This window comes from Cibotium barometz, chromosome 52, assembly GCF_041138505.1.
Source record: "Cibotium barometz isolate CiBa-2024 chromosome 52, ASM4113850v1, whole genome shotgun sequence".
In the NCBI taxonomy this organism is placed as follows: domain Eukaryota; kingdom Viridiplantae; phylum Streptophyta; class Polypodiopsida; order Cyatheales; family Cibotiaceae; genus Cibotium; species Cibotium barometz.
This window is the reverse complement of record NC_141097.1, coordinates 40,408,050-40,480,138: the sequence shown is the minus strand read 5'-3', so window position 1 is coordinate 40,480,138 and position 72,089 is coordinate 40,408,050. Positions and strand designations below refer to the sequence as shown.

General features: G+C 42.4%; 3 protein-coding genes across 3 annotated transcripts; 1 reads left to right on the top strand and 2 right to left on the bottom strand.

Annotated features, from left to right (window-relative positions):
- Positions 1 to 769: 769 nt before the first annotated feature.
- LOC147609117 (uncharacterized) lies at positions 770 to 2,548 on the bottom strand. Its single transcript, XM_086788485.1, has 3 exons — positions 1,852 to 2,548; positions 1,592 to 1,724; positions 770 to 1,487 (listed from the first exon to the last, which is right to left on the bottom strand). The coding sequence occupies exons 1-3, from the start codon at positions 1,949 to 1,951 to the stop codon at positions 974 to 976; spliced, it is 747 nt and encodes a 248-aa protein (XP_086644611.1). The 5' UTR covers positions 1,952 to 2,548; the 3' UTR covers positions 770 to 973.
- A 39,476-nt stretch (positions 2,549 to 42,024) lies between these two features.
- On the bottom strand, positions 42,025 to 70,850 carry LOC147609115 (eukaryotic translation initiation factor 4B2-like). Its single transcript, XM_086788191.1, has 2 exons — positions 69,566 to 70,850; positions 42,025 to 42,705 (listed from the first exon to the last, which is right to left on the bottom strand). Exons 1-2 carry the CDS (start codon positions 70,663 to 70,665, stop codon positions 42,366 to 42,368), a joined length of 1,440 nt encoding a protein of 479 aa, XP_086644317.1. The 5' UTR covers positions 70,666 to 70,850; the 3' UTR covers positions 42,025 to 42,365.
- On the top strand, positions 49,104 to 49,833 carry LOC147609116 (uncharacterized). The gene is made up of 2 exons (XM_086788290.1): positions 49,104 to 49,285; positions 49,378 to 49,833. Exons 1-2 carry the CDS (start codon positions 49,241 to 49,243, stop codon positions 49,831 to 49,833), a joined length of 501 nt encoding a protein of 166 aa, XP_086644416.1. The 5' UTR covers positions 49,104 to 49,240.
- Positions 70,851 to 72,089: the final 1,239 nt, after the last annotated feature.

The window sequence follows — 72,089 nt, the reverse complement described above, 5'->3', positions numbered from 1 at the left end:
AAGAAGTGCCCCCAACCCACATGTGGGTTCTTTCCAAAAGAATTCCATGCATTTAATTAAGGGTTATTAAATATCTAATTCAACTTATCATCTTTGGGCCCCTCCCCCTCTTAAGCAAATGTCCACCCCCTATTTAAAAATGGGTGTGAACACTATACCTTATAAATATTAAGGTTCACTCTACTTAATGCATTTTACCATTTTAAAAGGCCAAAACGAAAAATACTTACCACCTGTTCACATGCCACATCACAGTGTCCAAAGAAAAGCGCTGATAGGAGTGTTGCATACCAGCAAAATTACCAACGATCGATATTTTGTTGCAAAATCTTGGTACACCCCGATTCTCTTGTAGAGTGAAGGATTCCATAAGAGGCTTCTATATTCACATGTGCACTTCTAGCAACGATCGAATTACTCTCAAAATTTTACAAGTGCACTTCTAACAGCATCCTTATTTCTATGTTGGTAAGTTGTCATAATCAAATTTTTTAGCGGTAGTCTTATATCGTTTTATAAAGTCATCTATGTTTCTTTATCACAACAATGGTAGGAATGAATTGCCCAACATGCTATTATATGAATATAGATTGATTGACAAAGGCTTGTGCTATTTTCAAACCTAGTGTGATAAACACCAAAGTCTTATATTATTTCAAACCTGATGTGCATTACACATCAAAGTCTTATATACATTTCAATATGTGATTTCATGGACTCTTCATGGCTCAATAAACATGTATGTTTACATGCTCTCAAATCTTTGCATTTCCCTTGTATTGTAAATTTAACAAAGGCTTGTGTGATCTTCAAACCTAATGTGCTTAAACACCAAAGTCTTATATTATTTCAATATGTGATTTCTTCCACTAGTCATGGCTCAATAAACATGTTTACATACTCTGTATTTTCCTTGAAATCTACAGAAGAAACCACATGCATTTGGGTAGGCGACGATCTTCCTCAAACGATGCTACGGAGGAATTTGGAGCAACTTCCTGTTCATGAAACTCCACAGTACTAGATGCAAGCCCTCGGGGGGTTCGTCCGGAGGCATGGAGCTGGAGACTGGAACACAACTTGGAAAGCCGGGGGAAGCAACAACTGCTGTGATGTTACTGCAGGGATTGTTCTCGTGCTGCAAGCCCTCGGGGGGGTCGTCCGGAGGCATGGAGCTGGACACTGGAACGGCACTTGGCAAGCCGGGGGCAGCAACAACTGCTGTGATGCTACTGCAGGGATTGTTCTGTACTTGTTCATGTACACCGCTCTCGCCCGCTAAATTAGGGTCGATCATATTAGGTTCTGCACTCTGTAAGCCGGTGTTGTTCTGTGTCGTGGTGAGCCCAGGTGGTCTTCCCTCAGATGTATATTGAGCGCCGCTAGGCTGGTGTAAGGTGCGCCATCGCCTTCTGGCACTTGTGTGCCAGAAGTTCTTGACGTGGTTATCACTCCGTCCGGGCAGGTAGGCGGCTATCCGAGACCACCTACGAACGCAAATAAAAACGGATTGGCTAGTGTGAAGAAAGAGACTAGACGCCTATTAATTACACACTGACGACGAATTTATGCCATATGGGGTAGTCAGCACCTGTTTCCAAGGTGGCTGTGAAGGCTGAGGAGCAGCCCAATCTCTTGGGCAGAGAAAGAGCCGCATTTGAGGCCGGGCCTGAGATAGTTTACCCAACGAAGCCGACAGCTCTTCGGGCAGCGGTGCTGCAGGCCTAAGCATCGCGTATAGACAGGTATATGAATTCAGCCTACCGATGTAGCTAGTGAAAGCATCTGTGTGTGCACGCACTATGAGGAGGAAGAGGAACAGGAGGAGGAGGAGGAGGAGGTAAATTTTACCACTGAGCCGTGCCACATCGTTCCAGTTACCGCTGCCATGCTTCTCCACGTAGCGTTTCAAGGCCTCGTCCTCCTCGGGAGACCACAGTCTCTTCCGCATACTGTACAGTGCTCAGTTCTGGTATGCTGTTGAGAGCACATGCAGCCTACTCCTTATACTTGCGGTGCCTCGTCCAGTGTGGCATTTCGGACCCGTCAACTCTGGACAAGGCATTTTGGACGGGTCGATTTGTCCCTTATACGCGAGTAAAAGCTGCACAGGGCAGTTTTTTTCTCCAAGGAAAATCTATTCTAGTAGGTATGGAGCCGCGAGCGTGCGCGCGCCAATCAATCACGCATCAAGTTACATGCACAGTGAACTTGTGAAGCACACGACGGTGGAGGATGGCTGGAGCAGTGGCTTGTATGAGCTAGAAAGAATGTCTTTTCCCAGTCCCACTCAAGGAGCAGGGTGTGCACCTACCATGAATCAGCGCTGAGATCCTGCTCAGATAGGGGGCAGCCATAAGAGTTAAAAATCCCGCAGGAGTATCCGACTTTGCACGCAATATTGGTGTGACGCAGGAGATGTTTGTCGTTGGCCGGCACGGCAGCTGCAGCGTCGTTACGGCGTTGCGCAAACTGCAAAGCCCCCCTTGGACTCTCGCGCTCTCACAACAGAATCTGTGACAGACGGAGTCTACGTCTGTGCGTTCTCGACTCCCATCCTCCTTTTAAAGTTTAGAGTCAGTCACCTTCATTTTTATAGTCAGTCAGTCACCTTTTGATTTTTCAGGCCAAATCTACTTTCTAGCTAGTCTAGACTCTAAAATCTCTTGGTGGCCACAATATCTCTCAACACAGCTGGCTTGCTTTTTGACCACCCTCGTGAGTCACGGAGCTGGCTTGCTTTTTGACCACCCTAGTGAGTCATGGCCCTTGATAGATAAAAACCCTCAGAAATTACACTAGAATTGTAAAAAAAACGTTTGGTTTTGTTTGATTGCCCTCATTTTTGAAGGGCAAGGGAGCCTCCTCCAAGGGCACATGAATTTGTGTGTTATATGTGTATTACACGAAGATATGTGTAAATTATCTGAAGTTTAAAGTCGTTTTTTAAAATACAAATTTACTTGCATGTAAAGAGGTATTTAAATGTATTTAAAGGGGTGTCAAAATTTGTAGGTAAGCGCTTTTATAAATATCCTTTGAAGAGTGATCCCCTCGCTTGCATTGAGCAAACTACCGAAGCAATGTAGTGAACATCTATGAGATGGAGTTCCATTAATACTAGTCTTGTAATTGAGCCACTAAAGTGGCTATAGCCACAAAAGTGGTATAGGGTCTCATTTAGGTTATCAAAAGTAGAATAGGTAACCATATTGAAACCTCATTGAAACTTAGCAAGTAGCACATAGATAAGCTCCCCTACCAAAGTGCATCATATGGGAATTTTGTTTTATCCAAAAAAGTGAAATTTTAAAACTAAGACTTTACTAGACTAAAAATAGTAAAAAGCCACAAAAGTGGCTGAAATATTCAGCAGTACGCTCTAATTAGAGGGCCAAAAAATGTTGTCACTTTTTATTTTATCATTATTTTAAGTGAATACATACATTGTGTACATGTTGATACATTTTTCATAGGATTTTTGACATGTGTAAAAATTATTTGATTGGGTTTTAATAAGATATACTAACATTTAGCTCTACTTGGCAGGTTTCACCTAGTTTATTGACTATTGAAAAATAGTAATTATGATTCATTCTTTGCGGCTCTATTTTTTTTCAACTCCGTGTATGTGTTAAGAAGAGTTTCCTGAGAGGATTTTGTTTGAAACTCAATAACTTAAGAGATTTGAATTTTTTTTAAAGACCTTTAAAAAAAGACCTTTAAAAAGCCACAAAAGTGAGGATTTTGTTTGAAACTCAATAACTTAAGAGATTTGAATTTTTTTTAAAGACCTTTAAAAAGCCACAAAAGTGGCTTTTTTTTTTACAAGACTAGTGTTAAGCATAGTGAATACTTTATATTATTGGATGTGACATCGATAAAGCACTGACATAAGCAAACCTAGCCAATCACCTCAAGAGTAGCTTCAATCTTCGTAGAGGTCCCATTAGTAAGTTCAATTGAGCTCATTCAACCATTGGTTCATTGATAGGGACACATATAATGAATTTGGAAGAAAGGCTCCTCTTTCTTCCTAATTTATAAGCTATACATTTACATTCATTAGAACAAAAGAGAAAAGGACTTTGATGTGCCTTACTTATTGAATGTATGATCAAATAGCATCTCTTATATGGCTTTCAAATAGATCACATTCTAGAGGTTGCCGTTGCATTTGAATTCTATGGGTTGCCATGGCAGAAACGTGAAAATTGAAGTGAATAAGCAGGCCTCTGGTATGTCATACGAGGTTTCTCAAAAGGTCTCTATGACTAGAGCAAAGGCAAGGAGATTTTTGGAGAAGCCAGTAAACATAGAGAATTCAAAGAAGACTTGGGGACTCTGGAGAGACTTGTATGTAATCACCACAAATGTAGATTGGGCGTGTTCTAGAATCCAAGGGGTCACTCTCTTCCGTGGTGTGGGAGTCCAAACCTCCTCCCACAGCAACACTAACGTACACACATGCAGGCCCTTCTAGTGGGAGCAAGCGCGTGAAGAAGACCCCACAATGCAGCCACCCCAGAGATCAAGACAGAGAGGCCGATGATGAGCAGTTTGACTGGGTTGGTGAAAATATTCCTACATTGTGCAGCACCACAGGTGGCAAGACCCTACTACCAGGACAGGGTCCCCTACCCACCCGGGAGGAACTTGAAACACAGGTACTCCAGCAGCAGGAGAGGAGAAGGATTCAAACTATGAGAGACCAAGGGGAGGTTCCTGCAAGTACACGCAAGCGTAGAAAGGTCAAGCTCTTCACGCTAAGGAAGTCCCAACCTCGCCAACGCACCAATACAACACAGAGAGCTCCAAGGAGAAGGATGCGCCAAAGGCATAGGGCTCTACAAGAAATCAAGTTTTATCAAAGGAACACTGAGTTGCTGATAAGAAGAGTCCCTTTCACTCGCACGGTGAAGGAGATTCTCCAACGATATAGAACAGAGTTCCATGTGCAGGGGATTGCCCTTGAAGCATTGCAAGAAGCCACCGAGACTTACCTTGTTGGGCTTTTTGAAGACAGCAATCTCCTTGCAATACATGCAAAGAGAATTACCATTTCAGCCAAGGATATGCAACTAGCTTGATGTATTCGACATTAGGAAAAATGGAAGCTCATTTTGGGGCCCTGTAAGAAATTCACTATTTTCTCTTTTCTCTCTCTACAAAAGCAAGAAAATATGGATACTTGCGTGAGAAATGTCAGTGTGAAAAGGAATAAATATATTCTTTCACATGCTTTACATTCAATGTTCATATAAGAGCAACACTTTTCTGCGGGAAGAAGGTACCAAATCGCGTTTATCAGCAAATCTCACTATTGGGGCCTTTTTGGCCGTTTTTCCGAGCCTCCGAATGTCCAATTCCAGCGTTTCCAGTGTCGTTTTGGGGGTTTTGGGCCGTTTCGGACGCGTCTGCGAAGTCAGAATCACCAAATTCTGCACAGAAAATAATTTTTTTAAAGATTCAAATTGGATCACCTTATTAATGTGACACGCTTCTACGAACATACAGTACTATTCTTTTTCTTATTTTCATCTTCTTTTGTTGAATTTTCAACGTAACGTTGGCCCACTCCTGATTGGTTGAGAGCCTATTTTCTCTCTCTTCTAAAAGGCCCCAAAATGAGCTCCCTTTTTTCCTAATAGGTGAGCGAGACACAATCTAGAGATCTTAGATGTTAACCTTCTTTTTGAAGTAACTCTTTTGTTTCAAACCCCCCTTTGTAACAAGCCTATCTGACTTTCATTTGTAACCTTCTGATAATTTAAATTTTAAGTTTCTCTTACAATGTCTCAATGTCATCACGTTTGTTTAACATGGAGTGTCTATCATGTGCCAGTTTGTCATCCCCAAGGTATCAGAAATGCTCCTGGAGGACTAAGGAAGTTGTGCCACAACAATGCGAATTTGGCCTCTGCAACAACGGTGATGTAGGCTAAAAATTCGCACTGTTCTGGTACTTCTCCCCTAGCCACTCAGGATCATTTCTGATGCATTTATAATGAAGTTGAGTACACTAATTGTGAGAAACAGTAGTTTACAAAGATAAAAACACCTTTAATCATGTGTAAAAATACATTGTTTTTCATCCAATGCATCAGAATTGCTCCTGGAGGACTGGGGAAGCTATGCCAGAACAGTGCGAATTTAGGCTCTACAGCGGCGGTGCAGGCTCAAAATTCACACTATTCTAGCACTGCTCCCCCAGCCACTCAGGTTATTTCTGCTGCATTTATAATGAAGTTGAGTATATTGATTATGAAAAACAGTAATTTACAAGATAAAAACACCTTTAATCATGTGTAAAAATATATTATTTGTCATCAAATGCATCAGAATTGCTCTTGAAGGGCTAGGAAAGTTGTGCCAAAACAGTGCGAATTTGGGCTCTACAGTAGCAATATAGGCTCAAAATTCGCACTGTTCTGGCACTACTCCCCCAGGCCCCCAGGGTTATTTCTGATGCATTTACAAAAAAATTGATGGTACAAACTAGAATATACTAGATGAAAATAAGTTTGCAAAAACTGTGTTGTATTCATAATAAAAAGTGATACATCATCTTTACAAAAGCTTTCTTACAATATTGAGCTCCCTTCTCTTGTTATTGGGCAGAGTGTGCTCAAGGAGTGATTGGGCTATTTCTTGAGGATCCTCTACCTATGCTTTTGGCTATACCTATACAAGCAAGAAGCTTACCCCTAAATCCAGAACCAAAAACATCGAAGGGCAAAGGATTTTTTAATCAGAACTATACATTTGGTGCTCTGCGCCATAGAGGCTACATAGAGCACCTTAGAGAGGGCTTTCAAAAAGAAGAGAGTGAAGGCAGATTGAGGGGTGTAGTCCCTGTGGATAATGGTGATGCCATCCAAAGAAAGCCGACCAAGATATTGCGCCAACGCAGCATCATGTCCATGGACCTTGGCTTGGTCTCCACTGCCGTCGCCTCTCCCAGCAAATGTGTCAATTTCAACCACCCTCTGCAATCAAAGAAAAAATCAAAATATTTTCCTATACATAATTACAAATGTTTCTAAGTTGTAAAAGGTCGACTATTACCTCTTGCTCAATGTCTTCTTTTGCCAAAGTGCTGGTGGGGGCAGAGAGGTCAATCGAGGACTTAGCCTCATCCTTTTTAGAAGCTTTGGTCTCCTCCATCACTCCAGCAGAACAACAAGGGTATCCTTTTCAGCCTCTAGCTTGTCTTGTAAGGTTGTGAATTCTTCCTCTAGAACTAGGGCTTGCTCCGCGGTCTCAACCATAGTTTCCTTGACCAAAGCAACTGTCTCTGTTACGATAGATTCTCCAAGGGGTAATATGACACTATCTAGGTGAGGACGGAAGTTGGACGTATCAAGGTCCACCTCACATCGCGTGCATATAATGCCCAAGCATTCATTCATTCTTAAGCCATCTGCCTTTTCAAGGTCATGAAGAAATAAGTGTTCTTCACCTTCCACCACAATGGTGCTCAAGAGATTGATCTCAAGCTCTAGCAGCACCTTGCTCTCCTCGTGTGGGGAAGATAGCCCTGCATCTTCTACTACAACGAGCTGTTCAGTTACAAATTCCCCTGGAAAGTGCTCTGATGCAAGCTGCTCTTCCACACGAGCACTCATACCTAGTGCCTTCACTTCCTTGTCATCCCTCAAATACTCTGCCAACTGCAATGCAGGCATCTCTACCTCCTCATCCACTGATGAGGAACGCAAAAGTGGTGACCCGCGAGAGGAACCTAGTTCCTAAATTGCCCTTCCCCAACCTCTTCACCTCCTGCTTATTGAAGGTACAGTAAGTTCATGTGAGGATGCAGATGTCAATTAAGCATTCAAGGCACTGGATGTAGGGGCGGGCATATTGTTGAATGTACTTAAGCAGCTCAACAGGCACCCATCGATCATTGGGGCAATGGGGAAAGGAGATGGAGTGGGGAGCCAAGTATTGCTCCATGTATGCAATCTGCGTCTCATAATGTTGGGACGCAAGGGCGAGCGACTTTTCAAAGTTGACTTCACGAGCAAACATGGCAAAGAGCTCGCTCTTGCTCACCCATGTGGTGGTGGAGAGGAACTCACAAAAGTTGTCAAAGTGAGTAGCCATGTGAATTCAAAGAGATAGTGTGAGCTCGTGCTTGGTTTCTATCGCGTGAAAATGAGAAAGAAGGCACCTTTGGCTATTTAGCCTTTTCACACTAGACCGCTCGACAAAAAAATCACAGTTTGCAAAAATATTAAGATTTCAATTAAATAAAGATTGGTTGAAAAAGAGCCTGCTACAAAATTACAAGCATGTCATCTAATCTAAAATTATGATAATGTCTTCATTTTTTGCCTCTCTTGTGACATTTACTTCATGTTGATCTCCATCTCCTTGTTGACTTGAAAGCTCGTCATTGCCTTCACCTCGATCCTGAAACTCTTGCCCCTCACATGCATCAGAACAAAGGCTATTTTCCCATACACCCAGTTCATCTTCAAGCTCTTCCACATGCCTACTATGTGTTGGTAGGGCTATGCACCTTACTGTGCTGAAAATTCAAGGTCCATGATTCTAAGACCATGGTTGTCCCCTCCTTACGCTTCCCAATCTGTAAAAATATAGAAAGTGGCACAATAACCAGAAAGTATAAGGGTTAATTCTAGACATGTAGTGGAATCAGATATGCCTTTCTTCTCATCAACTCGAAACTTGACTCTTCCACATTGTCAAAGCCCATGATGCTAAAGTGTTGACATAGGTCTGCTAGGCTCCAATGCTTGCTTGCTGCCACTCGCTCAATCCATCCATTTTGCATCATCACAGCTACCTCAATAGGCATAATTTCTTCTTCTGAGGCTTAAAGTGGGATCCATGTCCCGTGCTTTTGCATCCATCTTTGGTAGTGCAGACGCATGTACAAAATAGAGCGTGCCTTCAAGAACTTGAAAGACACTATAGAATCTACTACATTGCACTTGTACACATCACCTTGATGTGACCCCTCATTAACCTGCCAACCCTCTCCTAGTAATCCTTGAATGAGGTCACATCGTATCTCCTTACAAATATACATTGTTTTTGTTTGGTGCATTCTCATGGAATTGAACATGTGCACAAAAACGTCTAAAGGACAAGACCAATTTAGCCCTACTAACCTAGATGCCTTTGAAAACTTGAGTGATGTCTTGATATCACTTACCATCTAAGACTTTAAGCATAAGATGGTCCAAGCATCAGGTTTGGGCCATTTAGGATTGTTAAGAGGGGGGTTGGGGATCTCTTCTATCTTGCCAAATAAATCTTGTTTTTTATCTACAAATATGAGTGAGAAAAGAAAAAGATATTGTTCTGTATAAGATCACTTGGGCTTTGAGATACAAACATTGCCTCTCCAATGGATGCATGCATAGCATAGAAAACTCCAGTGAGGCTTTGGAGAGTGGTTGTTCCTCAACATAATTAGAGGGAAAAATATCTACAGAATAGAGACATAAGAAAATGGAGAATCATAAGAAAATTTGAAACAAAAAATCCAATATTAGCATGTTGTTAAAGTTGTGTTTATATTACACTGACAATTTGAAGGAAACCTTGGCTGTTAGCCTTGAATGTACAGGTCTCCAAGGGTATACACATGTTGCACTATGGCAACCAGTCCTTCCTTCTTAGTATGCTTGAAGCCTTGTAGCCACCCCTTCCAATGATGTAGCATATTCCCCAGTTGATGCACTCGATGTGGTCCCTTAGAGCTTGGCTGCATGTAGATCTAAGCCCCAACCCTGAATCTTGTTGGAGCCCAAACTCCATTCTCATCTCTTGTGTTATGCAGCACAAGCTCTTCCACCTTCTCCCTAGGTCTTCTCACATTACTGGAAGAGGCCATGGTGGTAAGAAAAGAAAAGAAGGGAAAAAAAAGCTTGTTTTACAACAGAGGAGTGGAGAGGAGAGAAAGTTCAAGGTTTTCAGTGCAACAATGGAAAGCTTAAAAGAGGGTTAGAGTTTGAGAATAGGCTTCTTGAACCTAGAGTAGACTAAAGAGGGATAGAGTTTCTGCAGCAATGGATAGGGAGGGAGCTTGAGAGAGAGAGAGAGAGGAAGATTGAGAGGGAGGGAGCTTGAGAGAGAGAGAGAGAGAGAGAGAGAGAGAGAGAGAGAGGAAGATTGAGAGGGAGGGAGCTTGAGAAGGAGGGAGAGCTTGAGAGGGATGGAGTTTCTGCAGCAATGGAGAGCTTAGAAAAGGAAGAAAGAGGGAGAGGGAGTTTGAGACTGAGGGAGCTTGAGAAGGAGGGAGAGCTTAAGAGGTATAGAGTTTCTGCAACAATGGAGAGCTTAGAAGAGGAAGAAAGAGGTTCAAAATGAGCTTTCCAAACCTAGAGTATGTTGGTGGGGGGAAGTTTGAGAGGGAAAACACACTTTTGGGAAAATTTTAAAAAATTTTAATTTTTAGGGTTTTTAATCTGCGTGATTCTAGGTGGGGGGACCTCTAAGTTTGGGCACAAGAGGTAGGGGGACAAGAGTAGTAATTAGGCCCCATTAGCAAACCAAAGCCTAGGCCCCCTAGGGTCAAAGAAGTCAAAAATGTGCACCCAGCCCTCTTCCTATTGGTCCATTCCTAATCAAAAGTTAATCCAAGAGGCTCTTTGGGTCCAAAAAATTCCTAATATTGTTGGTAGGAAGCTATTAGCCTTTTACATTTGTCATAAGAGTGGTCATTCATTATTGGATCTTCATTGTCACAAAATAGTACCACCAACTCTATGTTGTTGATCTTTAAAGTGAATGTATTACTGGTAAAGCATACTTTAGCTTGGGCAACAATAACCTATTCACATCCTAGAATCCAACACATAATCAAGCATAAAGAATGTGTAATTTAGGGGGTTAGTTTACATATAGGTTACATGTTCAAAGTACCCCGAACATGGCATGTTCATGTCCATTGGTGAAGGGAATCTACTCAAGATAAACTTGTAGTACAGGTTGGCATAACAATTCTCACATATCAAAGGTCATAAGATTATGTTTATGCTACGGATAGAGTTGAGCTTATATCATTTTGATTGTCATGAACGTTTTTACCCAACCTTTATTCTAGGAAGATTTAGATTAAGGTCAAGTTCAGGCACTAGATATTTAAGCTCCATGGGTTCAAGTTATAAGGGCTTATTTTCTCATTCTCTCATAAGAGTAGTGTAAATGTAATAAATTCACAGTTTTTGGCTCTGGGGAGGAGTAGAGTAACAGTGCATAAAACACTATTAAGCAGTGAAAATTGTAAACCACCAAGTGATGCACACCCATCTCACACATGGATTGGACACCATAGATTACAAAGATGTTTGGCCAAATAGCCAAATGCACAATGTTGCATATCACAAAGAGTTTTTCATCGAGAGAAGTCCTTTATAACATTAACATGAGGATATTATAAAGTCTTTGGATACTTCACAAACTCAGAGGGTGTACTACTAAAAAAAACCTATATATCACATGCGTTCAAAGGGTATTGAAAAAACTCCTTACGTGTGAATTTTTCATAAATAAGATGACCCCTTTTTCTTTATGGACTTACGGGTTTTTTTTTAATTCGATTAAAAACTCCCTTCTGTAAATGTTATTTTTTAAATTTACTTTAAAGCCCCTTCATTTGAACTCACATGCTATACTTACAGATTTTTAGGTGAACCCCCCATAGTTCACAAAGGATTAAATTCACAAAGGTTTCAATTACACAAAGGCTCAAAAAGTTCAAGGTTGATAGTTCAACAAAGTTTTCCCTTCACTGCCCAAGGAGAAGAAAGGGGGAAACCTCTCATTGAATCTAGCTCATTGCTCTGCACCTTTGAATGGACACTAAACATAGCAAGAAGGGAGAAAATTGTTGCCACTCATATGCTCAGAGATGCAAAGAACACGCCTTTTACCTACTTAGATGATTAGCTAAAAAACAAAGCTCAAGTTTGAGCTCTCTGTTGGGAGTTGATCTAATTGGATTTTCTACATGCAGATTGGCCCCCCACCACTAAAGTGTGATTATATAGAGATGGAATAGAGTTGATTTAGCTATACTTTCTAGACATAGATTAGTGACGCGACCACTAAAGCATGATTCTATAGAGATGGAATGGAGGTAGATGAAGAAACAAGCTAGTCGACCCTCTTTGCTCTTAGTTCACAAAGACTTACACACATAGAAGCACACTCCTTGGAAGAGTAGCTTCCTTGGTTCATGTAGTTCGTGTTTTGTAGGTCCTAGCTCCAAAGCGAAAATGGGAATTGGGAGAAACAAAACCTTGAGCTTTACTCAGCTTAAAAATCGGAGTTGGTTCCTTGAGCTAATGAGTTCACACAAGCAATAGGGTCAGCTTTGTACATACAGGTAGGGAATTAAAAATCAACCTAAATAGAATTGGATTTAGCTCTAAACTCTCCTCCCCCCTCTCTGTCTTTGTCTCTGGCCCTCTCTCTCTAATAGTTCTCAATACTCTATTGAACAATTAATGCACATAATTCTTAGAAGAATTTGAGATACCTTATCTGGAAATGGTGGGTTGTGTCTTACATGTTGTAATCCCTACCTTTCACATTATGTGAAGAAAGAGATATGGTGTTGTCTAGACTATACAACACACTCTTTGATGTAACATTTCTAGTGAAGGAAGAGTTAACGTGTCGTCTAGACTATACAACAACACACTCTTTGATGTAACATTTATAGTGGGAAATTTCTATGTGATCCTTTTACCAATACACCCTGTGAGAGGTATGTATGCTTAGATCAAGAGAGGGTGTTGGAATTCTATGTGATCTAGCATCCATACATACGTGAGTATGTATGTGATCTAGCATCCATACATACGTGAGTATCCATGTGTTGGGACACACTATATAGATGAAATTAATACCTTAGGGTATTGCATTTGTTAAAGGGTCAAAGGTATTATTATAAACCTTAGTCCCTAGCTTGGTGGGCTTAGGTAGGTGGTATCTCCTAGAATCAATCCACACATCCCCTAATATAGGCATTAGGCAAAATTTGGACTCAAAAAAGGGCCCTCTAAGAAATGCCATGTCAGCTTTTTCTAGAAAAATGGGCTGATGGCTAAACTTTTACAAATCAAAATAATTTTTTCAGAGATTCTAGATTAGGAATCCACCCTTCAAGATCTTTCCGATGATATATAGCATGTTGGGTAATTTTTCATATTCAAGAAGTTCCCAAATTGGTGATGATGTGGCACATCATCACCAATTTGGGAACTTCTTGAATATGAAAAATTGCCCATCATGCTATATATCATTGGAAAGATCTCAAAGAGTAGATTCCTAATCTACAATCTCTGAAAAATTTGATTTGATTTGCAAAAATTTAGCCATCAGCCTATTTTTCTAGAAAAAGCTGACATGGCATTCTTAAAGGGGTCCTTTTTGAGTCCAAATTTTGCCTAATGGAGGTGGTAACTCCTAGCATCGAGTCACATGTCCCCTAATGTAGGGAGGTGGAGGTAATGAAGGGAGGTGGAGAGAATCAAGGGAGCTAGGGGTGTGGCCTATTTATGAGCACACTCTCCCACCTTTGTATTATATCCTTCTTTGTGATAATAGAGCTATTACTTTGTGAATACCTTGTGTCAAGCTCCATTATGCTTGTTCTCAAGTGTGTTTAACTCTTGATTAGCGCTTCTTAATGTTTCATTAATCTTTGCTTAAGGTGTATCATTATGTGAGAGCCTTAGCTTAATGCTTATCATCTCAACATTGTGCTAACCCCTTTGTGTGGGTGTTGCTCTATGCAAACCCTAATTTCAATAGCACGCTTGCATGCACACACACACACACAAGCACACATACATGCACACGCGCGCGCGCACACACACACACACACACATGCACATACATGTACATGCGCGCATACATGTACATGCGCGCGCACACACACACACACACACATGCACATACATGTACACCCATGCACTCTCTCTCTCTCTCTCTCTCTCTCTCATGGAAAGTAGAAAATTAAGAAATTAAAGCACTCACTTGGTTTAATATCTTCAATTTCTTTGTTCAAATCTACCTTGAAGTCAAAACCCACGTCTTTTGTCTCTTGCTCAAATGAAGTGTGAACTTGTTCTTGGTCCTTGATGTTAGTTATTAATTTCCCCTCAAATTTTGAAATTAAAATTTCCAAGTGGCAAGTGAGTCAAATCCAAAGTTTTAAACTGAATATTTTATGTAAACCTCTTGACCTTGCAAATGCATGCATGCAAGTCGACTAGACTTTAGCAAACCTTTACCTCAAGAAAGTCTAAAAATTTACCTAAAAGATTTCAACTTGTGCCCGAATCTTTTATCTATTAGCTATTTATGGTAGTACTATAGTGAGGCGGCCATGTACTGATGCCATGGGCACTTTTATCACACTAAATTCTTTCCCATGGCCATTCAAGTGTGAACAACTTAGCTAGTATATATAAGCAACCTCATCTAATATTTAGTGTTACTACTCATTTATACTTTGTACTTGCATAGAGCTTCATCTATCCCCCCTTTGAGCTAGCCATTCTCTCTCACACTCCACATCCTTGTGTTCTAGGTCATTGAGCATTATGTATGTGTGAGTGCAACTCCATATTGTGAGCTAACAATGGTATCAGAGTGTTTGCTATGTTGCAAGCTTCCATCAAAGCTTCTTTATCATAGCAAGAGCTTTGCATTGAAGTGTTTTCTTCTTACTGGAGATCAAGATTCCATTAAAGCTCTCTATTTGGTGAAGGAAATAAGGTGACTATATGAGTTCTGCTTGAGTGGGGTTTTTCTAGCAGTCGGCATCTCCAACTACTACACCTACAGTGTACCAGCTATACCCAACTGCACCTAGTCATTAACGACTCTAACATCTGTAATGACTTCGTCTCTAATAGTCGGCTCTCCCAACCTTTTATGCGGTGCTGTCTGACATCCGTGTTGCTACTACAACTCCGTTATCATCTCTACCAATCGCATGTCACGCTTCACCAGAGTTTTACATGTGGTAGGTAACTTCTACAATTGCCGACCAAGTTCTTCAATCACTCGATCCAATATTTACAATCACCCGAGCCAATCTCTACAATCTAATCACCCGAGCCAATCTCTACAATCTAATTGCCTGATCCAAGTTTTAAAATCATTGACCAAGTCTAGTTCGATCGGTCATCTACATTTTATAAACAACCGATTCAACTGCATAAATTATCGAATTCCTCCCTTTAGAGTTTCATGGTCAGTTTATAAACAACCAATTCAACTGCATAAAGGATATTAGTAAGGGTTTATAGGGTCTTATATCAATGGTGACGAGCCTCGCCCCGAGCACAATTGCTCATGCCACTCCTCAATAGGGTCAAGGCTAACAAACCCAAATGCATATCCCTCATATTAATGCTGATCAAAGAAGATCGGATTTCAATGTTGCGCACAAGCTTTGGCATTAATTACGATTGCTTCAAAAGTTCTTTTGTTTTGCATAGCTGTTCTTTAAAAACTTTTAAACTTTCTTGGGACACTTTAGAGACTATGTATCAAGCTAAAAATGATGCATGAATTGCTCTTCTCAAAAGGCATCTTGATAATGAAAAAATGTTGGAGAAGGGGTCCATAAATGAACACTTAACCAAGTTGCATGACTTAAGAGAACAACTTCTCGACATTGATGAGATCATTCTTGACAAGAAAATGGGTAACATCACCCTTAACACTTTGTATGAATCTTATCTGGGTGCTAACCACTCTCGTTAACATTACCTTTTGTATAGCAACACTCTTTGTAATCTATCTTTTGTAACCACGCAATGCGTTGATTGTATAAGAGTCATGGAATGACTAAGCTTACGGCTTGTGTAATGCCAGTCATGAGGAATAGTTGTACATAGAGCTAGAGAAACTAGGAAGACTAGTTTTGGGCCCCCAATTATAATGGGTAGCCGACCATTGTAATTATGAGCTCTTGTATATAAGTCATTTTATGAAATATGAAAAGGGACAATCCCATTTGTCTCATTTGAGCTTGTCTCTTCTCTCTCTCTCTCTCTCTCTCTCATTTGAGCTTGTGGATGTGTGTTAGCTTGTGTTCTTGCTTGCTTGCATATTTTATTGTCGGTGTATGTAATTAGGGATGGTAATGTTCTCCTTTCTCTTCTTCTTTACCCTCTGCTATCTACCAAGTCCTTTTTGCATGCTCGTTGCATGAGGTGAAGGTTGATCTCTCCATAGCTTCCTTCCTTCTTGCTCTCTATCTATCCATTGGATCTCTTCTTGGGTGACACAAGAAGAGGTGGAGTGAGCCCCTAGCGGCTTCACATTGAGGAGTTAACCCTCTAAGGATTGGCCAAGTGCAACTCTCCGGACTCGACCCTTGCATGTATCTCTTCTCTTCTTTATCTTTCTTGTGTGCAAGGTAGCATGTTTACCTTAACATCTTTGGTGCCGCTGTTGGGAAAAGCATTTAGCTTAGGTCCTCCACTCTATTCATTTGCTAGTGTCTTTGATTAGCTCGGTTGGAGTGCAAATCCACCGGTTGGTTGTTTGATTTTGTGTTTATTTTGTTTTTATTTTATTTTTTATGGTGATTACCTAGAGCATTGGGAGGTTAATCGAGCATTGGAGCATTCAAGTCTTCACCAAGTGTGGGAGGAGCAAGTAGGTGCTCTCACATTGCCCTTAACATTCATGCAAAACCTTGATTTTCTGTTATTTTTTCTTCAAGCTTGCTTCTTAGTTGAACCAAAAAATTAATCTCAAATTGTTGATTGTAATTATGCATTGTAGGCACCAATAGATAGCTAGAGATTAGCTCTAGCTCTCTATTGAATCAAAAATACAAAAAAAATCAATGGGAGAACACCTGAATCAATAGGAATTTAAGAAAAAAACCAGGTGAAATTGCATTCTGTTTGCTGTTCTGAGAAGCATTAGGGAAAAACGGAGCTCATTTTGGGGCCCTGTAAGAAATTCACTATTTTTCGATTTATTTCTCTCCTAAAAGATCTCAAAAATAATAAAATATGAAAACGTGGCTCAGAACTGTCAGTAAGGACCACTGAACTGTCAGTTCAGAAAAGAATAAGATAATCTTTTGTATAACTAACACGATTTTGCATTAAATATCTCCTTAATTTTTTTTGTTTCTCGAAGATTTCGCATCTCTTTTGACGACGTGTGCAGGCCTCTCATAAAGAATCCATCTTTGAACTTAATGATTGTATGGATACCGCCACACTTCCACAATTCATGTTACAAAAAGACTATGAGATTGAGAAGCCAACTTTGCAACCTCAGAAGCATAAAAATGGCCGATACTAGTGAAGTACAATCTCAGAAGAAGCGATTATATCATCTTCACATCGACTTAGAAGAACAATATGCTCCAGTACAAAAAAGACGAAAGGATACGGTGCTAAATGCTCAACAACGGGAAAATATGAGAAGAGAAGGGCTCCAACATATTGACTTATGGTGTGATGGAAGTATATATCCAAAATGTCTAGTACAAAACTCTACACCTCCATTTGTCAATCCAACCACACTATTAAGGTTTGCGGGCGATGGACAAAATGGACTTCTTGGTTATATTTCAGCACAGTCTGCATTTGCAGAAACATATAAAACAATGTACCTACAAGAAAAGGGAGCCAGGATTCAAGAGATAGCTATTCGTGCAAAATTGGAGCAGCAGTTGCAGAATGAAATTGAGGAGCATTCAAAGAGTAAAAAAGAGTTAACAAGATCAAGAAGGAAGAGAACCATGCTTGGAGACAGACAACGAAGTAGGAAGATTAAAAACATTGCAAATTTGAAGGCTGGGACTGGTGGATGCAAGCGAAGAATTCAGGAAGCAAGGTTAGTTTGTAATTTTTTATTTTTTAAACTCAAAAATACTCTCAAATGACTATGTATTTTGTCCATTAATGCAAATCAGGATTGGAAGTGTTGAATAATATAGGCATATTGTGTTGTTACTATATTATTACTATAGAAAATTATTGGAGCCTGCAAAAGAAAATATGGATCCCAACCTTCTTCCAGTTAAACAAATGAAAGGATTGCTTTCTTGTGGTGTAGCAAAAGGTTTGATTGAAGAAAAAAAATACAAAACAATCAAACGCAATGTTGTAGAGGACTTTATATCCAATAATCAAGTTGATGGTACTACAATCCAAGAGGCTCTTGATGTTAGTGGAGTTAGCAGGAAGGGATATAGTTCGATTTTCCATGCGATATCCTCAACTTTGAGAGATCAAAGGATTAAACGAGTTTTACTGCCAAATCCAGCAACAGTGTGGAAGATAAGAGGTCATTTGAATGAAAGTATAGATGAGTTTATTGGACCATATATCCATATTGAAGATATATTTCATGGTGCTAAAGGAACCACCGTGTATGACCCTTGGAACAATATATTTGTAGATCTACAACAACTTCAAAGAAGAATGGTCGAGTTTTATGGAATAACATTTGAAGAGTGCAAAGGCATTTTGAAATTTGTTATCAAACTGGATGAGTGTGAGGTTGTAAAGGAAAAGAAAATGGAAAGGATTACTATCACATTGATGAATGGAGCACTTGATACATCATTGAATGAAGCGAGTTCGAAGTATTTTAGTGTGCAGTCGGAGAAACACATATGGTGGTTGGGCTCATTCCAGGTATGATCATTTTTTATTTCGTACTTGATTTTAGTCAATGTTTTCAAATCTTTTATAGTAAGACTTTTGTTTTGTATAATCACAGGTAAAGACAGAAGACCATGAAACACTAGATTGGGTGTTTCACCACACGGAAATACCAAGAATAATTAAAAGACAGGTGCAAGGAGAGAATCTCCATGTTGCAGGAAAAGGTGATTTTCAAGTAGAGTGGCACATGGCGGGGGATCTTAAAACACTTAAGTGCATGTATAACGTTAGTAAAGGAGGTAACTCAAAGTCTCCTTGTCTTTACTGCAAAGAATCAGCGCAAGTAATGGATTCTAAATGGTGGAAGAGAGCACCTAATAGAGATAAAGTTGACCCTGACTTCAAGGCCATTCTTGACATTCCACTATGTAATGTTCACATATGCACATTGCATGCTCTATGTCGAATTATTGAGAAATTGGTATTTTTGTATATTGGATTTGCTTGGAAACTCCGTCCCGAAAGAAATAGAAAGGATGCTCTTTTTCATGCATTGGAAAAAGTGTTATCCGATATAGGTCTGCATGGAGGTGATGTTCATATCACAAAGGATTTTAAAAAGTCTAGCAATGGCAAGGAGGTACCAATCAAGCCCTCTATTGGTGGTGTTAAGGCAAGAAGATTCTTGTCTCGACCCAAACACAATAGTAAGCAAGCAAGGCAAGGTAAAACAGTTTCAAGGATTAGTTATGGATTGTGGAAGCAAGTCCATAATGCCGTGAAAGATCATGAGGCAGATGGGGAAGCACGAAATGTGAAGGCAGAGGTGTGGAGGTCTCTTGATCAACTCTTCATGTTCTGTGACAATGTAACATGGACAAAGAGTGATTACAAGAACTTTGAAGAGGCAATAAAATATTTTGGGAAGTCAATGAAAGACGCATGGACAGCCTGCAATATAACTCACTACATGGTAAAGTGATGTCTTCTTCTTTTACTTAAGTGTGATCCTCTTTTCTTTTATAACTTACTATGCATTCTTATGTCTTTGTGAAAACAGCATATCATCTACAACCACCTTCCCTATTTTGTCAAAAAGTATGGATGCCCAGCAATTTGGTCTACCCAAGGCATGGAGAAGTCTCACTACATGGCACGTAATGCATTTTTCAGACACACACAACACTATGGAGGGAGTCAAAAGGCAAATAGTCTGAAGGAAGTCTTCCAATGGTTTTACCGAGGCATTCTACAAAGGCTGCATGCTAAAAGAAAAGTTGCTAGCTCCAAAGTCAAGCTTGCTTTTATTCTAGCCCAAAAGCAAAGACGAAGACAAACTTTGGACAATTCAATGGCAGCAGAGAGACATAGACAGTGGAGGGATTCGAAGATATTTAGAAACCATAAATGGACAAGTAAACATGAATAGCAGTTTGTAACTTATTGGTGTTATGTCCACATGTTTTCAAACTCAATCAATAGATTTTTATTCTGTGGAACAAGTGACTCTTGGTGTAATGCCTATATGTTTTGAGACTCCATCAAAAGTAAGTCTTTTGTGAAACATGTGATCTATATTAACAAGCATCAATACATCCATATATTAACACATAAAAAATTCAATCAATACTACTTAATTATGCTAGACATACTGTTGATCCTTACCAATAAAATACTGAGTGTCAAACACTTTTAGAAGCTTTTGAGTGTGGGAAGAGTACTGAAGTGTCGTACAATGATGGGACAAATGCAAAAGGGTACTGATCGTCCGTACGGACAAGGAACTGATGAGGATCAAAGACTTTGTACAAATCAGTTCAACTTCAACATAATGTTTGTGCTATATTTGATGACTAAATCCTATTACTCCCAAGGCTTGCGAGTCGGAACTCTCTTTTTGAACTTGATTGGACTCTTTTTCTTCCTTATTGGCTTGATGTTGACTTTCTGTTTATCAATGCTTGCCTCTGTTGCTTGTCTGAGAGGGGTATCCTTGTCTTCAGCTATCTCCACATGTTCTTCTTCTTGGATTGTGTGGCCTGATGCAATCATGGGTGGCTCTCGAAACCTTATGAGCTTGTGTTTTCCATAGCCCTCTAGACATTTGGGCTCCTTAACACCACATGCTAATGCATAAGAAGTGTAAGACAAAAAGTAAGAGGCCCTAGAGGCCTGCTTATTCACATAATCCCTAAATATATCTATGGCGGACAACCTCTCTATTAAAATGATCTTTTCCTTTTGCCATGGAAGATCATGTTCACCTAATACCCTAGACAAACATTTAAAGAAGTAAACAATGGCTTCTCCATTGTTGCTCAACTGCCTATGGTAAATCAAGATCTTAGCACTACCTAGATCATGAATATAATGAGCTAGGCTTGACATTTTGCCAAACCCAGCTGGCCTGCTTCCACTTGATCTCTAGAGGAATGTGTCATCCTCAATTTGTAGCTGCCATGTATCAAAAGATTATAGTGAGACAATGATACATAACTACAAAACATTTAAACACAACATAAAGTATTTGATTTGAAGTAATAATATCATACCCTCTCATTTTCATCAGCAACAAGAAGTTCATCTTTCCAAAGATTTATTCCTCTCCCCTCCAGTCCAGCCTCTTCTTTAAGTTTTTCCTTATGAAGTGATGAGAGATTCATAGCTTCCTGGGTGAGCTGGAAGGCAGCTTCATCTGGCTCTTGGAAACTTTCAGCCTCTTTGAAACAAATAGTAAGGGCCTCTGCAGGATCAAAGGTTGTTTCCAAAGCTAGCAGTGAATGGTCATCCTCTATGCCAACCTCCTTGTCAAGCCTTGAAGCCTGGGCAATAAGGGAAATGGCATAGTCCTCCCTCAAATTGAACATACACTCTATATCATGGAGGAAAACATAATCTTTACCACCAATCAAGACACCTGGAAGCATGGGCACTGCATAGTTGCTGCTCTGAACATCAAAGTCTTCAACTGGCTGTGCTGCCCTAAGAGTCTCAGTCCTTAGTTGAACAAGGTCAAGAGCAGCCACTTGCAGCCCCTCATCCTCGAGGTTGATATCTTCTTCCTGCTCTGCTATATCTGTTGCCATAGGAATATCCTCTTTTACCTCTGCTACAGATATATCTTCTTCTTCAGTCTCCTGCCCTTGCTCTTCTAGAGATTGCTGTTGGAAGACAATGTACATAAGGAATGCCATGTTTTCCTCAAGCACTCTACACTTTCTGGTGTGCAAGTTACAACTGAATTTATATTCCTCAGGCAGGCTGTCAAACCTTCTATTCACATGGTACCTCAGCTTGTCAATGGAGACAATATGATTTAAATGCACAAAAACCTTTTCACCTTCCACAATCCTTCCTGCCTCTGTCAGTTGTTTGAAGGTATCCCAATGGTCTGAAAGGAAATCTCTGTGATGGTCCAAAAGAGAGCTCATAGTGAACTCCCTGTTGAAAATACTGTGGTATATGTGGAAGTTCTTTTGAGCCTTGCACTTGTGAAGAAAGTCAAATAGGAGCAAATCTGGAGATTTGTCCTCTTCTGGTTCCCTTTGTTTTGAAAGGGAAGACTCACTTTTCTGCTCTAGTCTCTTGCTTTTGCCTGAAGCAAAATTTATATAACATGAATTGTATATGCTCACATATGCAATCAGATAATGTATAGGATATCACCAAACAAAACTCTTCATCAGCACACATGAATCACCTGGTGATTGCTGTGGTCTGAGTATAGCAGCAGAGAAGTCCAACTTCCTCTTGAAAGGAGGGGCCTGAGGATCAACTGTTCCAAAGCAGAAACATTTCTCATCATCAAGAAAGACATCTCCATGGACATAGAAAGCAAAACAATGAGCAAACAGTAAAAACCAAAAGAGACACAAGACTTTGCAACAAAACGCGATGCAGATCCATTTGAAAAATGTAAAGTGCTCTCCTCGCATTTTATTGCAAATTCTGAATTTCTACTGACATCCACTTCCAATCAAATGCTAGGGATATCTCACAATGTTCAGGACAGTAAATGATGCAAGGAGGAATTCCCCAGTGCAAAAGAGATTAAAAGAAGGAGGAAAAAGAAAAACTAGAACAAATATCAGAATTTGCAGCAAAACGCGATTTGGAGCATTTGGAAAACATAAACCTGTCTAATCGCATTTTGTTGCAAAATTCTAAATCCTACTCATATCCATCTCTAATCAAATCCTAGGGTGATCTGCCAGATTTCTAGGCACTAAGATTTAAGAATTCTACAGATGGAAGAAATATATGTCAGAAAACATTGGAAATGGTATAGATCTCTGACCTTTCTTTTCCTCTTCCATACTGATGGAATAGCCCTGGAGATTGTCCTGCTCTCTTCCAAAACTGAGCTGTAGCACTGGTAACCTGGAGACCTGGTAATGGTAGTAGTCTTCAGACAGGTTGCAGAGTGGATGGAGTGTGTTGGGTAGAAAGTGGTCAAAGTGGGAGAGAAGGGGATGATGGGAGGGTGCTGGCAGGGATGGAATACGGGGAGGGAAAAGTGTTAATGGATCTAATTATGAAATCATGATTGGCACAATTTCCAAGGCAAAAAGTGACCCACAAATTTAAAATCCCAAAAGATTTGGTGGGACCCACACGTGTTAAAAAACGACTATATCTCACACGTGTGGTATTAATAACTCCATTATTTGTATTTTGTAATAATCTACTCTCCTAACTCAGTTCTCTTGCATCTCTACCTCCCTACTCCACACCATCAGCATCCAGACCAGCAGCAGCAGAGGTTCATACCCAGCATAGGATACTCATCATCAGCACAGAACACTTGCAGATAGCTTCCAGGTTAGTAAGAAAATCTTTTTCCTCTTCTTCTTGTTTAATAGTATATTAGGGTAAGGAATTGATTGATGTGATGTAGGTTACATATTATGATAAATATTATATGCATTTTTTAGATTTTCTCCACTGCATGTAGAAGTAGGAAGACTTTTTATTTGGCCCTGTTGAATGAGAGTTTGATCACTTCTTGATGTCCATAGGCTCAATCCATGTTGCACCAAGCTGCATACACACTGAAATGACTAAATGCATGCTGAAGTATGTTGTCTCTAGAATTTGCAGCAAAACGCGAGGAGGGTATTTTAGAAATCTCAAAATAGTTCAAATCGCATTTTGTTGCAAATTTTAAAATGCTTCTTCATCCACCCATTTCAAGCCTGCATAGTTCTTCTATAGACACAATACATATTGTTTATAGTTGGAAAGATAGAGAATTCATCATATGAATGCAAAAGCATGTTGTTTCAAGCATTTGCAGAAAAACGCGATTCTGAGCTGTTAGAAATTTCAAATGTTCATAATCGCCTTTTGTTGCAAATTGTTCAATTTTGCTTCATCCAAGTTGTCATCACCTTCTTTAATCATTCTATGTTCTCCATGTTTCTAATCTTTTACTATTGTTTTATATGGACCTTTTCAGAGTGATGGCAAGAACCAAGGCAACTGCAAGGAGGTCTGGCAAGGGGCCAGGGCTTGCAGCAGCAGCAGCTGGGGCTGATGTCAAGGAATCTAGTGTGCCTACAAAAGGAAGAGTTGCACATGGCAGGAAGGGGAAGCCAATGAGCATGCTACAGCAAAAGTCCAAGAGGTTAAAGCATTCTGCTGGTGTGCTAAAGGAGATCAGGAAACAGCAAAAGGCTATAGGCTTTGCAATCCCCAAGGCACCTTTCCAGAGGCTAGTGAGAGAAATTTGTGATAGCTGGCACCTTGGTTTCAGGTGGAACAGGACTGCCATTCTTTCCTTACAGGAAATGGCAGAGGATTACCTGGAGAAGTACTTTGAAGATGCAATGCTTGTAGCAGCCCATGCTCACAGGGTAACTCTGATGGCCAAGGACTTCAACACATTGTCCAGAGTGAGGTGGAGGTATGACAAGCTGGTCCATCCTGTGGAATGGCAGGATATTAAAATGAGAGACATATTATTAATTCCACCTACAAGGAAATTGAAGGCAGACAAGGTGAAGGTTGTTGAAGTGACCCACTCAATGAGCACCAGAGGGAAAGCTGCTTATGAGGAGTCACTGAAGCAACAAATAGAGGAATCCAAGTCTGCTATAAATGTGGAGACTGTACAGATGGAGCTACAGATACAGAGAAGGTTGCAGGAGCTGGGCCCTAACATAGTTGTCCATATTGAAGATGATTTTTCAGAGAATAATTTTGACTTGACAAGAGCATGCTTGGCAGCATTGGCTCATAAGAATGAGGATTGCTCAGATACTATCATTCTTGCAATGCTCTAGTAAGTGTCTTTTATTTTACATTTGTTTGCAAAACAATCCTTATTGTACCTCCTCCCTTACACCTTACCTTAATTATTGTTTTGTCCAATGTAGCATGATGAGAAGCTGGCTGAACCATGCTGTACAGCATACAGTTTATATTATTGATCCTGCAATTTCCTTCAAGTTAAGAGATCCAAAGGAAACTCCCATGGATATTTCCAATTGGTTCAGACACTGTGATTTTGATCATGTTGATATTTTGCTACTTCCATACCATAACATGTATGTGTGTGGCTGCTTCTTTTGGGATTTTCCTTCAAGATTGAGTACTCTTGTAGCCTTTGATTTCTTAATGCTTTTTTCCTTATGCAGTGACCACTGGAGCTTTGCTTCTATTGACATCCAGCAGAAGCAATGCTTTTTATTCAACTCTCTTAGAAACACACACAGAGAGGTTAAATTGTAAGTGGTTTGTGTGCTATTTTTAACTTTAAACTTCATTATTTGGATTTAATGCACACTAACTGAATTATATGTATTGCAGTTGTATTAGAAGACTTCTAGATGCATTGGATCAGTGTCCTCCTAATGTCAATCTTTTGGATTCAATAGAGCCAATAGATTTAGAGGTAGAAAGTTGCTCCCTCTACTGATGTCTATTTCATGCTATGCCTTTGAACTTATTGAATAATTTTATTTTGTTCAGACATTAACAGTTTCTAACATATCTTTCCAACTATCCAGACACCACAACAAGATGATTCAAGTAGCTGTGGCTGGAGAGTGCTGATTAGTGCCAAATATATACTTTCAAGCTATTTTGAGATAGGACAGCCAGAGCTTGTAAGAAAAAATAATTTTCATTTAGCTTCAAAAAATTTGATATTGGTACAAAGTGTTCTAAATCATCATATCTCATTGCAGATGAGAGAAGATAGCTTCAACTCGAGCTATGTGTATAGTTTCAGAGCTGATATAATTTGGAAGTTTTTGAAGTATGCCTTCCCCAAACCTATTGTACCAGCTACTGTCGAGTTAGGTGAGAGCTCTAAAGTCCGAGAAGGTGTCATACACCTTGATGACACAGATGATGCAGATGTGGTGCCACAAGAACAAAGACCTAGTGCTGATGAGGAGAAGCCACAAGAACAAGGACCTGTTGCTCTGCTGATGTTATTGAGGAAATGATGGAGCAACAGCAAACAGATGCTCCAAGGGTAGTAGAGGAGACAATGGAGCAGCACCAAGAGACTGTACACGACAAGATGGAGCAACAGAAAGTAGATTCTCCAAATAAAGATGATATGGTGAGCTTGGACCATGTAGAGCAGCCTCTAGATCAACCTGTAGATAAATAGAAAATGGTTGTCAAGAATATGTTCTACATATGTAATTAAACACTTCTGTACAGAATTTTACATTTCTGAATATAATACCTTTGTTTATGGAGTCTGTGTTATCTCAATTTTAAAATTTTCAATGTCTTTGCATTTTATTGATCTCTCTCTTCTTTTGAGCACCTGCAAAAAAGCAATATGAAACAATAGGGTAAAGTAAACTAATAGCAGTGCTTAATGAGACTAGGATAAGTCACATGGTATACCTTCTTATTGTTGTAGATAAATAAAAAGTCCTTTGAAATAGAACCTTCTGTCTCAAATAGAATGTCATTGCGCAATTGAGCTAGGGAGCAGCATTGTCTTAATGTGATATTGACTAGCACATCACCATTCTCAACAACATCAATATCAAGAAGTTTATTTTCTACACCAAAAGAATCTTCATCTTGATCCATAGGGACTAGTTTTGTACCTAGCATTCGACTGCGCTTATAATAAAAAGAAAAAATGAAATTTTGTGATGCAACCATGTACTTCAGTTGCATAGAAGGTTGGACAACCTCACAAAACACTGAACTACATGTCTTCTTATCCCAACCTTTATCCAAAAATTGTGGCATGCATGCCAGACTTGTTGCTTTAACTGTGAACATTGTTTTTGAAACCTTCACTAGAAAGGTATTAAACAAGTCTACAAAAACTGTGAGAGGCATGCACAAAGAAATTTTTATTATCCTTGTGGCAATATTGGGCCTAAGAGCTTTCTGTACTTCTTTGAAAAGCTTGGCTCTATATGCCTCTGTAACACTAAAATGTGGGAGAGGCCAATCCACTGAATTCCATGCTGGAAGGTCTTGTTTTCTTAACACACCATGTGTGTTTGCATTGTCCAGCAACTGATAAAAATGATCAGTAAAAAATATACCGGATTGAGCTAGCTCTGTTGCACATCGACCTTCGTATTGTTGTTCTCCTATCGATCCATGCAAAACATCTATAAATCCCAGAATACAATCGATGTTTTGCCATGTCTCATACGATGAAGGGTATAAATCTGAAATAAAATAACACAAGAATATCAATAAGCAAAGAAAGAAAGCTTTGTCTTAAAAATCCATGCACCTCATAAAAAACAAAACCACAATAGAAAAATATACAATTAGGCCTGTGTTGCGGAAGATCATTTGGATAGTCTCGCAAGACAAGTTCTTTATGCATGTACACATGCTGAATCAAAACTTCTTTCACCGATATCTTTCCTCTGGTGATTTTAAAATCTCGTACTCTTCCCTTCCATGATGCCAAGAAAATATTTTTTGTCTGGGGTCTCTTTCTTTTACTAGGTTACATGAGCACCCATGCTCCTTTCGAAACAGTAAACCTTTCCCAAGTTCCTTCCGTTTTGACTGTACTTGAATTCTCTACCGAAGAAATAGAAGAAGCAGGTCGACGGGGTAAGGATGTGTGGTATAATTCTGCCTTCATAGCATTATCATCCACAGAGCGTCTTCCACAAGAACGACCATAGTTTTTATTCACCATGGATACCTTGTGAATCTGTAACCACAGCAAAGTAATGTAAACAAGATAACAAAGTGAAGTTTCAAGAAAGAGAAAGTAGGCAGACAGATAGTTGACAAGAAACATCTTACTCTAAGCCAAACTGGATCAAGGGAGCAGTTTTGGAAAAGAAGAGGTTACTGCACAATGAGGTAGTGGTGTAGAATGGTAGACCTTTCGAAGGAAAGGCAGCACAACAATTCAAAGTTCAAAGGGAGGTGGAAGCGGGAAGGCCCTTGTCAGAGAAAATGTCAGACTAGATTCTATCTTCATGTCCAAAGATCTTGTGAGAATAAAAAACCAATCTCCACATTAATGTAGCACGCTTGTACCTACATAAAATATTGTTTCTTTTATCTAATTTCTTTTATTTTTGTGAATTTCCAACGTTACGTTGGCCCTCTGTTCATTGGTTGAGAGCTTATTTTTCCAAACCGTAAAAGGCCCCAAAATGAGCTCCCTTTTTCCCTAATGCAAACGTCCGTTTGCTTTGCAGGCCATGCATGTTCCATCTTTGCCACGTCCGTTCCCTTCCTCAGCTGACCAAATCCAATAAGATTTTTTGGCTGAATATGGTAGTTACATTAAAATGGGAATATTTGCATTAAATTAAGCATTAAGTGCATTTAACTGCATTCAATCGAGTGGGTGTGAATACACTGTTAGAGAATATATTGGGTGGCTGTCAAACCTATAGCCTTAAATTCCCAAACAAATCTTAAAAATTTCCAAGCCTGACAGTGCCACGACCGTTTTGAAAGTGCCACGACTATTCCGAACATGCTGCAGCCCTGCCATTCACTATGCCACTTGATTTGAGAAGCGTGCGCCCGTTCCTTTCCCCTTCTGAAAGCGAATGTCCATGCCATTCAACCTTCAAAAGCAAATGCCAATTCCTTTCCATGAGCAAACGCTCGTTCCTTTGTTCATTCACAAGCGAATGTCCATGCCATTCAACCTTCAGAAGCGAACGCCTGTTCCTTTCCGAGTTTTGAAGAGTCCATCCGTTCCTTCTTTCATTCACAAGCAAATGTCCATTCCATTCAGCCTTCAAGAAGCAAACCTCCGTGGCATATTTGCATGTTCTATCCTGGACCCATCCTGGACCCAACTTGGAATGCATGTTCCTTTTCGAGTTTTAAAGTGTTCGCATGTCCCTTCTTTCATTCACAAGTGAACGTACGTTCCATTTAGCCTTCAAGAAGCGAATGTCCGTGGCATATTCGCCACGCCCATTCCATCCTAGACCCAACTTGGAACGCCAGTTGTTTTTTGAGTTTTGAAGCGTCCGCCCATTCCTTCTTTCATTTGAAAAGGGAACGTCCATGCTAGTTGTCCCTAGAAAGCGAACGCCTGTTTCCTTTTCACTTACAAAGGGCAGACTTGTTCCTTCATCTTCTGAAAGCGAACGTCCATATACCAGTTTCCCCTGAGAAGCGTACGCCCGTTCCTCTTCAAAGCATACATTCGTACCATTTAAGAAAAAAATAGTCTTTTTATCACAAAGGGCTGCACATCAGTTCCACATTTCCATGCACCTACGATCGGGTAGATTGGTGTGAAATAACACTCTTTTCGAAACTCTCCTAAAGCTCCCTCGCTTATAAGGTCGGACCCATCAGCCAATACCACGTGGACTCAAACGGTGCGTGTCTTTGACAATACCAACGAAAGCGAAGACCACCTCAGCACGGGACGAGGAACTTGTAATCTTGATACAAGAGAGCCTAAACTTCAGTGCATGGACAAACCATCTGTCATCCAAGAGCAAGCTCCTACCTCTCCCACACAGTCACAGAGAAGCCTTGCTTTGAGGCTCCGTAATTTTATCCTGGGAAACACACAAAAACCACAACAACCCACCAGGGTAAGAGGCATGGACCAACCACAAGAAAGCGATCCCACTCCATCTCAAGATCCTAGAGTAGAAGTAGGGAAAAGTGAAAGCCAACAAACCCAGACTGAACCACCAGTCTAGAGAGTCGTGTATGTCTCAGGTGTGGCTGATCTTTATAGGGCCCAACGTTCGGTACAAAACCTAGGGCCAGGTCCATCATCCCAAGGACCAAAAACATCTCATCGGTCCACCTGTATATCAGCAGTACCCACCACAAGGAGTTTACCCTAGGTACCACATGGGACCACAAGGGGTACATGCTAACCCACCTATCAGACAAGGGCCTCCAATGGTATATTATTAGCCCCACTCCTCCACCAACCTTTCCTCAAACTACACCTGTTCCAGCCGTGGCAGCACATCAGAAGCTTCTTTTAAGACCACCAGCACAAATCCTGATGGAAAAAGCAAGGAGTCCACGTGAGGACAATATGTAGAGCAATTGGCCACTACATTAATGCAGCAAATGACCCAACAATGGAGAATCGGCCAAGGTCGAGAACGAGCAGGTCAACCCCATCTCTATCCAAAGAGGGAGCTTGTATGGTCCCTGGTCTATCAAGCTAACCATACTGGCATGGAGTGTCCATATCTGAGACCCCATCCGAGCCTCTACTGTACATATTGCATAAAATGGGGCAATCATGAAGTCTCCAACTGCTATCATCAGAAATCTTCTCTAGCTCTAGCTCGAGCTCTACCTCAAGCCTTGCCAGCCAACCCCACGCAACCACTAGCTCTACGAGCACCAGCGCTCCATAACGCACCTCAACTAAGGCAAGAAGTGTCCCAAAGAGGAATCATCAGGATGCTCAAAATGCCCTTACCACCCTTAGTTCTTCCACCTCAACCCCCACTACCAAGAGTTGCACCGATTTGTCAGCTAACTCTGACTGAAATCTTCAAAGATGGGAATGAGGGGGAAATTTCTGAAGTTCCCACTTATGAAACCCTAGAGCCAACAAGCCCGCCCTCTCAAATCTTAAGTCACTATATTATGGAGGGAGACCAATGTACTTGGTGTACTTTTAGCAGCCCCAATGCCACGGCCTAGAGACATAAATAGGATGGTTAAACGACCACCCATACAATGCTAGGATTGTGCAGGACCTCACCAAGTGACTAAGTGTCCCAATAGGAAAGGGATAGCAAGTACCTCTGTAGGTGCTCCTGCCCTGACTCCCATGTGTGTTGGGTGTGGTATTGATCACGTGTATAAGGATTTTCTGCTACGACTTGGAACAACACGAAGGACTCACGAAGAAAATCTGAGCACCAGCCTTAACTTGTTGAGTGTTAGAGACGGCTTCATCAAAGAAGTCCCACTTAACGCTATAACTAGACTGCAAAACAAGTAGAGGGCCTCAACTCACGCTGGCGAAAGCATCAACCTCACGAGACCAAGGCCAAGTTAGTGCCCCTACACAAGCATGAGCGACTAGGTGCTCAAGAAAGAAAGCCACAAATATTGGCTAGTCCGAGAGCCGGGTGGTTATCAAGAGTGGCTCAGAAGATGGCACGACAACTCATCCATCAACTTCTTCATCTGAAAAAGAAGACTTGCTATGCTCTACCGCCCAAGCCAAAGAACCTATCGACACGCACCAACTACCAAAAAATCTATAGAGGAAAAAGAGAGACTCTTCGTAGCCCACGAGTTGGTCAAGGACTGTCAAGCGCAAATGGAAGATGAGCCTCTTACAGCCTATCTTAAACCATGCCCATCGGTCTCAAATCTAAGACTTGTAGAAGAAGATCAAGTATATCTTGGGGAGCTCCCAGACCACCAGCCACCCCCACAAAGGCTAGCAGAAGCAGTAGCTTTGACTGCAGTAGCTACCCCCCATTAGGGAAACAGGGTGGCTGAATATCTTAGAAACCTAGGGGAGATACATGGAGATTTCTGAAGCTACCATCCATGGAAGAGCACCTCGGCGAGGCCAAGGCTCGAGCAGCACAGCCCCCTTCCACCCCCTGCTCCCTCCTCCAGCACCCTCGTGGATGCTCTCATGGACACAGCCAACGGAGCTCCCTACCCTAGCAAGCACTCCCCCCACAAAGCCCATGCCAGTTCATTGGCCTCCACTTCCGGAGCGTCTGGCTGAACCTCCTCCAGCACAACCTCTACTTGGACAAGCCCCTCTCCCAACACAATTACACATACCTCCTCACCACACTCCCCATCTCTAGCATCACCCTCATTCCCCACTTCTTTTTCCAAGGCCTTCTTTCTTTCCACCACCCCCACGTACAAACTCCCCCAACACCCTCTCCAAGCCATTTTGACCACCTGGTGCCAACTGCTCCATTTTGGCTTCCCCTCTGACCCCACAGAGCTCATCGACTTATCTGTTCCAAACGGCCTTTGCCCCTATCCTTACCCCTCCTAGATTTCTATAGGGGATCTCCATTATCTACAGGATGTCGACTGGCACGTGGTAAACAGCGCCTACCTCTCCCTCCGTGTAGATGCTCTTTCTCCATATTCCATCTCAAAGACCTTCTCATCCTCTACCCACTACCACAGGTGCCATGAGCAGCTGCTGCAAGTGATGGCTGGCACTGGCATCTCCTAGTTCAACGAGTCTCATGTCACCTTTCCTCTCGCGTTTTCCTCCAAAGAAGCTATCGCTGCCGAAGCTTTCTTCCATGGCCCGGATGCTACTGAAGCTAGCTCAGCCCCTAACGACCACGATGGCGGTGATGATGGCCATGGAACTCACCCCACCACAACCACAATCCTCCTCTCCTCCACCACCCCCTCCACCACTTGGTTCATGTTCCCCCAATAGCCACAACTAACCCCCACCCTCTCCACCCCCTTCTAGCACATCCACCCTCCCACTCTTCCATCCCCGCAACCTTCTTCTCCACCCATCCATTTTCCCACCCCACCTCCATCACCCACACCACCCTCACCCCTCGTTTTATCCCTACATCTAGGAATGCACACTGCATTCCGTCACATCCCATCCACCTCCACTAAACCCCCACCCCTCTTCGACGCAAGCCTAGCAATGAGAGCCTCCACCCCCGTCTCATCATCGACACAACAGCCATCCTCCCAAAACCTCAAGGAGGGAGAAATTCCACCACCACCACCACTAAAGCGCGAGGAGGTCGATCCTCCGCTCAACCCTCTCAATTGGCAGGACCCCCTTGACCATACTAAGTTCGAGTAGGTAATTGCCATCCTGCTTGCTTGACAACTCCAGGCGAATCCCATCACCCGAATCACGAACCACATGGACATCTATGTCCTGCGTCCTTACCTTGACGCCAAGCATCACTAATGGCGACGGCGAGAACACCCCCCAAGGACATCTATGTCCTGCGTCCTTACCTTGACGCCAAGCATCACTAATGGCGACGGCGAGAACACCCCCCAAGGACGCGCAGAGGATACCACCGGCCACCCGCCGTTGCTCACCCCATTACGTTTGAACTCATGGGCTAGCAACCAGCCTGGAGGCACCCTTTCCTCTTCCAACCTTTCATCTGGGAGACTTATTGCAATACGCCCTGCACACTTCACATCAACCCGGATTACCTCTCTTCTATAGGACGACAATGGGCGTGGAATGTTTTCCACAAGGAGCAGAAGAAGTAGAACCCTAAACCGAAATACAACTTTCCTTGGTTCGTTCCTCCAACAGCGCAACAGCCATGTACTGAAGAGACAATGCTCCAGCACTTCAACAATTTCATCCGCCGCCATCGATATGACCAAGTCCCAGACCCAACCATGATCGCAACAATTCGCTTCTTCAACTTGATCATCACATTGCTGGAGTCTTTTCCAGATTGGGACCACTACGTTGAGGGCGTGCAGGGTTTGGCCTTCGACATCAACAAAGGGCCCACCCTCAAGCAGATTTTTGGCCTACTATGAGCGCATCATGTGGATGCCCGCCTGGCGCCTACAAACCTTCAAAGATACGATGGAGAACACCTTCTGGGACGAGCTACATGATCTTCCATCGAGCCCCCTTGCTCCAACCTTGCGTGACTTTGTCCGAACCTATTCGATCTACTTCAGATAGATCTAACCAGCTCCAAGGACGAACCTGCATTAGGGCGGGGGGGTATGTTAACCACTCTAGTTAACATTACCTTTTGCATGGCTACACTCTTTGTAATCTATCTTTTGTAACCAAACAATGCGCTGGTTGTATAAGAGACATGGAATGACCGAGCTTACAGCTTGTGTAATGCCAGTCATGAGGAATAATTATACATAGAGCTAGAGAAATTAGGAAGACTAGTTTTGGGCCCCCAATTGTAATGGGCAGCCGGCCATTGTAATTATGAGCTCTTGTATATAAGTCATTTTATGAAATATGAAAAGGGACAATACCATTTGTCTCATTTGAGCTTGCCTCTTCTCTCTCTCTCTCTCTCTCTCTCTCTCTCTCTCTCTCTCTCTCATTTGAGCTTGTGGATGCATGTTAGCTTGTGTTCTTTCTTGATTTCATATTTGATTGTCAGTGTATGTAATTAGGGATGGTAATGTTCTCCTTTCTCTTCTTCTTTACCCTCTCGTTGCTATCTACCAAGTCCTTTTTGCATGCTAGTTGCATGAGGTGAAGGTTGAGCTCTCCATAGCTTCCTTCCTTCTTGCTCTCTACCTAGCCATGGATCTATTCTTGGGTGACACAAGAAGAAGTGGAGTGAGCCCCTAGCAGCTTCACATTGAGGAGTTAACCCTCTAAGGATTGGCCATCCAGACTCGACCCTTGCATGTATCTCTCTTCTCTTCTTTTTCTTTCTTGTGTGCAAGGTAGCATGTTTACCTTAACACTGGGTTTCTATACTTTCTTCCAGATCTCTTTGAGAGGAAATACAACCCTCCTTACTTACTAGGATCTTGTTAGCTTATTGTTGTAGGAGGAGTAATCTAGCATGAATGCATCTATCAGTTCTAACAGTGATTAGGGCTCTTATCACCAAGGACAGAGGTAAGAAGTCCCAGTGGAAGAACAATTCAACCCAGAGTTTTGATGCTAAGGATGATTCCAACAAGAAGCCAAAGAATGTTATAGGTATTGCAAGGAGCCTAGAAAAATACTATAAATTATAGACTAAGAAAAGAAGAAAAAGGAATCTAACAAAGGTTCTACCAATTTTTCCCCATACAACTAGGGTGCCAAGAAAGAGGACTCTGCAAATGTTATTCTTGAATACTTCTCACTTATGGTTGTTTGCAGCCTTAATCCTAACCAAGATTCATGTCTCAGTGTGTAATTGCTTCACATAGTTGGTATCTTGACAGTGGGGCTTCAAGTACATTACTTCTTAAAGAAGTTTGGTCAATAGTGTGGAATTTATGCAACATGGTCGCACTCATATGTGCAAACAATGCCTCCTATCCAGTCAAAGATATTGGTGAGATTTACCTTACTACTACTAGTGGTAAGGATATTTGTCTTGAAAATGTACTTTTTTTAACAGGTATAAAGAAGAATTTGCTTTCAATGCCCACTCTAGCGCACACGACCGTGCCACCGAGGGGGGGGGTTCTTAATGTTGAATTTGCAGATGATAAATGCATTGTCTATGATAGTGAACAAGATAGGTAAAGTTTACTGGAACTATCAACAACGATTTATACAAATTGGAAATGTATGATAAGTGTAATGATTTTTGTCTAGTAGACACTTTACATGCAATGAAAGATGCCCTTTCATGGCAAGTTAGGTTTGGCCATATATCAATTGGTGGATTAATGCTTTTGCATAAACATGGGATGTTGCCTCAACTTGATCCCCCACTCAAATATGTTTATGAAGAAGGTATCCCCCCTCAACTTGATCCCCACCCAAATATGGTTGTTAAGGATATGTCCCCCCTCAACTTGATCCCCAACCCAAACTCTCCTACCAAACCTTTCCCAAAGAATGCAACAAAAAGAGCTGATCATAAATTGCAACTCACACATAGTGATGTGTGGTCTAATGCGGACTCCATCTTCAGAAGAAATCTTTACTTTGTGACTTCCATTGATGATTGTAGCAAATTTAGCTGGTCTTACCCCATGAAAGACAAATCAGAGGTATTTTGTCATTTTCGACACTTTCTTGCTTTGGTTGAGAATGAAAATGGCTTAAGAGCTTAAACCCTCCAAACAGATAGAGGGGAGGGTATATATGTCTAATGCTTTCAAATGCTTTTTGGCACAAAAAGGCATTAAGCATCAATGCATATCTCCTTAAGCACCACAACAAAATGGTGTTGTAAGAGAAGAAATAGGACTCTCATGGAGATTCTTAGATGCATGGTTAAAGGTCCGTAGCTTCGACACAAGTTTTGGATAAAAGTAGTTATTTGTGCTACCTATGTGCTGAACAAGTGACCCAATAAAGCTTTTAAAACCATCACTCCTTCACGACGCTTGCCTCAATAGAAAACCCAAGATTGAACACATGCAATTTTTTGGACGTTTTTGGCATATGCATGTGTGCTATCTCAGATGTGGACTAGGCTTGATGATAAGGCAATGAAATGCCTTTTTATTGGCTAGTGCAAAAACCAAAGGCTATCGTCTCTACAATCCTCTCACTAAGAAGATTAATATCATTAGGGATTTCCTTTACTGAGGATTCTTTCTATCCCATGATGGAATTCAATAACATTCCTATGTCGATTCGCCGGACATCTTTGAGGTTTACTGCGAGTGTAAGTTTCTGTTGATACACTCAATAGGTTTTGCCTACTGATCCTCATTTGTTGCAAGGGGGGGTAATCAAGAAATCGATACATCAACTTCTAATCAACTGGAAGATGCAGTAAATGTTAAAATATCGCTAATCAACAATGAGTCTAGTCTTATGCCTAAATGGGTTAGAAGCACCTTGCTAGATAGCAGATTGTAGGTTAGAACCAGATCCGATGCTAAAACCGTCTCTTCACAGCAGCAGCAAATATTGTCGAGTTTTCATTTCTTAGTTCCCTACATGATGTAGATGAACCCAAGTCTTTTTAAAGAGACTCAAGAAGATCCAAATTGGGTTAAAACCACACAGGATGAAATTCAAGCCATTCAAAAAAATGGTACTTGTGATTTAGTGGATCTACCTCTTGGTAAGAAAGCAATTAGTACTAAGTGGGTTTACAAAGTCAAATGGATATATGGATAGGTTCAAGGAACATTTGCCCCCACTTCTTCGCGTATGACCACTATCAGATTTGCTACTACTTTGGTAGTAGTACACCATGAATGGAAAGTGCACCAATTGGACATTAAAATAGCATTCTTGAATAGAGACTTGTCGAAAGAAATTTCTGTGAGTCAACCAACCAATCCAGTCAAGAATAGAAGGTATACAAGCTTAAGACAGGTTTATATGGTTTGAAACAAGTCCCAAGGGCTTGCTACCAGGGATTTACGCCTATTTAAACAGAAAATAGTCCTACAAAAATCACTTTACATGTCAAAAAGGATAAGCAAGATTTTCTTCTTGTCATTCTCTACGTTGATGACATGTTATAGACAAGAACGAAAGAGGTTTTGATTACAACTTTCAAGGCTAATCTTGTGTTAAATTTTGAGATGTCAGTTCTTGATCTTTTGCACTACTACTTGGGTATGCAATTTATATAGGTATAGTCATTAAGCACTCAAAGTACATCAAGGTACTACTCAAAAGGTTCAATGTGGAACGATGCAAACGAGTCTCTACACCAATAGAACTCAATGCATGTAAAGCTCAGTTTACAGGATCCCAAAGAACCATTCGATATGACCACTTATGATCAAGCTATTGAATGCCTTATATATTTATGCAACTCACAGCCAGACATTCAGATTGGTATGTCACATCTTTGAAAGTTTATGCATTACCCAAGCACTAAGCATTGGCAACATATATTTAGATACTTACAAGAACTCAAAACTTTGGATTGTTCTATGAAAAGGGGGGTGATTTAGAATTATGAAACTTCTCTAATTTTGATTGGGCAGGTAATTATGATACACGACAATCCACAATTGGAAACTACTTCTTTCTTGGCAACTCATGCATCTCCTGGATAAGCAAGAAGCAACCAATTGTAGTAACCTTGTCATGTGAAGTTGAATACAGAGTAGCATTCATTGTGGCAATTGAATGTGAATATTTTATATAAACCTACAAATAAATGCATGCAACAAGACTAGCAAACCTTTAGCTCAAGATGAATTACCAAAAAGATGCAGGCTTATGTCATAATCTTTTATCTAAATCACATGGGGTGATCGAAACAAAAAGACTTACATTTTGAATGGATGGAATGAAATCCACTTATTTTTAGGGTTGGGCCTAGAAAAACTATTTTCCAAAACTCAAGATAAAGTGATTTTAATCAACTCCACAAGTTTTGGAGATGTGTCCAAATTTATTGTCCAAACCTCTGGAGCTAGTGGATGTAGTAAATCCCACACGTTTTAACATGTTGCTCTAATCTTTCACTCAAAACTCAAGAAAAATTGGGTGTTGTCAATTTAACAAGTTTCAGACATGTGTCTGAATATTTTTTCTACAAATTAGAATATTCAATAATTATCTACAATCCATAAGGTTTTGGGCTTGTGCACAAATCTATTATATAAACCTTAAGAGAAAGTGATTGCGATTGGACATGTGTTTGAATTTTATTTCCAAACCCCTAGAGCTAATGCTTACAATGAATCCCATACTTTTTAAAGTAGTGCTCTAATCTCATACTTTTTGAACTAGTTCTCAAATATTTCATTCAAAACTCAAGAATAATTGGATGTTGTTAAAATCTAATAAGTTTTGAAAATGTGTCCGATTATTTTTTCTCCAAAATCCTTTTTGTTATCTTTAATAAAAAAGGTTTTGGGCTTGTGTACAAATCTATTATCCATACCTCAATCAAGAGAAATTAATTACAATCAACTCAAACAAGTTTCGGCCATGTGTCCAAATCTTATGTCAAAACCTCTAAAGCTAGTGGTTATAATGAAGCCCACACTTTTTGAAGTACCACTCTAATCTTTCATTCAAAACAAGAAAAATTAGGCATTAACCTACCAACTTTGAGACGTTCAAATATTTTTTCTCCAAAATTCATTAGCCATTTATTATATTCAATCCATAAGGTTTTGGGATGATTTGCATCAAAGATTCAGGCACTCGTCTTTTAAAAACTTGTTGGATTTGCTACACCCAAATTTTATTGTATTCACCAGAATATTAAGATTTAGTCACAAGATTTAGGCACATGTCTGAATCTTGTAGGTGTGTTTAGACCCTATCCTCCTAGAGGTTGTCTCAAAGTTTTGGACATGCATCCAAGTATTTTTAGATTGCACCCACAAGGTCCCAAGGTTTTCACCAAAGCTAAAAAGCCACTAGCCCAAGATTACACCCAAATGTTATTGTATCATCCACTAGCCCAAGATTACACCTAAATGTGATTGTATCATCCACAGTATCAAGATTTCGACACAAGTCCAAAACTTGTAGGTGAGTTTGGCTCCTATCCAGTTAGAGGTTTCCTTAAAGATTTGGACATGTGTTTGAATCTTTTTAGAATACACCCACAAGGTCTAAAGGTTTGCCCCAAATATTTAGACATGCATCCAATTCTTTTTTAGAGTGCACCCACAAGGTCTAGAGTACAGCACCAAAGTTTCAACCACTCGTTTAAAAATTGGTGACTTCATTGTGCCCAAGAACTATAGGATTGTATGAGAGATTAAGACGAGTTTGAATCTTTTTTTATATATTACACCACACAAGGACAAGTGTTTAGTAGTAGAAGCAAGAAAAGTGAGGAATAGGAACCCACCCCACCACCCCGCCCCCCGCCCCCTCCGCCCACCCATGAGTCTCATAAAGAGGAGAGGAAGATAGCTCATGAGCACAAGAGAGAGTGAAAATCATGCCAACAAGTAGCCATTGATGTTGGCGAGCCAACGCTACCCTCCCTCCTTGAGTTTCGAAACTCTTCATCCACCTCATCCTCTTAGTTTAGACAATCCACATGAACAACCGTTACACAAGTTTGAGTATGTCATCATGTCCATATAAGATCATTTGTATTATTATGGCCTTAATATCCTAATGCAAGATGCATAATAATGCATTAGAGCGGTAGCCATGGATAAGGGATGCATTGATTTTGGCCTTTTTGAAGGAAGGATGAGGATAGAGGTCATACATGTAATGTATAAAATGAAATCTAAAGTCTTGATTTAATATAACGGTGAACAAAAGCTCTCTTTTTTAAGCGCTTCTCTTTTTTATCTATTACATATTAACCATGGACAACTCATTACATATTAACTTTATATTATGTTTTTTTGAGGGTGCGTATTATGCTTTTTTAAGTGCAAAGGTAACTCAAGTTGCAATAAATGAAAGGGGGCCGTTTTCTACATACTTCATTGCATGTAAAACATCCGTCAGTGCCCTACCCACCTAGCCAAGTAAGTTTTTCCCTTTGTTGGACTTAAAGAGAGGGAATATTGGCAGCTTGCTCAAAGGTGGAATATTTATTGCCAAGTCACACCAAAGCATCCTACATCTCTGAGATGTTATGGAACCTACCCTGGTTGCCATCAAATGGTTTCAATCACTTGCTTGTGACATTATGGACATACAGGCTTGATTAGCCCAGCCACCCATGAAGAAGCTAGCTTGACTGTGTAACCAAGTCCACACAGACCATGTGAACACCAACATAGAAACCATACTCCAAATGGTAAGATTCAATTCAATTAAAGTTAAATATAAGCCTTCATTAAGTAAAGCTCACAACCTGCACACCACAATAGCAAAACCAAGCAAGAATTTGATGCATACAGAGCCCCAATTTCAATAAACTTGTGTTGCTAGTACACCCTAGTCTCTTTCCTATGAGCTAGCTTGACTGTGGCAAAGTCCACACCAATAGGAACACAAACCTAGAAATAGGTTTTCTAGTCAAACCTTAGTTAAGAGATTTTTTTGCATTGACAAACATCCTGAAAACAACCCAACATAGGAACAAGTGTAGCCTTGATTTCAACTTGTAAATCGACTACTCACAACCCTTCGTGTCAAGCAAGCCAATCAATAATCACCCATGCACTCAACTACGAACTGCCACCTTTGCAAAGCATCCAACGACACTCAATCTAAACAATAGCCCATTTGCTTCCTACAAAAATTGGCTACCCATGCTTTGCAATCCATAGTTGGAAGGTGCTTAACATTTGTAATATTTGAAATCCATAGTTAAAAGGTGCTTAACATTTGTAGTAGCCAAGGTAATGATCAACAATCCATTAACGCCAATCAGAGAAAAAAATACCCCTCTCAAAAATTATTGCCTCAAGCCTTAGCCTTGTGTCATCCTTTGCAAAAACATTAGCTCAACGAAAAAATGGCATGACCTACAACCAACACAACTACATTCCTAAACAAAGATAGTCCAAATAGCTCAACTAACTTTAGCAAAAGGAAGGAGGCCTTCTCTATTGGAATAGATGATTTCTACATCAACAACCCTCTCAAACAAATCCACTTTCATCTAACTCTAGTAGGACCATCAAAGAACCATGGCTTCTACCTCCAATCCAATAATCTCTCAATCAATAGTCAAATCTTGTCAACACCATCAACAAAGAGTGAAGTACTTTGTCAAGGCTAGCTCAAAAAAAATCAATTCAAGGCATTATAGATAGTGCACCACCTTCTGATGAGAATAGGCAGTACTCCCCATTCCTCATCCACTTGATCAAAGCAAGACGCTGGCATAGACACAAAATATATCGTTCATTTTTGTCAGTATTATTTATCTTTTGCAAAGGCAACGCATGGCTTCAATCCATGATGTGACCTATGTCCTTAGAATCCTTTCCAAGCTTTTCATCCTTCAGAGAAGGATTGTGGCTGGACCATGAGATTGTCAAAAGCATTAGTGCACAACTTTTGTCCGTCTCCTAGAAAACAACAGCGGTGCACAGAAAATCTACTTCCAGGTTGTAGCTGCTGTGGTTAACATTAGCTTTACTCTTCATTTCTGAGCACCACAAAAAGCATAAAAGCCATCACATAACAAAGCATGGCCAACACTGTAGAAACTTGCTTGCATACACATGGCATTAGATACAGACCATTCATGTTTACTCATGCCCAAGAAGCCCCATGGAAGTACATGTAGGCTTTTATCCAGATGATAGTGACCAACTCTCAATGAATGTCACACACAGTAACCCCAAAAAAAAACTCAATAAAATCCAAGCATTCAAGACATGCGGTTAACCCATGGTAGGGACCAACAGTTAAAATGCAGGTAGCATACTACTAGCGCTCCCAGTTGAGGATGGAACTGATGAAAAAATCCCTTTCTTCTGGGACGATAAATCATGTCCAGCTCCTTGTCATCTAAGCAAGGACAGCTATTGTACAAGAATCAATACAAGCATAAGTGAGTGTTGAAATACTCCCCTCAACATAATTTAGTTTCTCATCATATTCAAAATTTTAGGAATTCAAAAACATTAATCAAAAAACAAGAAAACTTTGCAGCATTGCTCTGAAGATTGAACCCTTCGTCAATAAGTCCAAAATAAGAATGCACCCTAGACCTCCATAATCAACATATACAGCTAAACCCTGGAGAGACAATCCTAGCCTTCCTCAAACCAGCAGTAACCTGGTTGATAGCCAATTCACCAACGGCTTCCTCTTCTTTCAGGCACTGGTCGACCATTACTCACATGCTTAGACCACGCATCAGAAGCCCTGCCACTGTCCCTGTTCCCTGAGGATGATGAAGGCCTCTCACCTCCAACTCTTGACGCCCCGATTTTATCATTGAATGCCACTGTGAGTAGCTCAAGTTCTTGTTGCTTTTTAGCAAGTTGATTTTTAAGATCTGCCAGCCTCTCACTAGTATCACCTTTAGAAAGTGCTTCACTATCTGTCACCTCAAGCTCGGCCTCACCTGACTTTATGGCATCTTGTATTGCTTTTATTTCTTCTTTCAAAGAAAGCTGCTCAATTTCGGTCCTGCAAATCACATTTTTCATAACGATCAGCAATAGTGCAGTTCTATAAAGCAGATGCTTGCTTAATTTCCATAGAGCACGTACTTTACTATGACGACGACCACCGCTGCCGCTACGACACCACTACCACTACTAAACAAACTTTGGAGCTTCATTCGCTCCAAGTCAAACTCTGTAGGAAAACTCATTTATCTTCAAGCCTTGAAATGATATAGCTAGTTTCAACACAGCGCTGACAAAGGGGTCTTACTTTTCAAAAATTTTCAGTCACTCCCCTCTCTCTAAGCACATATCGCCATGCATGAGCATACTTGCCAAGGGTAAATGCCAAGGGTAACTGTGCGCACACACAGAGAGCAGGCGAGAGTATGTTTTGAAATGACATGGTGGGTTCTGTCAACTCTCATACATAACAGCCCACTTGTCACATGCAACAGCCTTCATACTCAAAGAGTCCATCAGAATAGGGTTTAAATAGAACCAATGTTAGCCCTACTTATGAAGGAGCAGACCACGGAGTGAGGCGAATACGCAATGCACCTACTTATGAAGGGGCAGACCACGGAGTGAGGCGAATACGCAATGCACCAGGAAGTAAAGTAGGTCACCCCTATGGCTTTCTTTTCACCTTTATGTTTGAGTGAGTTTAGCTGTAGAGAAAGAAGATGGAGAGTCAACACCGGATTGGGTCCCAACTGTAGGAGATATACACATTAGTAGTGGATATGTATGTAGGTGTTGTAAGTTTATTAGTGCTACGCACTAGGCACACAGTTTATTTGGGGTTTCTCTATCTTATTCACTTGTATGCTTATGAGGGCACATGGCACAATATACTCGGACCCCTTCGACCTAACATGTAGGGCGGCACCTTTTACTTTTATTGCTACGAGATTCTCTCACCACTTGACGTGAAAGCCTTCACTGCCAACTCTTGAGCTTCTCCCTGTGTGTGACTTTCAAGCTTTCCATTGCCTGTCAACTGCTACCTTTCCTTGCTTTGCCAACATTTGGTATCAGAGCTTGTTTGCGACCTTTCGATCTGTGGTCCCTCCTTCGACTTTGCGACCTGTGGTGTTGTACCAGCCAGCGTTGTACCATACGACTCAACAAAGGTGGTGCCGTGACCAAGCCTGCACAAGGTGCTGCTGAGTCAGATGACTATCAAGGCAAACACGCAAGACGAGGTAGTGAAGCACCCAGTTAACAGGCAGCACAAATCATATAAGCAAGGGAAGCTGCATATGCGAGAGCTACAGGTGATTCGCCTAGCCAGCGGTGCTGCACACAAGATGGAGATGGCGCTCACAGACGGGGCTGCACAAGTGCTTCACAGGCTCAAGGCAAGGAAGCAAGCAGTACGGGCGGCTCACGGCGCTGCACACAGTGGTGACAGGCGGCACTCGCTACACACAGGAGGTTCTGCAAAAGGCAGCAGCATCAAACCAACTTTGTGCTGCACACATAGGCGGTGCTCTCGGCTCTGCAAAGGCGACAGCAAGTGCTGCAAAGGCTGCAAAGCAAGCGCAGTACTAGCATGCAAGCAGCAAGCAGGCACTGCAAAGGCTACGAAGCACGCGCAGTACCAGCAGGCGGACACTGAATGGCTGTAAAGGCAACGCTGCACAGGTGGCACCAGACAGAAGGCGGTGGCGATGCTACACAGGCAGCAGACAACTGTAGCTTTGGGAAGTGACTAGCAGCAAAAAGGGCAGAGCACAGCTCTGCATGGTTCACTACAGAGACAGCACCATAGTTGCCAAAAAATGCGGTTTTTTTAAAAAATTTAAAAAAAAAACCTCTACATTTCAAAACGTTCCAGTTTTTGGGACGCGTTTTTTTAGGCAGTTTTTTTATTTTTAAAAAAAATCCCTCATGTTTTGTAAAACCAACGCTGAACTGAGCTTGAACTGTGCTGCCGCCTTCTTCTCTGCCCCCGACTCTGGCCCATCTCCTCTTGCCTACCCCCCCACCCTCTACACCTTCTACTCCCAGCTTGCCCCCCCCCCCCCCCCCCCCCCCCCCCCGCATCTCAAACAACTCAAACAAAATTGGTTCAAGTCGATGAAGATGTGTTGGTCGGAGAAGCCTCAAATCACAAGCACATTCCCACCTTCACTGGGTGCACACCTGCCTTTCACTGGTCTTCTGGGATCACGCACCAACAGGCACGCTCGTACTAACACAAGCCAAGGGGGTACACCGCGAAGGGAACATGGCCTAGTTCGCCCCAATTAGCTTTGCTCTCAAATTTCCCACTGTGTTTAACCTTCACTGGCTCTCAAAAGCTCTGAGGACACAGTTAGCACCAACACATAAGAAAAAATACTAACCACACCAGGAAGAACTTCCTGAGCATGGTCAACATATACATGCTTTGTTCCTGCTGTGCACAAAACTTAAAGAGTTCTCTGAATTTTATTTAACAAATTTCAGATTTACACAAATGAGAAAACATGAGGACACATGATACAAGTACAATCTGGTACAACCGATACTATTTAGCAAGTACAGTATCAAATTTAACACGTACAATCCAAATTCAGCACACGTGTGAAATTCAGCAACAAGTACAATCAGATTTGAGTAGGTACAGTCCAAATTCAGTACAGGTGTGGAATTCAGCAACAAGTACAAGCAAGTACAATCCACGTGGGCAGCAAGTCCAGTCCAGTTTTCAGCACGTGTGGGTTTTCAAAATAAGTACAGTCCGTGTAGAAGCAAGCGATGAAGAGAAATGCAGAAATTCAGCCTTTTGAGAGACAAGCGATGGAGAGAATGAGAGAGAATAGTAGGCAATGAGAAGAGAAGTGCAGCCAGCTTCCCCATATGTGAATTATTACTAAAATAATTCATGCAATAGTTTATCCAACGGTTTTCAAAAGGGTATACAATATTAAAAGGTATTTAAAATGCTCATGGGCACCCTAATGTGATAATGTCCAACCCCTAATAAATGTGTGTGAACACATGGCCTATAAATATTAAAGTTGGTCATAACTTCTAAATTTTACATTTTAAAAGGAAAAAAATGGTAATACTTACCACATGTTCACATGCCACACCAACGAGTCAACAAACAGCACTCCACGGTACACTGGGGGCATCCTCGTCCAGTGTACTTGGCACGGCAAAACAGGCACACACACGCAAACAAGTCATGCAAAAACAAAGTTATGCATGCAGGCATAAATGCATGTGCACATGTAATGGTGGAAATCTCCCTTTCATGAAACTTGTACAAAAAGTTCATGTCAGGCACAAAACTGGTGCAACAGAAATATAAAAATATGTCTTGGTCTTCCTATGGAGTGGTCAACTCTACGTAAAAACCTATATGTTTATTGAATATTCTAGTTGACAAGATACTATGAGTTCGGACCGGACTCTTCCACACAATTGTTTCACACGCATGGTTTGAGATAAACGAGGTGAAAGAAAGAAGACCCAAATATGTGAAATTTGAAACCACTATCATGGGAGAGGAAGCCTTTTGGAAGAAGATTAAAGACTTTGTGAGGATTCTACAGCCATTCTACAGTGTCTTACATATCACCAATATATAGGGCAGCACACTTGGCTTATTGTATGAGTATATGGACAAGATTGGTGAATGCATTAACAAGGCACAAGGCTTGGAAGAAGAGGAGTACGTACATTACTGCATTGAATATTCACTCTTATCTTTGTAATTTTGACTTATAAGTTGTATCATTTATACATAACTTAGGTATTGAATTTCAATGTTTTATGTATAATGTTTCAACAATCAATTAGGGTGACGGGTCTTTGTAATGCGTGGCTCAATCGATGGGATTGGTTTCATAGACCAATTCATGCTGTTACACATCTTCCATCCTTTATGGAGAGATGATAAGCAATTCTTATGTGAGAAGTTGGAGCAAGGTTGCAGTCGTACGTACCGTACGGATCGTACTATACGGATTAGTATGCGTACGGATCAATCCGTACGTTTATTTTTAAAAAAAACCCTTTTTGACCTTCAACGTACGAATTTGGGCTTATTTTGGAATTTCGCCTGCAGTGCTCTGTTTCGCTCTGTCTCTGCACACTGTGCACATTGCAACCAGGTAATTCTCACGCTCTCTCTCGCTCATGGCCTTGGTCCCACATGATGCATCTCTGTCTCGTACTGTACTCTCTCTCTCTCTCTCTCTCTCTCTCTCTCTCTCTCTCAACCATGAGCGGCCAATGTACTACATGATTAATCTCGTCTCTCTCTCGCTCCCTTCCGAGTCCCCCCCCCCTCTCTCTCTCTCTCTCTCTCTCTCTCTCTCTCTCTCTTTCCTCCTTTGGAGTATGCTCTAAGCTCTCCCTCTCTCTCTCTCTCTCTCTCTCTCTCTCTCTCTCTCTCTCTCTCTCTCTCTTCCTTTGGAGTATGCTCTAAACTCTCTCTCTCTCTTTCTTTGTGTCACACAGCTTCCAGGATCCAATATGCCGAAGCCATGCAACCCCTACTCGCAGGAGCACACCAATGTCATCCGTGTTATTAATACGCCGACCCAAGCTGGTTCTGGCACGCGTAGATGGCAGTGCAAGTATTGCAACTTCGAGCTCACGAGCACAATTTCTCGTGTCGTGATACACTTGACAGGTATTGGCACCATCGGCAATTGTGGTGGGTGCAAGCAGGTGCCGCAGGATATCAGAGACAAGCTCATTGCTGAGAATTTATCAACAGCAAAGGGTTCAAAGAAGGTAAGGGGCAGCCAGCACACTCAAGATGCACTTCATGATGCGCTTGTAGGGGAGATGGGTGATTCTTCCACACAGGATAGCCAGCCTACAGGGAACAGAAAGAGCCCGTGTCATGCAGGAGGATGATGAGGATGATGATGCACATGTGCTGAGACAGAGTACTTTGCCTTCACATGTGTCATCTCTTTCGTGGGTGAAAGAGAGACAAAAAGTGGCTGAGATGGAGATTGCTTGCACTCTTGTGGAGTGCAACTCTACTTCAATGTATTGAGGACTAATCAATGGAAGAGAATGGTGAGGGCCATAGCAGAGCTTGGCCACACAGACTCGTGGTCCGGGGTGGAGTATAACAAAATGCGTACCACGATGCTTGAAGAGCAAAAAGCCTTGATAGACAAGGCATTGGTACCTGTCAAGGCAGGATGGCAGTCTTTTGGGTGCACCATCATATCTGATGGCTGGAGTGATATGCGTAGACGACACATTATCAATATTTTGGTGTCCTCATGTCTTGGATGCAGGAAAGGCAGGAGAATCCATCAGCGCTAAGTTTATTTATCACCACATCAGACAGGCAATTTTGGATGTTGGGCCAGAGAATGTGGTCCAAGTGGTGATGGTGAATTGGTTGAGGCAGAGTTTCCTCGCATTGCTTGGACTCCTTGTGCTGCACATTGCTTGGACCTGCTGATGGAGGATATTGGAAAGTTGCCATGGGTGCAACATGATGTTGTAGATGCCACGAAGGTTACTACATTTTTCCGAAAAAACATCAGGCTTTGGCCATCTTCAGGAGCCATAGTGCACTTGATATGGTGCGACCCTCGAAGACCAGGTTTTCTTATATGTTCCTGGTCTTGCACAGGCTTTTTAGATTGCGGGACCCACTACTACAGACTGTGGTGGACCTGAAATGGAGGTTTATGCACCATGCGCAGACAAAGGCCACTAGATACATTCAGCGGAAAGTGCTTGACGAGGTCTTTTGGACAGAGGTACAGAGCTTGACGGTGGCATTGCAGCCTATCCATGTCCTCCTCCGACTCACAGATATGGAGGGCTCTACTCTTGGACTGGTCTATCATCTCTTCATGGAGATGAAGCGCCATATTGCCGCCAGTACGACATTGACGGAGTCTCGATGAGTGTACACTTGGATATTGTTCTTGGCTAATTATATTAATATTAAATAATATGCACATTGCAACAATATGTTTAAAGTTATATTATTTAATGACTATTGGAATGTTGGCTTGTCAATTTGTAGGCGGGGTGACATCCTGGCTATTGTAGAGCAGCGATGGACATTCCGTCCCATTCATGGGATGGCTGCATTGCTTCATCCCTTCTACAAGAAGCCAGAGCTGTTTAGTGAGAGCACTCTACTCACGCAGAAAGACCAGTACATCAACATAATGTACGACGAGGATGAGCAACTTGAGGTTGATGCAGAGATAGTGAGTTTTATGAACAATCTAGGACCATCCTTTGCTAGAGCGGTGGTTTTGAGAGAGGAGGCGACGAAATTTCCTCTCACGTGGTGGCAGAGCTATGAAAGACAAGGTCTTCCAAAGCTGGCTCATCTTGCTCTCCGAATCCTCTCGCAGGTACTCTTGACTCTTTCACAATTGCATCCATCTTTAAAGTTTAATTCATTAAGGGTTTTGACTCCAAAATCGTATCGTGATTCGTGATCGTAGGATTGTTATGCTGGTGCTTGTGAGCGCAATTGGAGCGCCTACTCCTTGGTTCACACGAAGATCCGCAATCGACTTAGTACCGCTCAGCTGGAGCAATTAGTGTATTGCCGAGCTAACATGAAGCTCGTGCGAGATTATCATGCTTTGGGGACACCCAAGCAGGTATATTTAACTATCGTACGTCTTTTGACACATTTCAATATAATTAAGTCATTTCTTGTGGTTTTGACTTGTCGGATTTTGCTTTTCCACAGGCAGATCCGACCCGTGTGAAGATGGTGCCAACCTCTACTGAGGGCGACGTGGAGCAGCGTGTCAAAGACGAGCAGGCAGATATTATACGACTCCTTCATAGAGAGTTGGAGAGCATCGATCGCCGTGTCACAAGGTCACGTGCACGAGCTTCGACGATACCTTTGCGTGAGGAGGCTGCAGATTCAAAGAGCGCTAGACGGAGTAGCATTCGTCGGGGGAAGCTGCCTGTTCGTACACAGCGGACTCGGGCGAATGAGAATGTCACTCTCATTCATACTCAGAGTGAGCCAGGAGATGATGATGTAGCACATGGATCTCATGATACATCTTTCACATCATCACATGTGCCCGTGATGGCAGAGCCTGAGTATGACGACGATGGCAATGTCATGACATATGGGGACTTGCTCTCTTCTGATGCATCGTCATCATCATCATCTGATGAGAGGTTTTGACTCTTAGATCACGTTTCATTGTGGAGTCTAGACTCTGGACTAGCCCTTATGGGCCTTTTGAGGACATTTCTATGATGTAGTGTTGCAGCTTGCTATGTAGTATTTGCATTGTATTCAGTTTGTTTTGATGCATTTGCAGCCTTTTAACATGGATGAGAGTCGAGACTTTTGTTGTGTAAACACTGATTCATCAGTTTATATAGAGCTAAGAGTGGTGATTGGTGATTGAAGATTGATCTCTGATTGAAAACTGGTTTTGGTATCTGATGTTTGATTTTTGAAGTAACAAGTTTTACAACGTGCGGCAAGGGTTTTGTGATTACTAATCAAATGCGTATTAGCAAAGACCTTATTAGATTGTCTTGTAGATCTCTCTCACAATTTAAAATGTATTTGGATCTTTTTATGTTTATTTTGATATGAAATGCCATATAGATTGATATTTTTTACAATGGTACATATTTTTACGTACACAAAAATTTTATCTGTATGGAACAACGTACAAATACGTACCGTACATTACGTACAGTACGTACACATCAACTATGAGTTGGAGGATGTCTAGAGGGAGTACATCGATGATTTGACTGGTGGAGATGTGCAATAGTTGAGGATACCAGAGGAGGAGCGCCTACACTTTTGGAATGGCACAGGACAACACTTTGGATCTCCCACTACTCGCCTACGAGAGTAGCAGCTTGAGACTATGTCATGGTGGAAGAAATATGACATTCATGCTCCCCATCTGGTAAGAACTTTGATGCTTGTAATCCTAGAGTGATAGAGTTTTAGTAAATTTTCCTGAACTTCTTAAATCTTCATTTATTATAGCAGCTTCTTAATTCTTCTCATTTCTAAATGGCAGAGAAGCATAGTCACAAGGGACGGGGGACGATGAAACCGGCCTCTGATAGAAAACCAGAGTGCGGTAGACTAGCAGTCACCCGTCCACTTGTAGTCTAGATGTGAAAACAAAACAGATTGGAGCTAGTTGAAACCGGCCTCTGACAGATCAGCTGATGTAAGTAGAGTGCTTTGTTGCACTTGTTCTTTGTAATTTCCAACCTTTTAACAATAAAGAAATACCGCAAGGGGCGCCGGACTTCGGGGCCAATGTGTTGTTGAGCGAGGGAGCGAGGATTCTGTGAATGTGTGTCTCAGTAAGTCCAGGTTATTTGTGAATGAATTACCGCTTTATGTGTCCATAGACCGGTTTTATGGTTCCATTGCCGGGATAGGGTCCTCTTTTCTGCAAGAGCCCGGACACGGATTGGATTGGGTGAACAGGAGACACACATAGTGAGGTACAACTGATTACAGGTGAGAAAGAGTACGGTCTCTTTCTTTGGATACAGGTTCCCTTAAACTTTCAGTTGACAGCATGACAGACAAAGGGAAAGGCAAGCTCCTTGCCGAGGAGAGTTCCTCCTGCCCAGGTGTCACCCTCTGCTCGGATGGAGCCAGTAGTACAGCCAGTCTTGTTAGAGGAAGAACAGGAACAAGAGGATTTATTTCATGCGCAACTCCTGAGCATGGTTGGTACCTTTGAACAGTTGGTGAAGAATCCCAGGATGAAGAGGTATTTGCAGTCAAGGACAGGGGATTCCCAGGCTGAATCATCTCAGCATGCAGTTGAGAGGGCACAGGAACGAATGCCAAGGATGCCACAGCATGTAGAGCAGACACCAGCAGTGGCAGCTGATCCAGTGCAGCATGTTACACAGGCACAGGTACATGCATTTAATGGCCAGGAAAGTAATGTGCAAAGGGTCATGCCGACCATTCCTCCATTCGTTGCTTTCCAGCCTGGCTATTTTGGTGGTGGATCTGTTTTCCAGGCCATGGCTAGACCGCCCACAGTTTTGCCAGGATTGATGTCAAGAGGGTCACCAGGAATGATGGGTATGTCACCAGGAGGTGAAACTTTTTGCAGTTGTTTTCCTTATTTACATTTTTTTATAAATATATATATTTTTCTTTTCTTTCTCTTTGGTTGCTGTTGCTTTCCCCCGGTATCTCTTGGAAGGGCTTGGGCCATTGCAATGTCAGAATGGGTCAGCCAGTGGGACTTTGGACCAGTGGTTGGCTAAGCCTGAGAACTGCATTGAAAGATGAATGACAGTGCCCAGGACATGGGCATTGAAAGATGAAGGACAGTGTCCAGGACATGGGCACTGAAAGATGAATGACAGTGTCCAGGACATGGGCACTGAAAGATGAAGGACAGTGTCCAGGACATGGCCACTGAATGAGGGTATAGGCCAGTTTACATTAGTAAGTGGCCGCCACCGAAATGTGAATGTATCTTGAATTCTAAACAAATTCTGAAGTGACCATAGTGGTCAAAGATGGTCAGGAGACCAAAAGGAATGCAGATGACATCGTCCCTAAAATTTAGGGAGCTGCTATTTTTGGCAGTGTCGAAATTGAAAAGTGTTCGCGTCAGTTTGTGCGGAATGTCAAGGGGACCAAAAGCTGACAAAGGACTGTTGTGAGAATGTGAACCAGTCAGGAGATTTATAGCCTGGAAGATTGCATGTGGAAAAGGCTTAAAAATGTGCCAAGTGTCAAATTTTGGTGCATTTTCCTCATAGAGAAGAGGGAAGCGTGGGAATTTGGGGAAGGAGGCTCATTTTGCAGCCATCGTGGTGTTTTTGTGGCAAGAAAAACAGCTATGGTGGTGCACTCCCTTGCCCTACAACTCAGGAATTGAGGGTTGAGCTTGCTCCCCACCGCCTCTTTCTCTCTTTCTCTCTCTTGCAGACTATGGAAATGCTTTCATCAGATAAAATCAGGTACAATTGTGTGAATTTCATGCTTATATGCAAAGGCTAGTTGCCTCCTTGAACAGGAACAGGTGTAGTTGGTTCCTACACCAAAGCAGGGATAGAAGAGGGTAATAACCTCTTCAAAACAATGCTGTTTCAGCACTGTTTAGGTGCTGTTTTTGGGCTGTTATGTTGCCCGGATGATACCAAAATGCAGTAGGACTTTGTTAAAGTCCTCAAGACAGTACAAGGGTTATTTTGGGCTGAAAACAGGTCTGTGCAAAAAATTACAGCAAGCTGAATTGTGATGTTTTGGACTCCATTGGGTAGCTTGATGCCTATGGAAGTGAGCCTGTCAGTTGGGATTCATTCTGAGATGTTATGGAACAGTTTTAATGCAGTTATGCTGGCAAAATTCTCCTAGAATTTGTAAAATTCAGCTGATGTAAGTAGAGTGCTTTGTTGCACTTGTGCTTTGTAATTTCCAACCTTTTAACAATAAAGAAATACCGCAAGGGGCGCCGGACTTCGGGGCCAATGTGTTGTTGAGCGAGGGAGCGAGGATTCTGTGAATGTGTGTCTCAGTAAGTCCAGGTTATTTATGAATGAATTACCGCTTTATGTGTCCATAGACCGGTTTTACTGCTCCCCATGGAGAAGTAATCCAACCAGCTCCTCAAAGAATATAGGATTGTCTCCTCTCATAGAGAGATTCAAAGAAGTATGGAAACTCTGATAGGACTCAGGTAAGGAGTTAAGAATGGTGGTGACCAACTTTCTGTTATCAACTACATCATCTATATTCAGCAGCTGTTCTTTTAGGTATGTTACCTTGGTAAGATGATTTGCGAGAATCACCCTCGTTCATGGTCAAGTTGTCCACCTCCCGCATCAGGTACATGACTTGTGCTTCATTACGGGACTAGAACATGGTCTCGAGCACCACTCAGGCAGTCCTTGCAAAGTTAGAGGATTGGATGTGAGATACAATTGATCACTTGACTGAAAGAGCAATCATGGTCATTGCTTGAGCATCACGGGCATCCCACCGTCTTTGATCTTTAGTGGGTCTAGGAGGAGGTGCTGAAATGCTTGACACAACTCGTGCCACAGAAGATTCAAGAAGCTTGAGCCTTGAAAGCTTGTGAACTTGTGTGTGCTTGTAGCCTTGTAGAGGCTTGTTCTTATATAGATAGGCAAGAGAGAGAGAGAGAGGAAAGCCTCAAGGGCAAGAGAGAGAGAGAGGGTCAAGCCTCAAAGAGCCAAGGCCCAACAGCCATAAACGGCTAGAAGAGCCAAGGCCCAACAGCCATAAACGGCTAGAAACGGGCAGGCAGGCGCAACGGCCAAAAACGGCAGCACCCGCACAACGCCATCCCCGTCCCTGCGCTTTCCCCGTCGTCGTCCCCTGTGAGAAACGTCCAGTGGGGGGCGTCCCCGTCCGTCCCCGTCCTTGCGTTGTCCCGTTTCGCCGTCCCGACGTTCCAAGCCTCCGTCCCCTCCGTCCCCTGTGACTATGCAGAGAAGCATTGCCATGAGAGTTCTCTCACAGGACTACAGCTCAGATCCTTGTTGTGAGAGAAACTGGAGTACTCGGTAACTCTTCCACACAAAGAAAGGAAAACAGATTTTCTACCGCTCAACTGGAGCGTTTGGTGTATTGCCAGCGCAACCTTCATCTTCTTGAGGAGAAAGGCAATCCCTTTGAGCCTCACCAGGTGAATGTCAACTTAATCAACATCGAGAAGGTGAAGGAAATTCCAAAGATCCCACCAGATGAGCGAGACATTTATGCTATGCTCTACAAGGAGGCCATTCAACCGATTCGCACCACGCAGAGCCATTCGAGAGTCAGAGCCCGAGTTCAAACCACCACCAATTCATTAGTAGCAAGATCTAGTGCTCAAACTGACATGAGTCAGAGTGCTGCAGCACAGATAGAGGACACAGATCCGGATGATTCATCTACTTACACTACAAATTCAGAGGCTGAGGCATCTGATGTTGAGATGAATATGTAGACTCTAGAGTGTCAGTCTTGAGTCTTGACATTATTTTTATTTTGTTTGTACTTGGCACTTGTGTTATGTGTAGTGTTTTTGTATGACTGCTCCATGTGATCTAGCAACACTTGCCACTTGCTTGGTCTTGGCCCTTGCCACTTTGGCCTTGCAAGTTGCCCCACACTTTAGTTTGATGGATCATTTTGATTCGACTTTGATCATGGATGGTGGATTATGTCACCTGTTCTCTCTTAGCTCTAGCCTCTACCGTCTTGATTATTCTTCAGTTATCATTCTTTCGGTTTTTAAAGTTTACAATGTACATGAATGGTTAATGTTAAATGGTCATTGGTAAATCAATATTAAAGTTGATGTTAAATGGCATTGCCGCCACAAGACCCACAAGAACATGGGACCATGTGAATGTATTATCATTATGATTTAATGAATTATGATAGCCATAGGCTTCAAATTATTCACTCTTGAGTTTTTATGCATAAGTTTAACTTTTATACATGAAATCTGTGGTTCCTAGGCTTAAAAACTATATATACATACCATAATTATAGCTTTTTTAAAAACTTATTTTAAAAACTTTCCCAAAAATAAAAAACGTTTTTAAAAGTGTAAACTCGTACAATACTTACTGTTTTAAAAACATCTGGCAACTATGGACAGCACGCAATGCTGCCCAAGAGGCAACCGACGGTTCTTGGAGCTGCACAGGCAAACTTCATTCAACATCAACACGAGACAATCCTTGCAAGCCATGATCTTTGTTGTAAATGGCAAGATGCATTCTAAAAGGTAAAGAGTTGCCACACAAGTTTTGGCTTGAAGCCTTCCTTATGCACAACTCATGTACTTAACGGATGCCCAAGTTGAAGACTATCACACCATTTGAGACTTGGTATCAGCATAATAAGCCCAAAGTTGACTACTTTCGTGTGTTTGGTAGCTTGGCATATGCACATGTATGTCAAATACTCAAGATCTCTCTGAGAAGGAAACCTACAATACAAGCCATGAAAAGCAAGACAAAGCAACAAACCCTAACCCTAGAAGGCAAAGCGGAAGAAACATATCTGAGTGCGGGCATACGCGCCACCCAACCATGACAGTCGTGAGCGAGGCTCATAATCTTGGCCGTCCCCACCAAGCCACAAGCTAGAGCGTCATGCCCTCGTGAGTGCCCTGCCACCGTCCTCCTCCAATGTCTCATACCACCAGGGGTGTTCCCCCCAAGGACGATGGTCTGCTGCACGGTGAAGCTCTCCACTCCACACCTTCTGTACTCCTAAGCTCCATCCGTCGGTGGGTACCCCTCCCCCCAATAAATTGGGAAGGAACTCCCAAAAAACACACTATTAAAAGCGGACCAAAAAGCACATGTCAGCCCACAACATATCCACACTCTAGCTCGCCAATCTGCCTACCCCTAGCATGCACATGACAATGTACCCTAGAAGAAGAAAAGGACCAAGCTGAATGATAAAGCTATGAAATGTATTTTTGTGGATTGAAGCCATGAGAGTAAAGGTTATAGACTTTGGGACACCAACACGGATGTCGTATTTGCTGAAAATTTGGTTCAGCCACCTTCATCTACACTGATTGGTGACCCGGATGACTTGTTCCATCATCAAGTGACATTCCCACATTCTGAAACTTCTGAACAGCAGGGTTTGGAACAGCAAACACCTCCAGAAGAGCTTGGAAATCAGCCCCGCTAATGAGCCCTATTGTCATGCAGGTGTTCATGAAGCTGTAAGGGATGAACGGGATGAACAGACAGCTATACGAGGAGCTAGAACAATCCCTAGATGGCTAATTCGTACCGTCAAAGAAAGCAAGCTTGGTGCTCCCTTTGAGAGCAGGACAAGGGCAGCAAGAAGAGGTGAATCTCTCAGGCATGAAGTGGATTATTTTTGCTTGGGTAGTATGTATGATTCTGAGGAACCATTCTCTTATGAGCAGGCTCGTGGAAATGAACATTGAGTCAGCCATGCTGGATTGGTATAGTTTCATATAGAAAAACCTTACTTGGGATCTAGTTGACTTGCCCCTAGGCAGAAATGTGATTGGCACGAAGTGGGTGTACAAAATCAAACAGAAACAAGATGGATCCATTGACTGGTTGCTAAAAGCTTTTCCGAAGAGAAGGGGATAGACTATAAAGAAACCTTTGCCCCTACTTCAAAAATAGCACAAGCACTACATAGGCAGCTCACCAATGGGGATCTCATGGAAGATGTATATGTACAACAACGTCCAAGCTTTGTGGTCACAAGACATTAAAGCAAGGTGTGTCTCTTAAAGAAGGCACTCTATGGTCTGAAACAAGCTCCTGGAGCTTGGAATGAGAAGATTCATACACATTTGGCCAGCCAAGGATTCCGGAATAGTCCTACTAAGAGTACTTTATGTAGGTTACTTTATGTAGGTTTACACATTCTGATACTACCGTTTCTTGCGTCATCATGACACATGGCCACAAACATTTAAAAAAAACCCAAATCGGGCTGGCGCAGATTTAAAACCCTTGCACTTACCTAAGAACAGCCATATCGACTTCAAAATGTGTGAATGTTAGCTACCCCGTACACGAGCAACAAAAGGCTGCTATTGTGAGAAAAAAACCTAGATTAGTGCTTAAGTACCTATGAGAAAAAAACCCAAATCGATGCTCTTTCTGAAGCAAACAAAAAAGCCCCGAATCACGTTTTTTTTCTGTGTCAGAAAAAAAAAAGCCCCAAATCACGTGTTTTTTTGTGTCAGAAAAAAAAGCCCCAAATTAGTTCTTTTTTTCAGCTCTTCTTCCCTTTTCTATTCCACTCCCTTTGCAGTGCAAATCTTCCCCTTTTCTTTCCATAGCCTCTGCACATTCTCCCCTTTTCTTTTTTGTGTTTGCGCCTTTTCTTTTCCATCGGAAGCAAGTGGATATTGTTAATAAATACGACTCCAAGAGAGGTGGGGCAAATAGATTTACTTGTCGATAATGTGGTCTGGTAAGAGGTGGCTGTCTAAAGCGGGCTGAAGCCAATTTGCTTGCCTTGCCAGGTTTTAGCATAGGTAAATGCGAGAAGATTGCTCCACCAGATGCAATAAGAATGGAACGAGATGCTTCACTTCTTCCCCCTCCACCAAATACTCCGCGCAAGGAGCATACAATAAGTGCTCCAACTCAGCATTCAGCTTGCCACGGCACTCCTGTAAGTGCTACATGTGGCCATCCACCCACTTCTTTTCATGTTGCATCATATCTTGCGAGTAGAAGCTCATTTGATATGCCTACACATGCTCCTCCCAAAGGGAAGGCAAGGCGGGCAGCCCACTCTTCACATAGCATGGCATCCACAAAGAAAGGCACAGTTGATACTGTTGTAGCATGCTTTTTCTACTCTTGTGGGATCTCTTTTAATGTTGCCCACTCACCATTCTTCAAAGAGATGGCTAAAATTGCAGCATTTGGTGGTGCATACACTCCACCTCTTATGATACCATGAGGGAGAGATTCCTTGAGGATGAGATAACATCCATCAATGAAGTCATTGCACTTGTGAAGGAGAAACGGAGCACCTATGTGTTTCTTTAATGGCTGATGGGTGGAGGGATATACGCAACCATCATTGGAAGGCATTCCCGCAACATGTAGAGAGAATCCACTCTACATAAAGTCTACAAAAGATGGGGTGAGATATGGAGTGACGTTGTTGAGTATTTGGGGTCCACAAAATGTGATTCAATTTGTTTCAAATGGTGAGAGTACCAACAAGGCAACAAGGGCCTTATTGGAGTAAAGGTACCCGCACATTACATGAAGTCCATGCATGGCACATTGTCTCAAAACTTGCTTAAAGACATTGGAAAGTTGGATTGGGTGAAAGCCACCATTGACACAAACAAAGAGGTTGTTTCTTTCATAACCTGCCACCATTACTCTCTTGCATTATATTGCACGTTTGCAAAGAGAGAGTTATTGAAGTACTCCGACGCCTGCTTTGCATACAACTTCATGATGCTTCGACATCTCTATCATGTGTGACCAGCCCTGAAGTAGATGATGGCATGGCTTGATTGGGAGTCGTGGCCTACTCCTAGGCAAGCACAAGGGCAGCTTTGCTATGCTACTAGCACACAAGATGAGTTTTGGCTTGATGTAGAGCATCTTTTCAAGTTATGTTGGCCGATTGTTAGGGTTTTGAAGCATGTGGATGGAGATGTTCCTTACATTGGGAAGATTTATGAGACCATGACTCAGATGGTTGAGAACATCCATTTGATAGAGACTTCTGCAGATAGAAGACAAGAGTTGGAGGATCTTGCAGTGAGTAGATGAAACCATATGATTCTCCACTACATAAGGGGAGTTTCAACACAAGATGTGCCTATGTGTTTGATCCGGAATTTCAACACAAGGGGAGACAACAACAAGCAAACGGTGAGGTGGCACGTGGTTGGAATGCCACTTTGCAAAGGCTAGTTGGAATCCCAGAGGAAAGACGCAAGGTGAAGGACCAACTTGAAACTACCGCAACAAAGAGGAAATGTTTCAATGGAGTGACACACAACATAATAGGTTAAAAGCTGAAATTTAAACCTTTATTAAAATCTATGAACCTTAAACCTTTATTCAAAGTAAATGTGGTTTTTCAAATTTTCATGTTGTAGGTTTCACGTGGGTGTTGTCACTTGGTGGGAAGACTATGGCGCAACAACGCCACAGCTTCAGCACTTGGCCATTCGTGTTCTAGGGCATACGGTGCTTTTGGTATGCATCACATGAACAAGTACGCATCATTATAAATACATTGGCATTTTTTGTTTACATATGTAAGTGAAAAAGTTAGGGGAAATTGAGGTAATGCTTTTGGTACGTATCACATCGACAAATTGGGGGTTTTGCATATTGGAAGAAATTCTGGGTTGAGATAAAATTCAAAGACTATGAGGAAATTGTAGGATTCAAAAATTGGGAGGCGGAATATTCACAAATTGGAAAACATTGGGGTTTTGGGAGAAATAGAGAAATTTTCATTCTAGGAAAATGGAGTTTTGGGGGGGGGAGGGGGGGGGGGAGAGAGAGAGAGAGAGAGAGAGAGAGAGAGAGAGAGAGAGGAGGAGGAGGAGGAGGAGAAAGAAAGAAAAAAAAGACCCAAAGGATATGAAACTACAAATGAGTACATATAATCCGTGAATAATGGATGTCAGAAACATGAAAAAAGAAACATCTACCAAAGAAAACAGACCTTCCTACTATGTGGACCCATGTATACAACGAAGAGAGTCAAAGCTCATCAGATGTTCATCTCCTCAATAATGTACATTGCAACAAACTCCACCTCCCATGATGGTGTTAGAAGTCATCTCCTATCTATTTTTATACACCAGGGCCTTTGTAGTGGGTGTGCCCGCCCTTATGAGGTGTTTTCTCATTTTTCCCCACTCTCTGTATTTTTCCCCCATTTTTTCCTATTTTTCTGTGGCCTGGGAGGCAGCCCTGAGATGGCAGGAGGACCCAGTAGCTGGCCAACTGATGGCATTGGTCCACGACGATGGCCGACTCCTCACAGCTGGCCGACTGGCTGCATATGCTGGTCGTGGAGATTCAAGACCAGTCGGCTGCCTTTAGCACATGCCGACTAGGTATATGGGGCCATATAAAATGGCCCCCAGCCCCCCATTCCATTTTGTACTATTTCCGGGATCTTCTTGTGTATATAGAGCAGAGTTACACGCCTCTATCTCTCTCTCTCTTGTGCTGTGATTTTCTGCACTACGTTTTGCTCGTGTTCCCAGATCTGGTCATCATCTCCGCTGCATATTTTGACATGGTATCAGAGCCTAGGCTCTGGATAGTTCTCGGGATTTGTGTGAGCAAGAGAGGCTGTTGTGTTGCTGATTGGTGGACAGTACGGGACTGTTCGGGAAGAGGAGAAGTAAGAGGACGGCGGGCTGATTTGCTGGACAGCCACTTGCAGGTATTAGTTCTTCTTTGTTCCCACCCACCCACCCTTTTCAGAGTACAACCCCGCAATGGCAGATCTGTTTGAGATGGCCGAGAGGCATGTGAAGATCCTGACACTCCCCATGTTCCCGGTGGACCGTCAGTTGGACGGGAGTGTTAGAAAAAGTGATCTATGTCATATCATAGACAAGGTCAAAGGGATGTGGATGAATGTGGTGAAGGCTAGGAGTTATCCCACATGCAAAGGCAAAGCCCATATGGTACTTGGACCTATATAAAGGGTCATTTCAATGTAATGTAACACAACAATTCATTCTCAAGTACACAATCTCTTGGTCAAGTAAGTGCATCTTGTGTTGCTTTGTATTGCTTTTGTCATTTGTTTATAATCATGTTTAGCATTATGTTTGAGCCTCCATAGGCTAGCCTAGTCCTAGATCCATGATTTCCAACATGGTATCAGAGCCTGGCAGGCTATGGCTTAGCTGAGATTAGTTGTTTTGCCATTTCTCTTCAATATGGTGCCCGCAAAAGGAAGTGCCATTGAGAAGAAGGAATAGCAAAATTATTGCATTAGTCTTTGCACCATTAGGGATCTGGTAGGTTCAGCTCTCCAATAGTTTAGATCCTTTCTCTCTTAGCATTGATTTAGGTTTTCATTAGAAAAAGATTTAAGGTTATTTAAGTCTTAGGAGTTTCTCCATCCTCCTTAGCATCCACAATTAGGGATCACAAGTAGTGGTTGAATCCTTTGCAAACATAGTCACTTGAGAAGCAGCCATTTGCAAAGCAAATCCTCAGTCCTTCGAAGAGCACTAACTCCACCATGCAGCAACAATCGCAAGCATTGATAGATCTCTGATGATAAGCAGCTCGGCAACAAAGCAAAGACTAGCCGACAGTGAGAGAAAGCAATAAGCTGTAGAAGCAGCATCATAGGCAAGTGATGAGCAGCAACGAATGCGCCAGAAGTTGCAGAAACAGCCAGCCGGAAGAGGGACGCTGCAGACAGAAGGCTATGGCGGAGTTGCATACGCGATGGCAATACCTTGCTTAATACTGCACGTCAAAGGGAAAATAGCCAGTAGGCTCGAAAGAAAGTGATGTAGGTTATGGAATGCCCCTGTCAGCAGAGGTTCCAATACCACAAAGATCTTGTGGTGACGATGAGGCTTACAAGCAGGGCGATTACAGAGACACCGCCTTACAGAGGCTGTTGGGACTGGGTATTTGTACAGAAGAGGAGCAGAGAGATGAAGGCTGCCTTTGGAGCAGCTCAAGCCGTGCGCAGCTGAGGTATACACGAAGGGCTTCTCGCAGCTGACAAATCCGAAATCAGTGCAGCTGACAAATCCGAAATCAGCGCCGGTGGAATAAGATCCGGCCGTTTTCATTTGAAAATAAAGGATTTATTCTTTATTTTGAGTCTAAGGTTTAAAAACCTTAAAGCAATTTAAGAGGTTGTTCCTATGGCACTTAAGAAAGGATGTTCTTTTACCTCTTTTTTGGAAAATTCTCTGCATTATGCCGATGCCTCAAGGATGGGAATGCACGCACAGTCTATGAGCAATGTCAGGACGAAGAAGATGCTATACAAAATGACGATGCAGATGAAGATGCAGACAAAGATGCAAAAATGGATGAAGAAAAAGACGAAGATATCGATGAAGATGAACAAGATGCTGTCTATGTTGATTATTATGTCATAATGACGAATGATTAATGCCCTCTCTTACCCAAATGTTTATGTAAGGACACTACTACCACCGAACAATGTAATCATATAACCACCTCTTATGATGATGAAGAGGTACCTGATGATGAAAGGGCTTTCTAAAGCCATGATGATGCACTCCTTTACTCAAGATGTATGTTCACCTCTGACCACCGATGATGTAGGTCATGTGATATGATGTATGCTCACAGTTCTCCTACGTTGGCCATGTAGCCCACAAGGGGGGGATTGATGGGAGTTGGGTTTCCATGCTCAACACATGATGGTGCACATGAGGCACAATGTTCATGGATATGGAGTATTGGAGAGACATGTTTTCATGTTTATGTTTTTTCAGTTTTTAGAGCTATGCTCCCTATGAGCTATGCTATCTCTTTCATGCAATGTAGAGCTATGCTCCCTATGAGCCATGCTATTTTCTTTTATGCAATGTATTGGTCAAGGAAGGGTATTACACTATGATATGCCATGATCAAGGAAGGGTGTTAGAAAAAGTGATCTATGTCATATCATAGACAAGGTCAAAGGGATGTGGATGAATGTGGTGAAGGCTAGGAGTTATCCCACATGCAAAGGCAAAGCCCATATGGTACTTGGACCTATATAAAGGGTCATTTCAATGTAATGTAACACAACAATTCATTCTCAAGTACACAATCTCTTGGTCAAGTAAGTGCATCTTGTGTTGCTTTGTATTGCTTTTGTCATTTGTTTATAATCATGTTTAGCATTATGTTTGAGCCTCCATAGGCTAGCCTAGTCCTATATCCATGATTTCCAACAGGGAGCAACTACGGCATATGGAAGGTTATGATGGAATCTGTTTTAGAGTCTAAAGACGCTGATTTCGTCGTTGTTGGTGTTCCACGGCCGGAAGTAGAGGAAGGGGAGTTTCCGTCGATCCGAAAGGACCGGGAGCATATGACGCTGGCTAGAGGTATATGGCAGCATTTGGCCTCTCTTTACAAGAGGGTATCTGAAACCGGCCTCTGATAGAAAACCAGAGTGCGGTAGGAGCAATCACCCGTCCACTTGTAGTCTAGATGAGAAATAAAACACAGATTGGAGCTAGAGTGCCCAGATCTGAAAACACAGCGACACCTGTTGGCCCCAAAGCTTGGCGCCCCTTGCGGTATTTCTTTATTCAATTAAAATAATATGAATGGCTGAGTACAACACAAAGACCAGCCAAGAGTTTACACCTGTAAGTCCAATCTGACGGCCCACAAATCCTTCTCAACACAGAGGATCAATGCACACAGATCTGTGTCCTCAAGCAACACACTGTGCCTCCCTCTGATCAGCCAAGATCACAAAGCAGGCCAGCCATGGGCATACATCTGGCATAACTCAAGAGCATGATACATCTTCTCAGCTCAATCACACATGTGCTGTCCAATCTCTGTCTTAATCCCTTGTCAATCTGCCATACCCCTCCTCTCACAAGGGGGCCAGATAACACATATCTGCAACAGACATCAAGCAATAGAAAGAGAGATAGATGAACAGAAACAAAGCTTACCAAGTTCAGCTCGTAAAACAACACTGGAGGAAGTAGCAGCACCAATTTGTACTTGCAGGCACTTGTATTCACAACCCTGCTTCACACGTGTGCTTGCACTTGCCTGTATCCTCCTCCTGATGCTCACTCTTATGCTGTCCTTGAAAGTACAGATCTGAAAATCAGCACAGTACCCGTCTGTACCGCCTCGGGATACGTGCCAAGAGTTGTACTTGCATAAACAGCCTGCTGTCCACTCCTGTACCTGTCTGAATCAGAGTAAACAGTCTGTCCAGCACCTGTTTGCACCACCTGCAGCAGCATGCAGCAAGTGTACTTGCTGTACCTGGCTGTCCGTACACTGTACAGCAGCCGTACCGTGTTGTACTGGCTGTTGTACCTGCTGGTACAGTCTGTCCAGACCCTGTGCGCAGAGAATCCAGCAGAGAGAAGAAGACCCGCCGCCTGTACTAGAGAGAGAAAGAGAGTGCTTACACAGATCTGGCCGTACAGTGCTGTACGGCTGATCTACACTCAGAAAATCAGCAGCAGCACACGGAAAAACAGCAGCCGCCTTGCTTCTCTTGTGCTTTTCCACGCTTCTCTTCATGCGCATCAAGAACTCCCCACTTTTGCTACACGACTCCCCAAAAAGGGAAGAGAGAGAGAGAGAGAGGAGAGAGAAAACTCCTCCCCAAATTAATCCCTAGGGCCCCAAACTTTAATAAGTTCCTAGGGCCACTAAGGCCTAGGGGCAAACTCAAATAAACATTAAAACTTAATGTTTCTAGTTCCCCCCTTCACACCTAGGGATGTCCACACATCTTAAACTCTGTCCGGGCACCCCCCATGTGAATCATAAAATATTCTGACTCTGCAACCACCATGCCCACACTTGTCCTGCTCCATTTTCACAGGGCCATGACAGTATCGCCCATGAAGAGGATTTCCTTGGAAGTACAGATGCGGGTTATGAACCCTGCAAAGTCGTCGACGATGCGGGAGCATATTAACAAGCTGCAAGCTCTTCAGCAGGAAGTTCTTCAGGCTGGGAAGGAGATATCGTCAGAGGACATGGCCATAACGTTGCTGTCGCACTTGCCCTCTCAGTACTCAGCATTTTACTCGTCTTTGATTACCAGTGTGGCAGGCTCAGCACCATCACGTGGGAGGAGCTTGTGCCCATGGTCCTAGACCAGGAGGAACGATTCACGAACCCTCCTCAGGGTGGAGGTTCGGAGGCCTTAACTGGCCAACGGTCGAAAGGCCGTAACATGGGCAGAGGGAAGGCTTCGTCGGAGAAGTCTTCTGAGAAGAAGTCCGGTATTGACCGCGAGAAACTAAAGGCAGAGAGGACCTGTAATGATTGTGGCGAGAAAGGCCACTATTGGAGGCAGTGTCCCAAGCGGAAGACCGAGAAGGGTGAAGATTCCTTAGCAGCAATCATGAAGACTCCGGCTTTTGTGCACCTGGAGGTGATGGACACCGATGTTTCATTTTCTTCAGGCAGGGAGGAGATTGGAGGATTCTCTACAATGGATACTCGGGAGTGGATTCTAGACAGTGGTGCTTCCAGGCACATGACTTCTTTCCGTTCCGGTTTACAGGATCTCTGCAGGCTTTCTGGTCACATTCTTACAGGAGATACATCCACTATCCCAGTTCACAATGAGGGCAGGATGGAGATAGTTCTCGATGGCAGAGGAGGAAAGCATTCCTCCCAGGTGTTGTATGTTCCGTCACTTGGTTTTCATCTGTTGTCAGTGCATCAGGTTTGCAAGACTGGCGTACGGGTGGAGTTTGATGAGCATTTTGTTGCTCTCCGGGACAAAGCAACACGCCAGGTGGTTTGGGAAGGCGGAGTGGAGAATGGAGTTTACAAGCTTTCAGCACTCTCTCTCCCAGGTCCTCAGGTTTGTGATGAGTGGCAGTCTGGTAATGGCCACTTAAGTGTGTATACGCTGCAGGCGTCGGAAAGGACCAGATGGTGGATAGCTTGCCAGTAGATGGCAGCAGTTGGCAAGAACTCTCCAGTACTGATGTTGGTAGTTCTTGTTTTCTTCAGTTTGAGGAAGCTGAACAGGTTACTTATGCTCTGATGTCTCGTAGTATTCGAGACAAAGAACCTCCAGTAGATAAGGATGTTCTTTCCACGGGGACCTTTCGGAAAGCCAGGCAGGTGGCAGGTGGCCGTTGATTACTTGCAGAAGGAGGTGCATACTCTAGGCTTTGTGGTTCCGGATTCAGAGGGGGTGGTTGACAGGTTTCAGAAGGCCTTGCGTGGTCTTCAGCAGGTTTCCAGGACTTGGTTTTGCACCGTAACAGGTGTTGATCCTTGTGAGCAGTGTGATGCCTCTTTGACTCAGAAGCAGAATGGTTCATTGATCTAGTTGATGGACACCAGATTGGACAGGAGCTTCCTGATGAGGCAGTTGAGCTCATGGTTGCGGATGACTCTTTGGGAGGCAAGATTGCGTTTCCTGTGGTTTCTGCGGCATGCGAACGAGCATAGACTCTTGTACACAGGACAGGGATTGATTGATGGAGTCCGACTCCACGGTTGGAGTGACTCAGTTTGGGGAGGATGTCCGGACACGAGGATATCTACTTCAGGCCCAAGAGCAGTTTTACGAAGCAGTAACAGACAGTCATCTTTTGCCTTGTCGCGGACTGAGGCAGAGTACCGGGCTGTTTGTGACGCTGCTTGTGAGGTGGTGAGGATGCAGAGGTTGCATTGCAAGATTGGGCTTCCACTGGAGGAACCCATGGTCATCCAGAGGCACTTTGTTCGTGAACAGATCGTTGCTGATGACATCTTGCTAGAGTTCTGTTCGACGGAGGACAATACGGTGGACCTCTTCACGAAGTCGCGCTCTCAGGTTTTGCTCAAGCGGCACCCCAGCTCCCTGTGGTTGGTTTCACAGCCAAGAGCTGAGAGGAGGTGTTAGAAGTCATCTCCTGTCTATTTTTATACACCAGGGCCTTTGTTGTGGGTGTGCCCGCCCTTATGAGGTGTTTTCTCATTTTTCCCCTCTCCGTATTTTTCCCCCAATTTTTCCCTATTTTTTTGTGGCCTGGGAGACAACCCAGAGATGGCAGGAGGACTAGTCTGCATATGTTGGTCGTGGAGATTCAGGACCAGTCGGCTGCCTTTAGCACAGGCCAACTGGGTATATGGGACCATATAAAATGGCCCCCAGCCCCCCATTCCATTTTGTACTATTTTCGGGATCTTCTTGTGTACAGAGTTACACACCTCTATCTCTCTCTCTCTCTTGCGCTGTGATTTTCTGCACTGCGTTTTGCTCGTGTTCCCAGATCTGGTCATCATCTCCGCTGCGTATTTTGACAGATGGTACATCTTTATGGTGTCTTAAGAGTCACGGATTTGCACCTGGTGGTGGAGAGTCTAGATCTCTAATGGTGGGAACGTCCAACTCTCTAACAAAACTTTCCCCTCTCTAGTGGCTCCTTGTAGTGCCACAAGGTCGCACGCACAGTTGACTTGCTCTCTATGGTCCACACGGGCCTACGTGGTGGGGTTGCCATGATCGCTTGATGGGGCCCAAAAAAGCCTTTAATGGAGGCGTGAGAGGTGTCCACCTCGTTGCGCCTCCCTGAGTGCAATCCCAACGTCTCTCAATGATGGCGAATGTCCATCAAGTACAAGCCCAAACATTGTAATCATTATAATGCATCAACCGTGAGGGCTAAAACCATCTCAAAAGATGGCAATGAAATCTCCAACATATCTCATAGTAGATTGGACATCTTCAAGCATAATGCTACACAGCCCGCATACCCACAAGTAAAGACCCATTTTATCACCTACAAAACACCTAAACAAAATGTAATAGGCCCAAACAAGTTCATGCACACCCATCCACAAGGTTCCCAAGCATCCTCGATGTTAAATCCGAAGGCTGACCAAGGTTAAGACCTTCAAGTTGGGTTAACCATAGCCTATGGGCCTATGGGTAAGGCATCTTAAGTGGGGGGTAAGTAGCTATTGTGAGACGTGCTATATTTGGCTCCTAATTTATAGGAGGCCCATATAAGCAACTTTACGAGTCAGTTTGAGAGGGAGCTCCTCAAATTTGGACTTGAGGCCAAACCTTGAAGACTTACATCCGATGGGTGTGTTTTGGCGGTCTGAAACGCCAGGGACTTTGCACACGGAGATATAGCCCTACCGCATAATTCCTAGAGATTTTTTCCCACCTCATCGTAAAGATCTCCAATGGATGCAAGGCAAGTTGTCATAAAGCCTAGAAGACACCATATGGCATAATCATACACCTAAAAGACCAATCGAAAGGATTTAATGGTGTGAGAAACTTACTTGTGGCCAAGCTTGATTATTGGGCAACTTAATCACATTCCCTCTCGAGGCTAATTGTTATGTGTCCAAAGGCCATGGGTTGTTAATGAGGTTAGGCTTAGAATTTCTAAGCTCAATGTACAATGATTGAAGACTTCTTTTACTGGTATGGTTTTTTAAAATCAACTCCAAGCCTATATAAATGAGTGATTGCGAAGGAAATAAGTGTCTCTAGTTAGGAGGGCTCCTAGGAGATCAGGACCTTGACAGGCTCTAGCCCACGCATGGATATTGGGCTCCTCTATTATGAAATGCAGTTCGGTGTAGGCTTAGCCTTAGACTTAAAAGGTGCTCCGTATGGAGCTCCAGTTGGGGGGGTGGCTTTGTACAAAACGCTCGAGAAATTTAGTTCCCAAGAGATTCAGTTGTAGGGTAGTCTCTGTTCAAGATCAACTAAGGATAGACCACAATAACCCTCACCGTTGGTGGACACAAATCAACAAGGTCTAGATTTAGACAAATTCAATTAGGAATCCAACATGAGGCTGCATATTGGAGGGACATCTTTGAACATCAATCCAAATCTTTTGGCTTCCCATGCATAAGAGTATTGTGGGTAGTAAAATTGCTCTTAAAAAAATTCTACAAACCTTCATACAACCTACACTAGGTAATGAAATTGACCATAAGCAAGTTGTCTTTGCCTTCTACACAAGATTTGCCAATGACTCCGCTGCTCTAGTTATATGAATTCATAGTCAACAGGTGTATATTCTTTGACTTTCGTACCTACAAGGCTGTTCAATTACTCCGCTGCTCTAGTTATATGAATTCGTAGTCAACAGGTGTATATTCTTTGACTTTCGTACCTACAAGGTTGTTCTTGTGGGGTTTAGAGATTTTGAACTTCTACTCTCTTATCCTTCACACTCACAACTGAAAAGCAGGGCTCTTCATGTCGTTCACCAAAAATGTGACCAACATGTTTACATCCAAGAGGGAAAGAACGCAGTACAAAGTATTTTGTATGCATTTATTGTGTTACTTTTAAGGACACAAAGGTGCAGATTCAGCCAAAAACAATGAGTAGGACAATCCAACCACATCTATTTCATATGGAGTGAACAAAGGTTTAAAAACAACATATTTTATAACCGTTCCATCTTGCAATACTGAAACCACTATGTGTGTACAGTAATCAAGCTAGATAAGGCATAACTAAAAACTCCACTAATAACATCCACTCTCTCGTATGCAAGCTGAATGAGGACTATATTAGCCACTTCAATTATTTGGTAGTTTTGAATCGATTGGCATGATGTACAGGAAAAACAACACAAACTTGCCCAAAACAAATAATACTACAATAAAAAGACTATCAGAGAGGCCTAAAACACATTTACCATCCATGGGTTTTGGCATTGAAAGGTCTATACCTGTCGGGGGTTTTCTGCTCGAGTCCTGCATCAAGCTTCTTCCAATTCAACCCCTTCTCCTCCAAAATCACTTCTCGAGGCTTCGCTTCACCAAAAGGGTTGAGCTTGCGAGGCTTTGAGGAAGCATCTAAGGATGCATCACCAGAAGGGGGGTGGTTTTCAGTCTCTTCCTTCATGGGTGGAGGGGGAGATGAGTCAAGAGGGCGAGAGCGGCGCTGTAGAACAAGGCGCGGTCTTTCAGGGGCTCGTGGTGCATCTTTACGTGTCCACCTGTCTCCATCTGCACCATCCCTTTCTCTTGGAACCCCAAAATCCTTGTCCCTGTGTAGTGATAAGTCATAACCCCCATTGGGTGCCGATTTCTTTGAGGTTCCCCAATTGTCTGCATCATCGGCTTTGGAAACACCATCATGAAAGCCCCCATTCTTTGAAGAAGAAAAATCGTACTTCGATGTCCTGCGGTCACTGGAAAGCGGAGCAGGAACAAACTTCTTGGAAGAGCCCCAATGGTCCTCCTCGTCGGCCTTCGATGGGAAATCACGGTCACTGAATCTGCTACCCCCACCACCGCGTCTCCCATCATCTTCATATCGGCCCCCGGAGGAAGGCGCAAACTTCTTAGTGGCTGCCCAGTCATCGTTGCTATCGGCACGCGATGGCTCATCTGCACTATCCCGGTCCCCTGCAAACCCTCCCCTGTTGTAACCGCCCTCTCTGTCAGATCTGCGGCTGCCATACATCCCTCCATCTCGATCCCTGCCCTCCCCTCTGTAACCCCCATAGTCTTTGAAACCCCCACCAAGTCCCCCGGGAGGGACATCCTCACCAGATCTGTCGCGAGGCCCTGAGGGCAGCATCATCATTTCTTCGGTTGTGAGGCCTTTAGACTCGCTGAACGAGGCGGAACCACCAGCGATGAACTTAGCAAGGGGGACAGCCTGCTTCTTCTTCTTGGAGGTCTTGGTGTGGACGGCTGCGCCGAGGGAGGGAAAATCGCCGGCGAAGAGGGAATCCTGCTGCTGCTGCTGTTCATGTTGCGACTCCGCGAGCTCCGAATCGGCGGCCCAAGCGCCCGCACCACCCCAAGATTTCTTCGCCATGCCTGCTGCTGCTGTTTCTCTGAGCGCAAAAGAAAAGAAAACGATAGAGCTAGGTTTGCCAATGAAAACTATAAGCGATTTTTCTCACAATTATTATTAACGTTGTGGGCGGCGCATATTTGGTATATAGTTTTTTTTTTTAAAGCAATAACAGTCGGTGCACGCAACCTTCTGTCATCTATGTATCAAATGCGCGAGTCCCATGACTTGTATGACCTTTGATACAAGTCCCATTACAAATTACAAAGATTTTTAAAAAATTTACATTTGAAAACTTCTATTTTTCTTATCATGCTAAACACAAAGATTTTTTCCTGTCCTATAAAGTTTAAAAATTACACATAATAATGACATCTATCTTTTTTGTTGGCGTACCACTTGAATCCAGAATTTCATCCCCCTTTAATTTTAATTAAATTCGACACATAAACCAAAACCTCTAATATTAATTAAATTTGACACATAAACCAAATGATGTTTGCACATGAACCTTTTAAAAATACATAATTTTCTTTCTTATGAAGGGATAAATATATATATTTCTCCTCCATAATTGTGGCTTATAATTAATGAATTATTTGACGATGTTGAGAGGTTTAATACTGTCATAAATATTCACACTTAATTTTAATTTTTTGCATTATGTGGGACAACTTTGGGCATGTGTTATGTGCACAAATGTGCTATCAATGTGCAAGCAAATTATATGCTTTGTGCCATAGAATTGACACATGGAATTTGATTAATTTATGGTTTTTTGGGGCATGGTGTAGTGGGGAAACTCTTGAAGATATTTCCCAAAACTCTATGCACATTTTGGATAATTGAGAGAAGGGATTAAAGTTTAATTTCTTATGAAACACCTTAGGTTTAATAAAGTGGTTTAGAAATAAACCAATACTAACCTCTGTTAATTTAACTTGACAAAAATGGAAGCTACATCTAGAGACCAAAACACGTCACAACAGCTAACTGTAACCACAAACTGTTCTCATGGGACCATGCAGAGTTGAGAACTTTGTACCAACAGTGCAAGGATTTACAAGTAAGAGTTGCTCTTGGCAAGCAAGACAGGCTACCCCTCCGCTAGAGCTGCTGGGTTCTATGGCTACCTTTCCTTCTGCTCACTCTAATAATGTTTTCTAGGGAGAAGAAGGAGAGGTTTCCTGATTTTCTTAAAGCCTGGTTGAGTAGATGGGATTCAAATTTTGCCATAGTGCACTATCCAAAAGAGCATTGGATATTGGTGGTGGAAATGTTTTTAAGAGGTTATGCCTTCTCTTGGTGGCGAGACCTAAAGGGTAAGCCCCCATTGTGTTGAGAGCGTGGGAAGCCTTCAAAGAGATTTTCTCTCCTCCCAAACCTTCATTGTAGTAAAGCTTTGTTTGGGAGCATCGAGTTCATGCAATAAAGCTTCACTTGGG

Coding starts and splice junctions, on each gene's coding strand:
- LOC147609117 (XM_086788485.1), bottom strand. CDS start 1,951: ATGCGGAAGAGACTGTGGTCTCCCGAGGAGGACGAGGCCTTGAAACGC. Junction 1,725..1,851: donor CGATGTGGCACGGCTCAGTG/GTAAAATTTACC, acceptor CGCGATGCTTAG/GCCTGCAGCACCGCTGCCCG. Junction 1,488..1,591: donor CACAGCCACCTTGGAAACAG/GTGCTGACTACC, acceptor TTGCGTTCGTAG/GTGGTCTCGGATAGCCGCCT.
- LOC147609115 (XM_086788191.1), bottom strand. CDS start 70,665: ATGGCGAAGAAATCTTGGGGTGGTGCGGGCGCTTGGGCCGCCGATTCG. Junction 42,706..69,565: donor GAGCAGAAAACCCCCGACAG/GTATAGACCTTT, acceptor TGTGATTTGCAG/GACCGAAATTGAGCAGCTTT.
- LOC147609116 (XM_086788290.1), top strand. CDS start 49,241: ATGAAGCTCGTGCGAGATTATCATGCTTTGGGGACACCCAAGCAG. Junction 49,286..49,377: donor CTTTGGGGACACCCAAGCAG/GTATATTTAACT, acceptor GCTTTTCCACAG/GCAGATCCGACCCGTGTGAA.